Source organism: Lathyrus oleraceus, chromosome 4, assembly GCF_024323335.1.
Source record: "Lathyrus oleraceus cultivar Zhongwan6 chromosome 4, CAAS_Psat_ZW6_1.0, whole genome shotgun sequence".
Lineage (NCBI taxonomy): Eukaryota > Viridiplantae > Streptophyta > Magnoliopsida > Fabales > Fabaceae > Lathyrus > Lathyrus oleraceus.
In genome coordinates, this window is record NC_066582.1 from 182,267,698 (window position 1) to 182,339,786 (window position 72,089).

Consider the following 72,089-nt stretch of genomic DNA (forward strand, 5'->3'; position numbering starts at 1 on the left):
GAGCTGTCAACAAAGGATGGGAACATCCAATGAGGACAGGTGGAAGCTTTTATCTGAATCAGGATGATGTGCTGTATAAGAGGAACTTTGACATGGTCTTGCTCAGATGCATGGATAGACACGAAGCAGACATGTTGATGCAAGAAGTGCACGAGGGTTCGTTTGGTACCCATGCTGGTGGTCGTGCAATGTCTAAGAAATTGTTGAGAGCCGGTTATTACTGGATGACTATGGAATCCGATTGTTTCGAATACGCTCGGAAGTGCCATAAGTGTCAAATCTATGCTGATAAGGTGCATGTGCCACCAAGCCCTCTGAATGTCATGAATTCGCCTTGGCCGTTTGCCATGTGGGGCATTGATATGATTGGGAAGATTGAGCCTACTGCTTCGAATGGACATCGCTTCATCTTGGTCGCGATTGATTACTTCACCAAGTGGGTGGAAGCAGCTTCCTATGCTAATGTTACCAAACAAGTGGTTGCCCGGTTCATTAAGAAAGAAATCATCTGTCGTTATGGAGTTCCTGAGAGAATCATCACTGATAATGGTTCTAATCTCAATAACAAGATGATGAAAGAGCTTTGCAAATATTTCAAGATTGAACATCACAATTCTTCACCTTACAGACCGAGGATGAATGGTGCTGTAGAGGCGGCGAACAAGAATATCAAGAAGATTGTGTAGAAGATGGTCGTGACGTACAAGGATTGGCATGAGATGCTGCCATTCGCTTTGCATGGGTACCGTACCTCAGTACGTACGTCGACCGGGGCAACCCCGTACTCCCTTGTGTATGGTATGGAAGCAGTTCTACCTGTTGAAGTGGAGATTCCTTCTCTGAGAGTTTTGTTAGATGTCAAGTTGGACGAAGCCGAGTGGATTCAAACAAGGTTTAATGAGTTAAGCCTTATCGAAGAGAGACGGCTAGCAGCTGTGTGCCATGGGCAGTTGTATCAGAGAAGGATGAAGAGAGCCTTTGATCAGAAAGTGCGTCCTCGAAGCTATCAAACTGGTGATCTAGTTTTGAAGAGGATCCTTCCTCCCGGTACAGATAACAGGGGCAAGTGGACTCCTAATTATGAAGGTCCATATGTTGTGAAGAAGGTCTTCTCCGGTGGAGCCTTGATGCTTACAACTATGGATGGGGAAGATTTTCCGTCCCCTGTTAACTCAGATGTAGTCAAAAAATACTTCGCGTAAATTAACCTGCTGGACAAAAAGAATAAAAGAGTCCAGGCAAAAAAGGGCATCCCGGCGAACCAAAAAACAGAAAGAAAAGGTTCGGGCAAAAATTAGGGATAAAAATGAAAAGAATTTGTACACCCGGTAAGTTGAAAACCCGCAAGGGCGGCTTAGGCAAAAATGGGTATCCCGGTGGATTGAAAACCCGAAAGGGCGATCCAGCCAAAAGAGGGATTAAAGCGAAGACTACAGTCTGAGTTATCTGTACTTCATCGCGCTTTATTCTCTGCCATCTCGAAAGATGTGATCGGTCCAGTCATTCTTCTCAGAAAGCAAGGGATTTGGGAGAACAACTGATGATCTGTGAGTTATAACAGAATTGGGAAATAGTGGGTGCCGTGTTCACATTGCCATTAGGATAGATTTTTTCCTTTTGTGCGCAATTACCTCTTTCTAGGAATTGCTTCCTAATGTATTCGCCTTTTCAGGCACATTTTTCAATCAATAAAAGTCGTTATTCAGATAAATAGCTCTCTTGTTTTTTATTTTACTGTTTTGTTTGCAAAAACGTCCGAATTTTTGATAAACATTGCATATAAAAACATGAAGGCTAAACAATAACGTGTTGAAAGATAAAACATTTGAAAATCATTTTGAATGTTGAGGACACTTGAACGTATCTTGTCCATGTATCCCCTTGGGGCATTTTGTTGTGCTGTTTCGCAGGTCGTCATCTGTGAGGGCGATTCCCCGCCAGTTATTTCCCAAGAAAGTAAGAGAGCTTTCAGAGCTATCCTCCCCTGCAGAGACGCCTGTGGATAGTGCCTTCTATCCCCAGCAGATCTAAGAATTGCCTATTCCCAGCAGGCTTGGAAGTGGGTTTATTCCCCAGTGAATATTTCCCCAGTTGAGATCCCCACTGGGTTGGAAGGATGTTGTATCCCCAGAGGAGGTGTCAGTTGGAATGTTGCTTATTCCCCAGCAGTCGGGTTTGAAGTACTGTAATCCTCAGCAGAGTGGGTGGTGTGTTATCCCCAACAGAGTTGCTTTCCCTAGCAGATCTCCCGAGCAGAGGTTTGTGTTGATAGTTCTCCCCAGCAAGTTCCCCAAGTGGATCCGGTGCGGTGAAGATTATCTCCAGCAGGGTTGATCCTACTTATGGATTGGTTGGGTCGTCCCCAGTGAAGTCACCTTATGGTTCCCCCAGTGGAGTCGTACTGATGGTTCATTAGCGCAATCGCCTTGTTTATTCCCCAGTGGAGTAGCATTTATTTCCCAAAGCAAAGTTTATATTACTTGTTGGCAATTCTCCCCAGCGAGTTGTATTGATTGTTTCCCCAAGCGGAGTCCCCGAGTGGATTGGGTCCTATGAAGGATGTCCCTAGCGGAGTCTATCCTTTCCCCAGCAACAGTACTTTCTCCAGCACGAGTGAGAAGTCGGTGCTCTCCCCGCAGAGTATTCTTCAGACAAAAGTCTCCCCCGCAGGGTTGGAGTATTCGATCAAGTTGGCTCCCAAGCCAGAGTTTTTCATCATTTGCATTTGGCATATAGTGATCATTGCATCCTCAAAAATGCGTAGCATTTCCATTCATAATGGAGCATTACGCCATAAAAAAATTCAAACATATGCATTCATGTGTTCGAACCCATCAGACCATATCCCCGGCAGAGGCGGATCTTTGTTCAACATCTGTACAACACGTTTGCTACAGTTGCTCCTGACAAAATTTAGGATTGGTACCCCCCAGAGAGGTTTATTTCCTCATCCGTTGGTGACAGGAAAGTCTGTTTCTCCCCAGTGAGATCCCGACAAGCATTTAAACCTTGTCTTGACATATATAGATGTCCTTTTGTGATACCGGTCAGCGTCATGTCAGCACCCGCGTGTGTTATTTCTTTGGTGTCGGTAAACACCATCTTTCGGTGTCGGTAAACATCGAGTCATACCCCAGTCATTCGTTAATGTCTGGTCTTCTTTTGATGTAGGTAAACATCATCTTTCGATGTTCGTAATACCCTCCCCAGAGGTCACCTTCCTCCGTTGGTGTCGACAAACGTTGAGTTTTTGCTAGTCGTCCGCGAACGTCTAGTTGAATTATCCCCAATAAGAGTTACCTCTCCGTTGGTTTCGATAAACGCTGAGTTTTTCCTATTCGTTCGTTGACGTATAGTGGCATATTCCCCACAGATCATTTGATAATGTCTGTTGATTCCCCGCAGGGTTACCTCTCCATTGGTTTCGATAAACGATGAGTTTTTCCCAATCGTCCATTGATGATTAGTTGTGTTCACCTTTCCCCAAGCAGAGTTCTCCTCTCCGTTGGTGTCGATAAACGTTGAGTTTTTCCCAGTCGTCCGTTGACGTTTGGCTGAGTTATATTTTCTCTACCCAGAAGAGTTACCTCTCCGTTGGTTTTGATGAACGTTGAGTTTTTCCTATTCGTCTGTTGACGTATAGTTGTACCATTCCCCTCAGAGTTACCTCTCCGTTGGTTTCGATAAACGTTGAGTTTTTCTCATTCGTCCGTTGGCGTCTGATTGTATATCCTATTCCCCAATCATTCATTAATGTCTGGTCGATCTCCAGTCAGTTTTCCCCAGTAGAGTCGTCGGTAAACGTCCTGGCTGGTCACCTTTCTCCGTTGGTGTCGATAAACGTCGAGCTTCTCCCGTTCGTCCGTTGACGTCTGGTCGAGTCTTCTCCTTCTCCGTTGGTGTCGATAAACGTCGAGCTTCTCCTTCTCCGTTGGTGTCGATAAACGTCGAGCTTCTCCTTCTCCGTTGGTGTCGATAAACGTCGAGCTTCTCCCGTTCGTCTGTTGACGTCTGGTCGAGTCTTCCCATTCATCCGTTGATGTTTAGTTACCTCTCCGTTGGTTTTGGTAAACGTCAAGTTTTTCCTGGTCGTCCCCAGTAGAGTTACCTCTCCGTTGGTTTTGGTAAACGTCGAGTTTTTCCTGGTCGTCCCCAATAGAGTTACCTCTCTGTTGGTTTTGGTAAACGTCGAGTTTTTCCTAATTGCCCATTGACATCTAGATGTATTTTCCCCGCAGTCATCCGTTGATGTCTGTTACCTCTCCGTTGGTTTCGATAAACGTCGAGTTTTTCCTGGTCGTCCGTTGACGTCTGGTTGTGATTTCTATTACCATTCATCGTCTTTTGATGTCTGGATGCGGTCGTACCTTTGAGAAAAGAATCAAAATCCTCAGTAATAAACATCAGATCCAGTTGAAGTTACTGTTGGATCCCCGCATTATGCAAATTTCTACGGTTCTTCGGTATTCAATAACTGTTTACCCTGAAAGACTGACAGTTGTTGCTCTCATCCGTTCGGGTTCCCAGTTGATTGAATAGGGGCAGCTGTAGCACCTCAAATTTACACCTCCCATTTTGTATATACATTTTCATGATTAGGTCATTAACATTACATTGTCCACTGCATAGCATTGCATTGTCCATTGCCCAAGTGCAAGTCATCAGTCAAGACTGGTCAGGAGATCCAGTTGTGCAAGCAAGCAAGTGCAATTCCTATTGAGGCAAAGCCCTAAGGTTGGTTCATTGAGTTCACATGACTTAGGGATCATTTTGAAGTGGTTTGACCAAAGGTTGGATGTTCAGAGATCATCAGTCAAGATGCCATTCATCTGAAACCCTAGAAAGTCAACCAAAGTCAACTATCAATTCAAGCATGGATTTGAGGGTGGGAGATGGTTAGAGAGGCCTCATTCATGTCCATACAAGCCTCATTTGACATTTCAAACATCAACATTGAAGGATTTGAGGTCAGAAGAAAAGTTTCCAAAAATAGTAAGTGACCTATATTTTCAAATTGCCAAAAATGGAAAGGTCTTCTCCTCAAGATTACATGTCCAAGCAAGCTTAAAATGAAATTTTGTCCAACATGAAAGTGGAAGATCTTGTTCTCCCATTTTCAAAAAGTCCAAGAACATGAATTTCTCATGTATGGTTGAAAAGTTATGGATCAATCATTGTCAAGATAATTTGAAGTTCAAAAGTAAATAACTTTCACACCATAGGGCCAATTGATGTGGTTCTTTTTGTAACATTTCTCTTTTAACATGAGCTATCCAAAACATACATCAAAAACCATGCATCTCCATTACAAAGTTTTTTCATTTTTCATTTGAATTTCATTTGAATTTGGAGGGAAAAATTGCAATTTGACAAATAAGCATTATCCATGCATTCCAACATTGGCAGTTGGCTAAAAATGATATTTCAAGGTGAATTAACACATGAACTCGTGTACTGTAGCAATCATTCCATGCATATAGGGTGAATTTCCAAATTGGCCATTACACTTGCATTTCACTAATTACTATTGCATTTGGTTAATTGTGATTAGGAGAATCATTAGTGCATCATATAAAAGGATAATCAAAACAGAATTTGTGCTTAACACTTCATTTGGTTCAGATCTAGATCCAATTGCAAAATCTCACAAACTTTTTCTCTCAACTTTTCATCCAAATTCTGCACAAACCTTGCATTGTTCTTCATTGATTCACCATCCACAAGCATTTCTGAAGAAGATTGAAGCAAGAATCCATCATTTTCGTGCACATTTTGGAACTGTATCAAGTTGCATCATCCATGGCAGTTGCGGATTTGAGCTACATCAAGGACAATTGAGCCTCGATTCTTCATTCATTCACTCACATAAGCATTGAAGAACCCCTGTTTGGACCTTACAGGACTTGAAACAAGCAAACTCACTTCTGCACTTCAATTCAGATCAGGAATCGATCCTCACAATTCATGAAATCGTGATATGCTTTTGATAGATCTTTGAATGTAGAGTAGTCTGAGCTTGGTAGCATTGAATTTCATCAAGAAACAAGGAAGTTATTGTGATTTAAAGTTTGGCATGTGAATCTTATCTTGCTCGATCCAGGCGTTTTAGTGAGAGTTAGGGTAAATCGAGTTTAGATTAGTGATGTGCGTGCTAAGACGAGTCTAGTGGTATATCCATTTTGCGTTTCTGGAACATTTGTTCATAATCTAGAAAATTGTTGAAGAACATGAAGAACATTAGGGTTTGCGTTTCCAGAAGATGATTTGATTCTGTTTGAGCGTTATTTGCATGGATTTCTTGTTTATGCTCATGTAGTGGTCCACTTGTATCCAACGTGTCCATTTGATTGGTCCACGCGAGCTCAAATTGCCATGTAGACTTAAGTGAAACGTAGAGTTTAACTTAAGTAGCGCTCAATTTGAATCCTAACGTAGTTCGATCCTCCGCTGGAGCAATTTCACATAAGCGCTTTGCATTTTATTCTTTATGCCATGCCATTCATATACCATGCTTCCATGTGATTTTTATTTTTTTTCTCCATTTCAAAAATTCATAAGTCCATCAATAGTTATCCAATTGAGATGAGGTTTTTTGCATGATGATCCTCATGATGTCTACTATTTTCTGATGATTTTTCCAGAATTTTTGCACGCATGGATTTTAATTTTGGCTAGGGATTGTGTATACATGTGTTTTCTTGACATGCCTTGCCATTTTGATTGTGAAATGATGAGATTTGTTCCAACACTCATGAAATTTTGCATGCTTAAAATAGACATTCTAATGGTCATTTTGGTGTTGAATTTGCATTTTTCCTCTTCCTGGTTGATGAGATATGATCTATGGAATGTAGGTGTGACAATGTGTGTCACACCCTTGCTTGCTTGACTTGAGGAATTTATTTGCCATGCCAATTCAATGCCAATTAATCTTATTTTTTGCATGATCATACTTCTGGATGTTAGGATTGCTTGTGAATTTTTGTGGAATGTTTGAGTGCATTTCCAATTTGTTTGAGATTTTCTTTGCTGATTGGTCATGTTGGGACTTTGCGGGAGTCATGAACTTAGATGATTTGTGAAATGCTTGATGTTTATCCTATGAGCTTGAAATTTTGCACATTAATTCTATACTCCTTGAAGTTTGTCTTGGCTTTGGTTTGAGACATTTATCATGTATGGATTCTGTTTTATGCTTGTGTGAAGTTGATGCATCTATTTGTGCCCTAATTGAGCTTGTTTGTGCATACCTGGCCTTATGGAATTTATTTGCCATGCTTCCACTTGTCCAAATGCCTTGAATTTTGGTGTGATGATCATTTGACGTGTTCTGTTTAGTGTCGCAACCCGAAAAATACAGGAGGTGCGAAAAAACAACCGGCGAAAAAGAAATGACAGAAGAGTCGCCACCGTGCGTTATTTATCCCAAAGGAGGGAAAGGAAATGCTCGAAGTAAACCTGAAGAGAAAGGAAAGGAAAAGACAAGGTCTCGCAACCAAATCTTGGGTTCGGGAGTCGATTATGCGAAGGGAAGGTATTAGCACCCCTACGCATCCGTAGTACTCTACGGGATCCACTCTTGTTGTTTCTTGTCTAAAGGGTGTTTGTTTATCTAATGTACTATTTACTAAAAGCAAGGGTCAAAGAAAATGACTCGCACGGATGTCGCATCCACTGCATACGTATCTCATCTGAATATGAGAATCAGAGTCTTCGTAGCTCGGCTACCTAAGGTTTAAGAATAAGTGTGCTCGCTAAGACATCGCGTCTTATGCCTACGTATCTCGTCGGGAATGAGAATCAGAGCAAAACGTAGTTCAAACTAACTACGGGAATAAGGGTCTCGATTGCAACTAGGGCAAGAGAAAGGGGAATGTCTCAATCGCAACGAGGGCGAGAGAAAGGATCACAACGAGGGCGAAAGCAAACAAGGATTAGTTGTTAGTTGTTAGTCAAACTCGGCAAGACATCGCATCTTGTGCCTACGTATCTCATCTGAACATGAGAATCAGGGTTGACGTAGTTCGGCTGACACGCAAACAAAACAGACACAGGCAGAGGCAAACGTGGAGCCTGAATGCCAATCACTGGGCTTACATCAGCATCCGAACCAAAACACACACAAGAAGGCAAACGTGGAGCCCGAATGCCAATCACTGGACTTACATCAGCATCCGAACCAAAACACACACAAGAAGGCAAACGTGGAGCCCGAATGCCAATCACTGGACTTACATCAGCATCCGAACCAAAACACACACAAGAAGGCAAACGTGGAGCCCGAATGCCAATCACTGGACTTACATCAGCATCCGAACTAAACAAACTCACACTGGAACCCGAATGCCACTCGATGGACTTACATCAACTTCCGAGCACACAACAACACACACAAGGGGGTTGAGATACAAAGGTTGAAAAAGAAAAAGGGGCGCCCGGAGAGACCTCGCACGGTCTCCTGCCTACGTACCTCATCTGGTATGAGAATCAGGGCGACGTAGTTCCCCTACATAGGGGGTGCCATCTGAATATGGACTTAGAAAAGGAGGACACCAGTTGTGTCAAAAGAGAGTGGGCAATGTGTTCACGCCCTAGCAGTAGGTGTCGCAGCTCGCTGAATCGAGTCTTAGGCAGTTACCTCTTTGCAATAGGACGGACTACATGCCACAGGATCGGAGACGCTCGGAAAGGTCTAGAAGTGGGGGAAGCTCTGCCCTAAAGTTGTCATGCAATGTGTACTTAAGTGTTTAGGATTTACAAATGGGAATGTCTACCTAATGTTAGCATGCAAAGAATATGGGAATCCTACCTATGTTATCATACAAAGGGTTCTATCTAATGGGTGCTACCTAATCGGAACAAGAGTCGACGAATGGAGCAAGGAGAAGTGTTATGGATAAGGGTAGATGGCGATGCATGAAGCAATCGACTTACAAGGTTGATGGCGATGCATAAAGCAATCGACTTACAAGGTTGATGGCGATGCATAAAGCAATCGACTTACAAAAGGGTGGATGAATACGTGCTGGTTCTGTTAGGTTTTGAAAAAATGATTACTCGACGTTGGATCGAGGTTTTGATCTTGTTTTGAAATGGTTATCGGATGTTCATTTTTATTTCTTGTATTAACAGATGAATAAAGAATGAAAGAATATTATACATTTCATGGGAGAGGGATACATTTGTTATGAATGGGGGTTGACATGGCAATCAAGCAATATAAATATATGCCTCAAACACCATACAAGTAGGCCATAGTTAATCAAACAAGTAAGATATAAACAAGTATATAATCGAATCAAATAATCAAAGAATGAAATAATAAAGCATTAAACAATGTATGAGTGTAAGTGCAAAGGAACCGGCTCATTGTAAGAAAGCCCAAGAGTAAGCTATGTGAGGTCGATGGCGATGCTCAAAAAGCAATCGACTTACAAGGGTGTAAAAAATGGGCTCGATATTAAATCGAGAAAAACATGATTTTTATAGTTTTAAAATGGTTTTGAATTAAAATACAACAACTTTACATTATTAACAAAATGAACATGAGTGTAATAAAGGCATAAACATAAGAATAAATGAAAATGCTAAAAGAAAGTAAAATAGCTAAAAGAAATAAAATGCCAAAAAAAATGTCACACATGAGTATTGAACCCACCCCACTCAAGAACATACACACTGCCCTTCTCCACCAGACCACTCAGGATTATATGCTACTGAAGTACTACCTTAAATATATAGACCGGAATAAAAAAATAAATAAAAAAGATTAAGAACAAAACTAACATATAAAACCTTTTTTATGTTTTTGTTTATTATTATCTTTTATCTCTGTTAAACAAAACAAATTTGATTAAAAAATTAAATTAAAAAAAAAGAAATGAAAACAAAGAAATGAAAACAAAAGAAAAACAGAGACTCGTCTTCTTCTCTCCCACCTCACAAACTCAACCTTCCCCCAACAATGGCAATCTCATGAACTCGCATATGACATCCACAAAACCCTCTCACGCTCTCCAACTCAGTGAATCGAACTCTCTCAACTCTCATAAATATTTTCAACAACAAAACAAGAGAAGGATAACAAGAAAGAAAAAGAGTCCTTACAAAGTGTCGCGGCGGTGGTGGTGAAGGACGCGAAGAAGCTGGCCTCCAGGTAATTGATTTTGGGATCTTAGGGTTCCTTCTCAGATTTTCGCCTCCAGCTCTCTGTTGTTCTCTAGGTTTTTTTTTTGTCCCTCACTGATTTCTCCCTTTTTATAATCCCATTGCTAGGGTTTGGATGAGATCAAAAGAGTATGGAATTGGAAGTGCTTTCTTTTTTGTGCTGCTTTGTTGTCTATCCCATTTTGGTGTTTGCTCTGAAAAAGGTAACATGTACCTTGTACTTCTTCTGTGAAAATGTTTCATTTTTGTTGCTTGTGAATTTTTACCATCTTACCGAGTTGTTGTGATTTTACTGCAGTGAATTTTCTTGCAACTTTGAGGCTTCTGTTAACAACACTCAACCTTGCAAGAGTAGCTTGTTTCTCCATGTGAAAACTTCACTGTTGGTAAGAAAAACTTTCACCACTGTAACTTACTTAGCTGAAAAGTTTGTTGTAGAATTAACTGATTTTTGGTATTTGTGTTGTGGTGGCTTCGACGTGGATCGTATTAATCTCATCTGCTGGTGATACTTGCAGGACATACATCACGCCGGGTTGAATTTCAGCTGAGGTTTGCAAGCGACATGATTTGTTCGTGGATTAAGTTGGTGTCGGCGTGATGTCGTATAACTATTTTGACACGGTTCTGGTGGGTTATCGCAGGATCATGGACCCTAAGCTGGAGCAAACTAATTTGGACGGTAATTCAAAGATTACATCATTTGGAATGGAATGATTAGAGATGTCCGAAGATGAGAGTGGGGTTGGGCTAGGGGACACCGCCTGTGAACTTGCAGTAACAAATGAAGGTAAGTGTGGTGTTTCTTGGGCCTGAAGCTCACTACCGTCAAATTGAACTTGATGAGTCCCTAACATGGTAGACATTAAATTCAAACCATAGTTTTGAGCACTTTGATTAGTCGGAATCGGATGGCCCTCAGGAGTTAACAATACCTCCTGCTTTGGTTGCTCAATCTTTGAATCATTATCAGTTATAGAAATGCCTTCTGAAGCCAGTGTCGTTTTAACTGGATAAGATGAAGAATGTGCATAATCAACATGACCTCCATGTTCAGTCAATGGCGCACTTTGGTTGCTAGAAGTAACAGCTTCGTCATTCCCTGGAGAAGTTTCAGAAGCGGGAGAACTGCTATTGTCACGACCAGTTACACTATAAGATCTTTCACTTGGACTAAAAGTATCGAAGCTTCCAAATGTCAGACCGCTTTTAAAAGCCTCGGGCACTTGAAAATGGTTTGGAAAAGTAACATGTTGCCTCAACTCAGTTGATTGCGCATAAGGTTCTGAAGCTAAGACTTCTGTGACATTGGCTGTCTTATAAACATCTTGAGGTGATCTCAAAGAGCTATTCAATGATAAAGAGGATGAGAGTTGCAAGGGATCAGATAACCGGTAACATTCAACTTCATTTGACTTCTGTATGGCATTTGGGTTGCTTGTTGAATTCATTGACCTGGACTTTTCATTCTTGGATGGTGAGGGGGGCAACACAGTTTCATTTTCATCACTGTCCGTTGAAGCTATGCACGTATCATCAGCAGTATTATTACAGACAGGTTTCGTAAACATAGGCTTCAAATATTATGCTTAGACTTGGTTTCTGTTTGTTATGCAGGTTGCATCTGATCTCGCTTAAGAGCTTGTTGGAGTTGGATGACCTGTTGTTGCTGATCTGGTGGCAGGGAACTCAATTGCTCCGGTGTTAGATTCAATACTTGTTGCAGCAAAACAGACTCCACGTCAGATGGAAGCTGTGAAGATTGTTGGTCAGGGTGTCGCGCTTCTGCTTTAGGAACTGCAGGTGCAGGTAATAAACTACTTCCAAGAACATGGGATGATCCTTTGCTTGATTCAAGAGTTTGCCTTTTTGCTGCTGGAGGAGCCACTTCAATGTTGTCAGAAAGTCTTTTGCCAGAAACTTGTGACATGGAAGTAGTTTTTACAAAAAAATTCTTCGGCATCCGGCCTCTTGTTTTCAGCTTCCACTGCGTCTTGGCGTTCTTCACAGAACCAATCCCCTTCAGGGAGTTTCTCAAGCATTTCTCGCATGCAGTAGGTGTGCTCTGCACCATCAGTGCACCTGCAACATATGGCAAGTAGATCCTCACGACCAGCATCTCCACAGATGTCACACACCTTCACATCGTGTTCAACAACATCTGATTCGTCACTCTCATTTTCAGATTGAGATTCCTGCTTGCCAGGTGATTTAATCAGCTCTTCACCTTTCTCGTTATGTTCATAATGGACTGAACATTTACAGTCTTCAACTTTAGCATCACAAACATCATTATCAGGATCTGCTTGTGACTTTGGACATACTTTTAGTGAAACATTGGAAGTGTCGTCAATAAGTTTATCCTTATTTGTAGCACATTTCTCACCAGAAGCAACAATGTCAACAATCTCCTTAGGTTTGTTGTTTGTATTAATGTGGAGCTTCTGCGGTTTTTGCAGGTTGCAGTTTCTGTATTGCCAGCCCCCATGAGTTTTGAAGCAAGTGTGTCGCAAAGCATAGTCCATTCATCTCTCTGTGAAAAACTGCAAAGAAGGGCAAGGGTTTCTTTCCAGAACTTTAGAGGCCTAGTGTTCACAAGGCTCAAGAGATCATTGCTCACCATCGCTGATACAACCTTTAAGTATGGTGATTGGTTCTTCTCAATTTATTCAGCTCTGGTCAGGTTGTTCAGAATGACTGCCACTCTAACTGCTGTTCATACAGCCTCATGGAAAAGAGGGTAATCTGCGATCGTTGTTGCGGATATAGCATCCATTACACACCACATATTGGAGTTGCTATCCTCTTTCACCTGTTTGGTTGTTATTGGGTTACACAATTTCTCATTGCCTGCTCATCAACAGTGATTGCCGGATCTGTCGCCTCTTATTATTGGGGACGTGGTGAAGCATCACCAGAAATTCCTTTTATTTCTGTCTTTTCCTCCATGAAGAGGCTTATACGATACAGTCTCGGTTCTCTGGCTCTTGGCTCTTTGATTGTATCATTTGTAGAATCAATCCGCTTCCTACTCGAATCTATTCGCTGCCAACTGAAAGTCTCCAGTCATGCACCTGACAACTGGTTTCTTTTTGCAAGTTTGGTTATTATTGCGATCGTGAATTCGACGACGAGAAGATCTTGGTTCAGCATCAGAAAGCTAAGCACTTTAAGTGCCATGTTTGTCATAAGAAGCTTTCAACTGCTGGTGGTATGTCCATTCACGTTTTCCAGGTCCACAAGGAAAACGTCACCAAGGTGCCAAATGCAAAACCTGGTAGAGAGAGTACAAATGTTGAAATACATGGAATGCAAGGGGTTCCACCAGATGTATTGGCTTCTCATTATGAAGATGACGATGTTCCATCAGTAATCCTGTATTTTCTTCAAATGTCCATTCTTATGCGTCTGGCCCAAATACCGGTGGTCCTTCAATTGGACCTCCCCCAGTAATCTCAAACAAAGCTCCTGCTTCTCAGCCTGCCACTAATGAAGTCTACTTAGTTTGGGATGACGAGGCAATGTCCATGGAGGAAAGAAGAATGTCTTTAACAAAATATCAGGTGCATGATGAAAGTAGCCAGATGAGCTCTATTGACGCAGCCATAGATAAGAGGATACTTGAAAGCAGACTGGCTGGGCGTATGGCATTTTTGGTCAATCTCATCCATGTACACTTGTCAAATTTGTTCTAGCATATGGGCTGAAAATGGCATTTTATTAAGCTTCTGAAAACCAGCATTCAACATTTTCCTTGAATTAATTGATGAAGTTGCCATTCTTTGCTAAAATGGGCAAAATAGCCCTTCAGTCATATTTGAAATAGATTTGTGACAATATTTAGGCATGGGAAGTTGCAGACTTTGTTTATTTATATTTTCCATGAGAAAATGACTGCATTTCTTCTTTATGATATGCTTTGTAAATGGATATTCAATGGACAATTATGGGTGAATTTTTGGGTTGACTTTGGTCAAAGTTGACCAAAAAAGTCAACTGTTGACCGAAGTCAACAGTTGGTCAAAAATGCCAAATTTTGTATTTTCTTGTATGGAATCAAATGTAATGAAATAAAATTGAAATGGATTAACAAAATGGTTTGAAGTTGGTTTCACAATTGGTTTAATCATAACTTGAATGTTTGACTCTTGAAAAGAAAATAACTTGACTGATAATGTGTATGAACAAAACCATGAAAAAAGACCATAAGGTTAGGGTTTTGACATAGTATCCATGAACCAATAACATGACTGGCAAGTGGCCAGAAACACAAGAAACTTGGTTGTTCAGATGACCCAGACCATAGAGGTATCCACAATCACAACGCCATGACTTTGGATCAAAACCAATCCTCATGTAAAACCAAAGTTAGGTTAGGCCAAGCATGCCAAACAAACATAAAAAAATTCAGGAGCAAAATCGGGGTATGACATTTAGCCATGATGTTTCTTGAGATATATTGAGTCCTTTTTGAAATGATGTGGATTGATTCATTCTGTTTGCTTCAATGAGCTTTCAACTTGCATGCCTTGCCATGTTTGCTTTATGAAATGAAATTGGTTGATTCTATTGATATGAGACCACTTGGATATTGTTCTTGATTGGTTTAATTTGATTCATGTCAATTTTCATGTTCTGTTTTGAATTATTTCTCCCTCTTTGACCCTAGGCCATGTCCTAGTGGTTAGTGCTTATGTTTGAGTTGTGTTTTCAGGACAAGAAGCATATGGCCTTGAGGAGTGTGATTCAATTGCTCATTTGGATTGATATTTGATTGATGTTGATTAACATTAACTTGTTTTGTAGGTGGATTAGCTCCTTTGAGTTGAGCTTGTGCTTTGCTTGATGCATTGCTTGTTGTCTGATTGTACAGTTAACTGTTGACTTTTAGTCTGTCTGTTTGACTTTTTGAGTTGTGTATTGACTGAGTTAGATTGTTTTCAGGTACATTAGTTGCTATAGTTCATTGTGAACTTGCTTTTGCTTTGCTTTATAGCTTGAGCATTGAGGTATAATGTCTCTAACTCCATGTAGTCTGGAAGACCTGGCCTGTTACTTGGTCAGGCACCTGTCTGAAGCCCTCCTTAAGAGGCAATGCTTGTGTATGTTTATCTTTGTGCCAAGCAGGAAAAGACCTTTGATAAGGCAATTGGCAGATACAAGAGATGTGCAATCCATCTCCTGCTATTCAGTTGAGTCATCCCTTTGCTCACACAACTGGTGTTGATGCATTGTGGATATTAACCCAAGATCACTGTTGAGTCAGTCATAAGTGTAGAAGGGTTCCCACTTTCTGAACCCACACTTTCCTTTGTCTGAAGCTCTCCCTGGCCAGGGATAAGAGCTGTGAGGCACACCCCTCACTTCCTATTTCATCTGCTTCACCCTAACTCTCAATGTTAGGGTTAAGAGCTAACATCACCCGATTACAGTTGGCTTGTGTTTCACAGCCTAACCCTTGTGTGAGCCCACTTTGCTTGTATATAGTGTGTGCTAATTGTGTGTATGTTTGTTTTATTTTGCTTGTATGCTTCGCTTTGCCTGTTTAAGATAGCTTGCTGCCTGTGCAAGTTAGATAGAAAACTCAACCTAGGACCATTGTGGAATACATGATAACTATTAGGCTCGAGTCAGTCTCCCTTCTAGTTGGTCATTTCCCAGTCTCTGGTTAGGAGAAAGTTTCTCCCCTGTTCAAGGGAACTACGTCGCCCTGATCCTCATACCAGATGAGGTACGTAGGCAGGAGATGAGCTGATCTCTCCGGGCGCCCTTTTTGTTTTGTCTTGTGTGTGTCAGGAGATGGATGTAAGCCCAGCGATTGGCATTCCGTATCCTCTTGTTGTGTGCTTGGAGTCCGACGTAAGTCCAGCGATTGGCAGTTGGTTTCCAGTGTGTGTGTGTTTGGTTCGGAGTCTGATGTAAGTCCAGCGATTGGCATTCGGTTTCCATGTTTGCCTGTTTGTGTGGAGTTTGACGTAAGTCCAGTGATTGGCAGTCGATTTCCTGTGTTGTTTTGTTTGGCGTGTGTTAGCCGAGCTACGAGTGCTCTGATTCTTCTTTAGTCGGAGAAGATACGTATGCATAGGATGCGACGTCCTAGCGAGCACGTTTTCCCCTAGCCCGAACTACATCGACTCTGATGTCTGTGCCTGACAGACTACGTAGGCCCAGGATGCGATATCCTGCCGAGTTAGTTTCGTTGTTTTCTTGTGTTTCTTTCAGCCAGTGTGTTTGTTTGTGAGCAGTGTTTTAGCAACCATATTCCTTCCTTTTGTGCGTGGATCCCGTCGAGTACGTGATAACACGAAATTATATCATATTTTAGGACTTAATTCCATTAAATTCTATGACTATTTATTTCGGTTTACTGCATTTTATGAGATATTACGTGGTATTTTCTTCCTATTTGTCTCAGGTAGTCTATTTTGAAGAACAATTGAAAATGGAAGAAAAGGAGGTGCAAAAAGGAGAGAAAAGGAACCAAATGCCAAAGCCCAGCCCAAAGCGCACAAGTCACCAATGCTGTGCCTGTGACGAGCGTCACGCAAAACAACCTTGTGACGGACGTCACACATGGTGTGACGAGCGTCACACCGTTCCACTACTTTTTTGGCGCAAGTAACGCCCTCAGAAGACTTGAAGAAGAGACGTTGAGGAGTTTGTGTCCTATATCCACGCCGTGCATTTAGCCACGTTGAAGAACTTGGGAAACGGAAAGCAGTTACCAGCACCAATATAAATAGCTATCTCAAAAACCTAAAAGGGTTCCTCGGTTTTTCCACGCTCACATTGCCGAAGCTTTGCCAATTTTCTTTCTTTTTACGCCTTTTGCTTATTTTTCTTTTCCAGCACTTAACATTGTTTATTTTATTTCTTTTGCAAGTTCTACATTCTTTTTCCCTTGCAATTTACCTTTCCCTTTTTAGCATTTAGATATTTTTCGCATAATAGTTTCTACACCGGAAACTATTGTGCAACTTTTTATCGGATCTAACCTTACGTTAGATTCTAGTTTTATTTCCTTGGCTTAATTTATTGTTTAATTGAAGAATCGAAGAACAAATCCTACCGGCTTGTGGTGGAGTGTTCAAGACTATTGTATTACGCATTCAGGTTCTTTAATCATTATTTAATATTTTGTTTTATTATTTATCTATATTATCTGCTTGGAATGAGTCTGTTTATGCATGATATGTATTCTTGTTTATTTAGCATGTCTGGCTAATTCGCCTAGATATCGGTATGTAAAGTAAGCAGAATAAGGGATCAAGACTGAGTCGGTCTATTTAAACTTAAAATTGAAATCAATCTTTTTACGGTCTCAACTTACAGGTTTAATAACAAGATTTTTTACAAAAGTAAAGGACATATAGAAGTTAAAATCAATAGAGCGAGAGTTTGAGGTTTTAACTGGACAGTGTAAGTTAGGCATTAATTCTAGATCAGGGCGAGAGCAAGTTTTAGAGTTAATTAAATTCTGACCTTTTCCAAAAAGTATTTTTAAAGATTGAATGTGAGGATGAGAGTTAAGCATTTGGATTTAATTGTATAACCTAAGTCAACAGAGCGAGAGTTTGAGATAAGGGTGTTTAAAACGGTCAGTGTTTTCTTAAAAAGAGTTTCTGCAACTTTATTGCTTTCAAAATATGGTTTTTGACTTAATTATAAGTGACAGCTACATTAATATAAGATCATGGTTTATTCAACAGAGCGAGAGTTTGAGATAAAACCTTTAACCAATAAAGTTAACTGAAACGATTTATTTTAAAACCAAGAAACCGACAAAGACTTGATTCCCTAGTTTTGACGAACTACATACCGATATCCGTTTTATTAATATTTAATCTAGATCTTAGTTTAGCTTTTAGTTTTTTCCCAAACAATCAAACATTTTTCACCTTAGCTTTACGTAGTAACCTTAGATAACGGTATATCGATTCATAAGTCCCTGTGGGATCGATATCTTTTAAAACTACGCGATAGAACTGTGCACTTGCAGTTTGTATCCCATTCTCGACTCACACAGTCGAGCGACCAAGTTTTTGGCGCCGTTGCCGGGGACTTTTATTTAATCGATATCGTAACTCTTCCGTTACGCTGTAGAGACTAAGGTTTCTCTTTCTTCTATTCTTTCTTTCGTTGATTTGTATGCCACGCACTCGCTCACAAGGCGAACCGCTCTATTTACGAATCAACGATATCGAGCTATATCTCCGAGTCTTACGACGAATTCGGGAATATCGTGCTGCAAACAATCTCCCTCCTATAGACTTTCCTGATCTCAAAGATCTTCCTTCTTTAACCGAGATGGCAGAACCAGCTCGTGCTCTTAGATTTTACGCCGCTCCATCGCAAGATGAGCCGCATTCAAGTATTGCTCCGCCCGCAATCGAAGCAAACAACTTCGAACTTAAACCTTCGCTGTTGCAGGCTGTGCAACAGAACCAATTCTCTGGAAATCTTACCGAAGATCCAAACCTTCATTTATCCGTATTTGTCCAATACGCCGATACTGTTAAAGCTAATGGTGTCACTTCAGAGGCAATTCGACTTCGTCTTTTTCCTTTCTCATTAAGAGATAGCGCTAGAAGATGGCTTCAATCTCTCCCTTCCAACTCAGTCACCACCTGGAACGAGTTGAAGAAAGTTTTTCTTGCCCGATATTTTCCGCCAAGCAAAACAGCTATGTTAAGAGCCCAGATAAACGGATTTAAACAGAAAGACAACGAGTCTCTTTTCGAAGCATGGGAAAGATACAAAGACATGATGAGACTTTGCCCACACCATGGTTTGGAAGACTGGTTAGTAATTCACACATTATATAATGGTCTCTTATACAACACAAGGTTAACAATAGACGCCGCTGCAGGTGGTGCACTAATGAACAAACCTTATGCTGATGCCTACCAGCTTATCGAGAGCATGGCCCAAAACCACTATCAGTGGGGAACCGAACGAACAACGGTGGAAAAACCTCAAACGAAAACTGGCATGTACGAGATAAGTAACCTTGATCACGTTAATGCAAAAGTGGATGCTTTGGTCCAGAAAATTGAAAGTTTAAACGTATCACCTCCAGCCGCCGTGGTTGCTATAACTCAGAATTGCGAGGTCTGTGGAATCCAAGGCCACACTCCTACGGACTGTCAACTCTTGACTGGAATCCAAGCAGAGCAAGTGAACTATGCTCAAGGAAGCCCCTATTCGAATACCTATAACCCAAATTGGAAGAACCATCCAAACTTTTCATATAAGAGTAATAATGCTTTATACGCACCTGGACATTCTCCAAATCAAGCCCCATCTATACCTCCGGGATATCAGAAACCAAATCCATCCATGCCTAACAATAATACCCCTAGAAAATCCAACTTGGAAATCATGATGGAAAACTTTATAGCTTCCCAACAACAAACCAATAAAGATTTCTTAAACCAGAACATACACACTGGCGAACAACTTAAACAACTAGCAAGCAAAGTAGATGCCTTGGCTACCCATAACAAAATGCTGGAAACACAAATATCTCAAGTAGCTCAACAACAAGCACCTACTGCTGCCCCAACTGGTACATTCCCTGGACAGCCCCAACCTAATCCGAGAAGCCAAGCTCATGCAATTATATTAAGAAGTGGAACGGAAGTGGAAGGACCGTCTGATCCAAGGATAGAAAACCAAAACCCTAAGAAATCAACTGAGGAAAGTGAACCTAAGGAAAAGGAAGAGAGTAATAAGGAAACCCTAGAAAAGAAGGAACCTTATGTACCTCCACCACCTTACAAACCACCTATCCCTTACCCTCAAAGGCTTGTTAAAACCAAAGATGCGGGCCAATTTAGAAAATTTGTTGACCTCCTTAAACAATTAAACGTTACAATTCCGTTCACCGAAGCTATTACGCAGATGCCCTCATATGCTAAATTCTTAAAAGAAATCCTTTCTAATAAGAGGAAACTTGAGGATAGCGAAACTGTTACACTCCCTGCCGAATGTAGCGCTATAATCCAAAACATGCCTCCTAAACTCAAGGATCCGGGTAGTTTCTCTATACCCTGTCACATAGGAAAATTTGTCATCGACAAAGCTTTATGCGATTTAGGAGCCGGAATTAGCGTCATGCCTTTATCCATATGTAAGAAACTGGAAATGGGAGAATTAAGACCAACCAAAATGTCTGTGCAACTAGCAGATCGTTCCATCAAATATCCTGTAGGAATCCTTGAAAACGTTCCCGTACGCATAGGTCAGTTTTACATTCCCACTGACTTTACAATTATGGACATTAGAGAAGATGATACTACGCCTATTATACTAGGAAGACCGTTCTTAGCAACTGCCGGTGCAATCATAGACGTAAAACGAGGACGACTCACCTTCGAAGTAGGTGAAGAAAAAATTGAATTCATTCTGTCCCAATTCTTGAAAGCACCTGCAATAGAAGATACATGTTACTTCATGGATATCATCGATGAATGCATAAAAGAAGCAGAGTTAGGAGAAGACAAATCATCAGACTATCTTTTAGAGGACAAATCTAACCAATGTTTAGCAATAACACCGGACCCTACGCAATGTCTTAACAAACCAACCCCTGACCTGAAAACACTTCCCAAAAATCTGAGATATGAATTCCTAGACTTAGAACTTGAACGACCTGTGATAGTTAATGCAGATCTAGGAAGACTCGAAACAGAAAAACTCTTACATATCTTAAGGAAATATCCTACCGCACTAGGATACCACATCACCGATCTTAAAGGAATAAGCCCTTCTATTTGTATGCACCGCATCATGTTAGAAGAAGACTGTAAAACCTCTAGGGAACACCAGAGAAGACTAAATCCGATCCTGAGTGAGGTAGTAAAGAAAGAAATAACCAAGTTATTGGAAGCAGGTATTATATATCCTATATCTGATAGCAAATGGGTTAGCCCTGTACACGTTGTACCAAAGAAAGGAGGCATAACCGTTATTGAAAACGAAAAAGGAGAAACTATAACTAAACGAATCGAATCGGGATGGAGAATGTGCATTGATTATAGGAAACTAAACAAAGCAACCCGAAAAGATCATTTCCCTTTACCATTCATTGACCAAATGTTAGAACGATTAGCAAAACATTCACATTTCTGTTATCTAGACGGTTATTCAGGCTTCTTTCAAATACCAATTCACCCGGATGACCAAGAAAAGACAACGTTCACATGCCCTTTTGGTACCTTCGCTTATAGACGAATGCCGTTTGGTCTGTGTAATGCCCCTGCAACCTTTCAAAGATGCATGATGGAAATTTTCGCCGACTTTCTCGAAAACATCATGGAAGTATTCATGGATGACTTTTCTGTATACGGACAAAGTTTCGAAGAATGCCTTGAAAACCTAGAAAGAGTCCTTGAGCGATGTGTGAAAGTAAACTTAGTACTTAACTGGGAAAAGTGCCACTTTATGGTACAAGAAGGAATTGTTTTAGGACACATAATCTCGAACAGAGGAATTGAAGTAGACAAAGCCAAAATAGAGGTAATCGAAAATCTTCAACCCCCAAGAACCGTGAGGGAAGTACGAAGCTTTTTAGGACACGCCGGTTTTTACCGACGATTCATCAAAGACTTCTCTAAGATAACTAAACCTTTAACCGGACTATTGATGAAAGATGCCGAATTCATATTCGACGATAGCTATTTAAAAGCATTTCAAACTCTTAAACAAGCATTGATCTCAGCACCCATAATGCAGACACCAGACTGGAATGAACCATTCGAAATAATGTGCGATGCCAGTGATTATGCTGTAGGTGCTGTTTTAGGACAAAGAAAGGATAAAAAGCTTCACGTTATATATTACGCAAGCAGAACCCTGGATGAAGCGCAAATGAATTACGCCACTACCGAGAAAGAACTCCTAGCAGTGGTATTTGCGCTAGATAAATTTCGTTCTTACTTGGTAGGAGCCAAAATAATAGTTTACACCGATCACGCTGCTATCAGGTACCTTTTAACAAAAAAGGACGCTAAACCTAGACTCCTAAGATGGATCTTGTTGCTACAAGAATTCGACTTAGAAATCAAGGACAAGAAAGGAACTGAAAACGTAGTAGCAGACCATCTCTCTAGACTTGAGAACCTTGAACCGGAAAGAACATCAATTAATGATGATTTCTCGTATGACAAACTTATAGCTACTTTGGAAGAGAACAACTCCGACATGCGAGTAGAAACCACCTTAGCTATATCCGTCACACCATGGTACGCTGATCTAGTCAATTATTTAGCTGCCGGAATAGTTCCACCTACTTTATCTTACCAGCAGAAGAAACGATTCTTCTACGACATAAAACACTATTACTGGGATGATCCCTTACTTTTCAAAAGAGGCCCCGATGGTATTTTCCGTCGATGTATACCCGAAGAAGAGGTAGAAAATATAATCCAACACTGCCACTCCGCTCCTTATGGTGGACACACAAGTACATCCAAGACCTGCTCTAAAATCCTACAAGCTGGCTTTTATTGGCCAACTATATGGAAGGACGTACATGCGGCTATTAAGGAATGTGACAGATGTCAACGCACGGGAAACATATCTAGACGTGACGAGATGCCGCAAAAAGGTATTTTGGAAGTAGAGATTTTTGACGTGTGGGGGATAGACTTCATGGGACCTTTCCCATCCTCTTTCGGTAACAAATACATACTCGTGGCAGTCGACTACGTATCAAAATGGATCGAAGCTATAGCTTCCCCAACAAACGACACCCGAGTAGTAACTAGACTCTTTAAGAATATAATATTTCCGAGATTTGGCATCCCAAGAATAGTAGTCAGTGATGGTGGATCGCACTTTATATCCAAAGTACTCGAAAAACTACTACTTAAATATGGAGTAAGACATAGGATAGCGACACCTTACCACCCTCAAACCAGTGGACAAGTGGAAGTATCTAACAGAGAAATCAAGCAAATACTAGAAAAAACGGTCGCCACTTCAAGGTAAGATTGGTCATTGAAATTACCAGAAGCTTTGTGGGCATACCGAACTGCTTATAAAACCCCCATAGGGACGACCCCATTTAAGCTCATTTATGGAAAATCCTATCACCTCCCGGTAGAATTAGAACATAAAGCCTATTGGGCTATTAGAAATCTAAATTTGAATTATAAAGCCGCCGGTGAAAAGAGAATCCTTGACATAAACGAATTAGAGGAACTCAGAAGAGACGCCTATGAAAATGCCAGAATCTATAAAGAAAGAACAAAACAATGGCATGACAAGCGTATATCAAGGAAAATCTTCAAGCAAGGCGACGCAGTACTTTTATTTAACTCTAGACTAAAGTTATTCCCGGGAAAACTACGATCCAGATGGTCAGGGCCTTTTCATATCACTAAAGTCTTTCCCAGTGGAGCGGTAGAAATAAAAGGAAAATCTACAGAACCGTTCACCGTAAACGGGAAACGTCTGAAACACTATCACTTTGCGGAAACCAACGAGGATTCGCAAATCCTGCACTTAGACGAAACGCCCCCAGGACCTATAGATTATATTTAACAGTTTCTTTGTCGAGCTTGCGACATTTAAACAAAGCGCTTAGTGGGAGACAACCCACAAATTAATTTGTTATTTTATTATTCTATTATTATCATTTCCCTATTTCTTTCTTAATTATTCTTTTAATTTCTGTTTAGTATTCATTCTTGATTTATTCAAAAAAAGAAAAAAAAATATATATATAAATAACAATAATAATTTTTTCTTCTTTCGGCATTTGGCCAAATCCTGACTTAAACTCATGTTTTCTTTTCTCTAGCTAACACTAACCAGATGGGACATATTGATCGTATGGGTATCAAGTTCAGAGGAATGGCTCAGAAACAAAAGTTTGAAGAACTAGCCGCTAGAGAGATGCTACCTAGTTTATATGCTGATGATTGGGCTATGACTGCCCTTGGACTGAGACAGAGTGTCCTGTATTTGCTGAATCAGATAGGATGGGAGACCTCCCCTATCCTGAGACATTTCACCACCTACCGAAGACTCACACTAGAATTCCTTAGCTCATTAATCTATCTACCCAGCCATGGAAAAGGAATTAGCAGAGGTTTTATCCAGTTCAGAATGTTCAATATGGAGTACCAATTTAATATTAGAGACTTCACCAACCTTTTGGGTTTCCCTACCTCCTTTGATACATTCACTGTAAGCCAGGAAGAACTTTTTGAATATAGAGAGCTTGAACACTTTTGGGGTAGGCTGACTGGAAATGATGAGCCCGAAGAACATGAGTTTCTCTCTGGAAACATACACAACCCGGCCTTTCGCTATTTCCATAAGATCCTGACCCACACTTTATTTGGGAAGAAGCCAAATAGTACTTCAGTTTCACGTGATGAACTCTTCATCATATTTTGTGCTTCCCAGAACCGTCCAGTAAACGGTGCCACTTTTATGTTAGCTAATTTGGACCACCTTATCCAGGATGAGAGAGCACCCATTAGAATAGGCGGTTTGATAACTATGATAGGTAATGCTATTGGATTACGTCAGCCTATGCTTGACCTTAGCCCTTTTGGTGGCATTACTACTATGAGTATACCTTTCCTCTTCAACACTATGTTTATAGCAAACCTAGGGACTGATGAGTTTGAGCTTATTATTGATAACCAGGTTCTCTGCCTATTCACCATGCCCGATCCTAGGACTAGTGTTCATAACCAAAGGAACTGGCTCTATAACCTGAATGAAACCCCAACTCCTGCTAGATCCACTGAATCCATCCAGGATTATGAGATTTGTAATGACTATGAGAATTATGTTGACCAGATCCCTCATGCTGAATCTGACCCTCAGACACCATCCGGCTATTATGATATTGACCCTCCTCCTCAGCCTGTTCCGACCGAAGAATCAGCCATACCTGACCTCCGACATCATATGCCCGGAACTGATTATAACACCGCCATTGAAGCTTTGATGTCAGAACAAGACGCCCTCAGAGGAGAATTTACTAACATGAGACAAGAAGTTCTAGGATACATGAGCAGTATGACGAATCAGTTCCACGAGTTGCTACATCATGTTAACTCTTTTGCTCCTCCGGCCAGAGATCGTACAGAGGGATAGAGTTTAGTTATTTTTCTAAGTTATTTAGTTTTAAGTTAGATTATTTATTAATGTTATTTGAATTCATGTTTTGTTTTCCTTTCCTGTATTACATTATGATCATTTTTATTGAAGTTGTTTATTTAATTTTATTATGCAATAGCTATTATGCTCTATTGTTGCTACCTATGAATTATTACTATACAAAGCAGATTAAGCGTGCACAATAAATTAAACTGCAGACTAAACTGATCATAAGCGAAACAAAACTAATAAATTCACCAACCAAAGTAATTCTGTGAAGCGCTACTGAGGCCTTTCCAAAAAGGTATGTGTGACGAACGTCACACATCTTGTGACGGACGGCATGCCTATTGCCTGTTACGAGCGTCACACCCCTGTGACGAGCGTAACACTCCTCAAACTAGTGAACGTTAAGGAGCCGTTGGAGACGAACGTTACACCTTTAACTTTTTACCTTCCCCATTCATTTTTCATTTAACCACACTTAATTACTTTTCAACCACTTTTTCTTTCCACCTTCCAAATTCTTCTCCTATAAATACCCACCAAACCTTCCTTCATTCACCACAAAACAATTCTCTCCTATCAAATACATTTCTTTTTTTTTCTTTGCCAATCACCCCTTCAAAATTCATCACAATGGCGGGAAATCAGAATTTCGGAACTATCATCTTCCGATCCGTAGATGACAATTATCAGAGGGAGCAATTCGAGCGTTTCCAACAGCGAGGCGTCGCTTCCACCAGGTACCCCGATTTAACCTGTTTACAACAATTAGGCCTACTCCAAGGTATCGAATGGATGCTCCGTCAAGCCATCTTAACCTTCCTTTGCACTCATAATCAACCCACCTACCCATCCCTAACCTTAGAATTCTTAAGTTCATACGACTACACCACTCCCGCCGGTGAAGACGAATTTCTAACCGGTACCGCAGCCTTCCGGATGTTCAACACCGAGTACTCCTTAACCCAAAACCAATTGAGTACCATGCTACAATTTCCCACAGAAGGTCTGCTGCACGCCAGAATCCCTCCAACCTCAAACTGGAACACAGTTGGCGTTTTTGGCCTTTTTAAGAAAATTTCCGGTATAGATACCTACAACTGGGAAGAGCTCCTTCTCTCCCATATACATAACCCCACTATCCGGTACTTTATCCGCATTTTGCAAAACACAATTTTTGGAAGGCCAAACAACAGCAAGGTCAACTCAAAGGAACTATTTTTCCTCCAGTGCGTCTTCGAACCAGATACTCAGGTAAACGCCGCCTCCTTTCTCTTTCATCATATCCGCACCTTATGTGCTAGAGGCAGGCAACCTTTTATAATTGGTGGATTAATCACCACCATAGCACTTGGCCTAAACCTAGGGGATAAACTCCAAACTTTAGAATCCCTACCTCACCTATCTATGGATATCAGCTACTGTCGATCCAGCCGCTTGATTAAGAAGAGAGTAGGCGGAGGATATTATCTTATGGTGAACAACCAGGCAGTCCCAAGCGTGGTTCTACCAAATACTGCCCTCACTGATGTCACAAACCCCGACCGCCACCTCTACGATCTAAACGCTCCTGAAACCACCGAGCCTTCACAAACAAACCCGCAAACAGATGAGTTTGAAGAAATGGAACAAGGTGATCATCCGCCTACACAACAGTCAGTCCCGCTCAACCCTTCCAGTACTGCAACCGGCCCATCCTCCCAACGTCGTCGACGAAGAAGGCCTGCAACCAACGACGACATTATGGATGCTATCGATGGTATGCAGGCACAGAATGTCGAAATGCTGCAGATGATGCGTCAAATGCAACAGCAACAGGATGCTAGGAATGCCATAACCGACCAGCGGTTTACTGAGTTGTTCAGCAGGTTCGACAACTTAGACTTACGTCAGAGATCACCAGGTCCAAGAACCAGAGGCGGAAGACAACCTTAGTTGTAGTTTCTTTTTCCTTTCCATATTGTATTTCATTTCCTTAAAACATTGGGGACAATGTTTAATTTAAGTATGGGGGGGAAAACTTGTTACTTCCATTTCCATTTTTCAAGTATGTTACCTTCCCTTTCATTGTTATTTCCCTTTCTTATTATCTGAAAAAAAAAAAAAAAATTTAATATAGATTTATTTTAAGTTAAGTCCCTAATGTGAAAAATTTCTATTATCTATTCCCCTCAATTTTCTTGAGCCATAACAAAAAATTTTAACACACCCAATAAGTATAAAGGTTGCTTACTTTATAAAACTTGAGTGAAATCAAGACAAAAAAATCATTACCATAACAACGCTCTGAGAACCTCAACATGCTAGATCAGGATAAGTACCTATTATACCGATTCCTCGAACTTTTAGTTTTATAATAACCCCGAGTAGTTTATACGAGAAGTCAGCACCATCTTAATAGCAAACTACGTGGAGAGCCGATGAATATAAGTGAATGATCCCCAAAGTAACATAAAATATATGAATATATCAGGAAATGCACTGATTAAATTAGGTGATCCTTACCAGATCATTTAATCTAAAGGCTGCAGATCATGCAAAAACACAATATGAAAAATCCATTATGAGTTGGTTCAGTAGGTATCTGGTACTGAACTAGGTAGGGCGGACTACGGTTCGATCCCCCACAATTTGCAATGGACTGAATAACGAAGTTATCCGACTTATGTACCAGAACTTCTAGCTAAAAGCGGATCATAATCACTAACCGGTTACTCCACTATGTGCGCGAAAAAGATAAAGGGCTTAATGTGATTTCGCTAGAATGAAAGCGGGTGAAATAAAAGTAAAGGAACTAGGATAGCTATAATGGCATTACTTGAACTGATTTGCATAAGGTAGGGTTATCTAAGTTGTAACGGTAGTTGTTGATGCCAAGATTAAACTCAAGCTGCTTCTAAACAAAATCCACTTGCAACCTATTACGAATTGATGTGTGTTTTGAAACTTCGCCTGGCTAAATTTTTGAAAACGATTTCTATGCTGAATTTTGCTTGAGGACAAGCAAAGATCTAAGTATGGGGGAGTTTATTACACGAAATTATATCATATTTTAGGACTTAATTCCATTAAATTCTATGACTATTTATTTCGGTTTACTGCATTTTATGAGATATTACGTGGTATTTTCTTCCTATTTGTCTCAGGTAGTCTATTTTGAAGAACAAGTGAAAATGGAAGAAAAGGAGGTGCAAAAAGGAGAGAAAAGGAACCAAATGCCAAAGCCCAGCCCAAAGCGCACAAGTCACCAATGCTGTGCCTGTGACGGACGTCACAGGGTGTGTGACGAGCGTCACGCAAAACAACCTTGTGACGGACGTCACACATGGTGTGACGAGCGTCACACCGTTCCACTACTTTTTTGGCGCAAGTAACGCCCTCAGAAGACTTGAAGAAGAGACGTTGAGGAGTTTGTGTCCTATATCCACGCCGTGCATTTAGCCACGTTGAAGAACTTGGGAAACGGAAAGCAGTTACCAGCACCAATATAAATAGCTATCTCAAAAACCTAAAAGGGTTCCTCGGTTTTTCCACGCTCACATTGCCGAAGCTTTGCCAATTTTCTTTCTTTTTACGCCTTTTGCTTATTTTTCTTTTCCAGCACTTAACATTGTTTATTTTATTTCTTTTGCAAGTTCTACATTCTTTTTCCCTTGCAATTTACCTTTCCCTTTTTAGCATTTAGATATTTTTCGCATAATAGTTTCTACACCGGAAACTATTGTGCAACTTTTTATCGGATCTAACCTTACGTTAGATTCTAGTTTTATTTCCTTGGCTTAATTTATTGTTTAATTGAAGAATCGAAGAACAAATCCTACCGGCTTGTGGTGGAGTGTTCAAGACTATTGTATTACGCATTCAGGTTCTTTAATCATTATTTAATATTTTGTTTTATTATTTATCTATATTATCTGCTTGGAATGAGTCTGTTTATGCATGATATGTATTCTTGTTTATTTAGCATGTCTGGCTAATTCGCCTAGATATCGGTATGTAAAGTAAGCAGAATAAGGGATCAAGACTGAGTCGGTCTATTTAAACTTAAAATTGAAATCAATCTTTTTACGGTCTCAACTTACAGGTTTAATAACAAGATTTTTTACAAAAGTAAAGGACATATAGAAGTTAAAATCAATAGAGCGAGAGTTTGAGGTTTTAACTGGACAGTGTAAGTTAGGCATTAATTCTAGATCAGGGCGAGAGCAAGTTTTAGAGTTAATTAAATTCTGACCTTTTCCAAAAAGTATTTTTAAAGATTGAATGTGAGGACGAGAGTTAAGCATTTGGATTTAATTGTATAACCTAAGTCAACAGAGCGAGAGTTTGAGATAAGGGTGTTTAAAACGGTCAGTGTTTTCTTAAAAAGAGTTTCTGCAACTTTATTGCTTTCAAAATATGGTTTTTGACTTAATTATAAGTGACAGCTACATTAATATAAGATCATGGTTTATTCAACAGAGCGAGAGTTTGAGATAAAACCTTTAACCAATAAAGTTAACTGAAACGATTTATTTTAAAACCAAGAAACCGACAAAGACTTGATTCCCTAGTTTTGACGAACTACATACCGATATCCGTTTTATTAATATTTAATCTAGATCTTAGTTTAGCTTTTAGTTTTTTCCCCAAACAATCAAACATTTTTCACCTTAGCTTTACGTAGTAACCTTAGATAACGGTATATCGATTCATAAGTCCCTGTGGGATCGATATCTTTTAAAACTACGCGATAGAACTGTGCACTTGCAGTTTGTATCCCATTCTCGACTCTCACAGTCGAGCGATCAGTACGACAGATGCGTAGGGGTGCTAATACCTTCCGCTCGCATAACCGACTCCCGATCCCATTCTCTTTGGTCGCGAGACCATGTCTTTTCCAGGTTTACTTCGAGCGTTTCCTTTCCCTCTTTTGGGATAAATAACGCACGATGGCGGCTCTGTTGTTTCGTTTTCCCGCCGGTTTTTCGCGTAATGTGACAGCTGATTACATTGATTGGGTCAAGAAGAGAGTGGAGACTTTGTTGTTGCCCTATGATAGGATGGAGTCATTGCAAGAGCAACCACCTTTGATCCTTGATGAGAGTGTGCCTGCTGAGCAGTACAAGCAAGCCTTGATGGAGAATCGTCGGTTGAAAGAGAAGGAACAAGATACCCAGATGGAGCTTTACAAAGCCAAAGCTGATAAGTTGAACTTAGCTCATCAACTCAAAGGCATGCAGGGTGAAGATGCTAGTAGATTGAAGAGCAAGAAGAGGTCCTATGAAGAGATGGAGACCCTGTTGAATCCAGAACACCGGGAGTGCTTGAGGTTGCAGAGAGTTAAAGCTAGTTATCAGAAGAAGATAAGAGACCTGGAAAAGCAGCTTAGAGACAAAGACATCCAGTTGAAGAAGGAGGTAGACTTGAGACGTGCATCAGAGAGTCAGCTTGGAGGAGAAGTTGTGGAGCTCAGAAGACAACTGACGGAGAAGATCACCCCTCTGCCAGAATGTTCAGAATGTGACATGTTGATAGACTAGTGCCAGTATCTGAAGACGCTCATTCCTGTAGGGCATCTTTCCTAGTTTGTATCTGTTGTTTATGTTGAGAATCACCTTCAGGCTTGTTGGATGGGATTTATAGTTGTACTCTGATCATTTGAATCTTTGTTTGAATATTGTTGTATGATCCTTGTACTCACATCTATAGATGAGGTTGTTGATGTTTCACCTTGTGTTCATTATCCTGTGTAGTCTGCTTCTGTGTTGTTCATTATTGCAGGTTGCCATTTCTTGAAAGATGAATTAGGCTCTTGAATGCCTGAGAAATGAACATATTATGTGCATCATACGCATCATTAGCATCATACACATATCATTTTTCATTACAGGTGTTCTTGACCGAGACTTCTCACTCTGGTTCCTGTGTCAGGCAGGATTGCTGATCAACATCCGCATCGCTACTCTACGAGGTTGAATCAACAGAGGAATATGGATCAAGTGCAAGCTGAATTAGCAGAGATGAGGGCTAACATGGTCCAGTTCATGCATATGATGCAAGGGGTTGCGCAAGGTCAAAAAAAACTTCGAGCCCTAGTCCAGAGATAAGAAGCTGCAATTCCACCAGTCAACCATGCTTTGCCAGAGGGAGGCCCAATCAATGACCCTGCTACTGCTGCTGTTCCCATCAACAACTATGTCGTGGGATGATGACTTGAGGGGTATCAGAATCAACGGTCAACCTATTGCTCCAGAGACTGCTAATGCCAGAGCGACTCGTGCTCCAGTTCGCCATCCTGCTCCGTTGGTTGATAGGCAGGAAGACATGTTCACTCTCCTCAGTGAGGATGATGAAGTCGTGGGAAGAACTGACGAAAGAGATAGAAGGGTTGATGCCCTAGCTGAGAAGATCAAAGCCATGGAGTTTCAGAACTCTTTGGGGTTTGATGTTACAAATATGGGGTTGGTGGAAGGATTGAGGATTCCTTATAAGTTCAAGGCGCCTTCTTTTGATAAATACAACGGTACTTCTTGTCCTCGCACTCATGTGCAGGCCTATTTCAGAAAGATCTCTGCCTACACAGATGATGAGAAGATGTGGATGTATTTCTTCCAGGATAACTTGTCTGGAGCTTCCTTGGATTGGTACATGGAGCTGAAAAGAGAATCTATCAGAAGTTGGAGAGATCTGGGTGAAGCCTTTTTGAGGCAGTACAAGCACAATATGGACATGGCGCCGAGCCGGACCCAGTTGCAGAGTCTATGTCAAAAATCTGAAGAAAGTTTCAAAGAGTACGCCCAGAGATGGCGTGAATTAGCTGCAAGGGTGCAACCTCTGATGTTGGAAAAGGAGTTGACCGATATGTTTATCGGAACCTTACAAGGAGTGTTTATGGACCGGATGGGGAGTTGCCCATTCGGTAGTTTCTCTGATGTAGTGATCTGTGGGGAGAGGACAAAGAGCCTTATCAAAGCTGGAAAGATTCAGGATGCTGGTTCCTCATCTTCAAAGAAGCCATTTGCTGGGGCACCCCGTAGGAGGGAGGGTGAGACCAACGTTGTGCAACATAGAAGAAGTGTGAACAGAGGGCAATATCGTCAGGTTGCTGCAGTAACTATCCCAACACCTCAACCACGACAACAGCAACAACAAAGAGCACCATCACAACAACAACAACAACAGCAACGTCAGTTTCAGCCGAGACAGAGAATGCCGGATCGATGTTTCGACCCGTTGCCTATGACATATGCTGAGTTGCTGCCCTTATTGCTCAGATTGGGGTTTGTTGAGTTACGCACTATGGGTCCGGTGACGAAGATACCACCTGGGTATGATGCCAACGTTCGATGTGACTTCCATTCTGGTGCGCCGGGGCACCATATAGAAAATTGTCGAGCTTTTCATCATAAGGTCTAGGACTTAATTGACGCCAAAACAATCAATTTTGCTCCTGTGCCTAATGTTGTGAACAATCCTATGCCTCAGCATAGTGCGCATAGGGTGAACAATGTGGAAGATGGGGAAGATGAAGATTTGGTGGTTAATGTTGAAGATGTTCAGACCTCGCTGTTGGTCGTAAAGGATCGTCTGTTGGATGGGAGAGTGTACCTGGGCTGTGATCAGGGCTGTTTAGACTGTGCAGTTTCAGTGAATGGTTGTATGCAATTGAAGACCGGTATCCAGGGTTTGATTGACGAGGGTTGTCTGCAGTTTAGTCGGGCCGTGAAAGATCGTGGGGTGGTGTCAACTGTCACCATTTATTTCAAACCGTCCGAGGGACGTGGCCAGAAAACTGTCAATGCACCAGCAACCGTTGGTACTCCTGTTACTATTTCTGCTCCAGTAACTGTCAGTGCTCCCACTACTATTGTTGTTTCCGGTAGAAGGGCTGTTGATAACAGTAGGGTTGTGCCGTGGAAATATGATAATGCCTACCGCAACAACAGAAGATCAGAAAGTCAGATCCGACCAGTTAATCAGTCTCTAGTGACTATTGGTTTGCCAAGTAGAGTTCCTGCAACTGTTGGTCCGGTGGTGGACAATGTAGGAGGACCAGGAGGGTTTACAAGGAGTGGTCGTCTGTTCGCTCCACAACCTTTGAGAGACAACAATGTTGAGGCTCTCGCCAAAGCAAAGGGTAAACAGGCTGTGGTTGATGAAGAACCTGTTCAGAAGGAGGCGCCTGAGGGCTCGTTTGAGAAAGATATGGAGGAGTTCATGAAAATAATTAAGATGAGTGATTACAAGATTGTAGATCAGCTGAATCAAGCTCCATCCAAAATCTCTATTCTGTCCTTGTTGTTGTGCTCTGAGTCACACCGTAATGCCTTGCTGAAAATGTTAAATCTGGCTTACGTGCCTCAAGCGATCTCGGTCAACCAGTTGGAGGGTGTGATTGCCAATGTCAGTACCAGGCATGGTTTGGGGTTCACAGACTTGGATCTGACACCTGAAGGTCGCAACCATAATAAAGCCCTGCATATCACCATGGAGTGTAAAGGCGCAGTGTTGTCACATGTGTTGGTGGACACTGGCTCGTCTTTGAATGTGTTGCCCAAGAAGACCTTGAGCAAGATTGATGTTGAAGGGGTTATCCTCACTCCCAGTGATCTCATTGTTCGTGCTTTTGAAGATTCCAAACGGTCTGTTTTTGGTGAAGTCACATTGCCTGTGAAGATTGGCCCGGAGGTGTTCAGTATTGTCTTCTATGTGATGGATATTCAGCTAGCATATAGTTGCTTATTGGGGCGTCCCTGGATACATGGGGCTGGGGCAGTTTCGTCAACTCTCCATCAGAAGCTGAAGTATGTTTGGAACGGTCAGATTGTAACAGTGTGCGGCGAGGAGGACATTCTGGTGAGTCATTTATCCTCTTTCAAGTACGTGGAGGTGGATGGCGAGATCCACGAAACTCTATGCCAAGCATTTGAGACCGTTGTTATTGAGAGAGTGGCTTTCGCTGAGCAGAAGAAGCCAAGTGCCTCAATTGCATCCTACAAGCAGGCTATGAAGGTTGTCAACTCGGGCAATGCAGAAGGCTGGGGCAAGATGGTGGACCTTCCCGTGAAAGAAGATAAATTCGGTATTGGTTATGAACCTCTGCAGGCAGAGCAGGGTGAGCAGAAAGGGCCGAGTACCTTCACCAGCGCTGGGCTGATGAATCATGGTGACGTCTTTGCAACCGGTAGTGAAGACTGTGACAGTGATTGTGATCTGAACAACTGGGTTCGCCCGTGTGCACCAGGGGAGTCGATCAACAATTGGACAGCTGAAGAAATGGTCCAAGTTACTCTTTAAACAGAGTAATTTTCTTTTGTTTTTCATTTTGCACAAAACCCTACGTTCTGCCCAAGGCGTAGTGGTTCATTATAGGGCCTCATCATGTTTTTTCAATGATATCATCAATAAAGGACGTTTTGCAAACAATTTTGTGATCCCTGTCTTTCTGTTTTTGTCTTTCATTTTTCAAAACAATAAAAATGGCAATGTTTTTTTGTTTTTTGTGACTTTCTTGAACTCTTTTTTCTAAAATAAAGCATTAAACATGCAGAATTGATCTTACGGACTCCACTATAAATAGTTCTGTTATGGCTCAGTATGATTTCAATAATCCCATCTACCAAGCTGAAGAGGAGAGTGAGGAAGACTGTGAACTCCCTAAGGAACTGGTCAGATTGTTGAAGCAGGAGGAAAGGGTCATCCAACCTCATCAGGAGGAGTTGGAGATTATTAATCTTGGTACTGAGGACGCCAGAAGAGAGATCAAGATCGGGGCTGCTTTGAAGGAAGATGTCAAGAGAAGGTTGATTGAGATGTTGAGAGAATATGTGGAGATATTCGCCTGGTCGTATCAAGATATGCCTGGGTTGGATACCGATATTGTGGTGCATAGACTACCTCTCAGAGAAGATTGTCCTTCAGTCAAGCAGAAGCTTCGTAGAACTAGTCCTGATATGGCGGTTAAGATCAAGGAAGAAGTTCAGAAGCAGTTGGATGCAGGTTTTCTGTCAGTGACTACTTATCCCCCGTGGGTGGCCAACATCGTCCCCGTGCCGAAGAGGGATGGCAAAGTCAGGATGTGTGTCGATTACCGGGATTTGGACAGAGCGAGTCCGAAAGATAACTTCCCATTACCTCACATCGATGTATTGGTTAATAATACTGCTCAATCCTCGGTTTTCTCTTTCATGGACGGATTTTCTGGTTATAATCAGATCAAGATGGCGCCAGAGGACATGGAAAAGACGACATTCATTACGCCTTGGGGCACGTTCTGCTATAAGGTGATGCCATTTGGGCTGAAGAATATCGGTGCTACCTATCAAAGGGCTATGACGACTCTCTTTCATGACATGATGCACAAAGAGATTGAAATGTACGTGGATGATATAATTGCGAAGTCGCAGACAGAAGAGGAGCACCTGGTAAACTTGCAGAAGTTGTTTGACAGGCTGAGAAAGTTCAAACTGAGGCTGAATCCGAACAAGTGTACGTTTGGTGTGAGATCCGGTAAGCTGTTATGCTTCATTGTCAGTGAGAAAGGGATTGAGGTTGATCCAGCAAAAGTAAAAGCTATTCAAGAAATGCCTGAACCGAAAACAGAAAAGCAGGTTCGTGGGTTTTTAGGGAGATTGAACTACATTGCACGGTTTGTATCTCACCTAACTGCCACGTGTGAACCGATATTCAAATTGCTAAGAAAGAATCAAGCAATCAGGTGGAATGATGACTGTCAGAAAGCTTTTGACAAGATAAAAGAGTATTTGCAGAAACCTCCAATCCTTATACCTCCAGTTCCTGGGAGGCCTCTGATAATGTACCTGTCAGTGACTGAGAACTCGATGGAGTGTGTATTGGGAGAACATGACGAGTCTGGTCGAAAAGAGCATTCCATATACTACCTTAGCAAAAAGTTTACCGACTGTGAAATCAGATATTCGCAGCTCGAGAAAACTTGTTGTGCTTTGGCCTGGGCTGCTCGCCGACTAAGGCAGTATATGTTGAACCATACTACCTTGTTGATTTCTAAGATGGATCCCGTGAAATACATCTTTGAGAAGCCGGCTCTCACCGTGCGTGTTGCTCGTTGGCAGATGATTCTAACCGAATATGATATCCAGTACACGTCGCAGAAGGCCATCAAAGGTAGTATTCTGTCAGACTACCTTGCCGAGCAACCAATTGATGATTATCAGCCGATGATGTTTGAATTCCCTGATGAAGACATCATGTATCTAAAGATGAAAGATTGTGAAGAGCCTCTTGTCGAGGAAGGACCGGATCCTGATGACAAGTGGACACTGATGTTTGATGGGGCTGTGAATGTGAATGGCAACGGTGTTGGGGCAATGCTTATCAATCCTAAAGGTGCTCATATACCTTTTTCTGCCAGACTGACTTTTGATGTAACCAACAACGAGGCTGAGTATGAGGCTTGTATCATGGGGATAGAAGAAGCCATCGATCTGAGGATCAAGACTCTGGACATTTATGGAGATTCCGCTCTAGTGATTAACCAGGTCAATGGAGATTGGAATACCAATCAGCCGCATTTGATTCCTTACAGAGATTACACTAGAAGGATATTGACGTTCTTCAAGAATCTGAAGCTGTACCACGTCCCCCGAGGTGAAAATCAGATGGTTGATGCCTTGGATACTTTGTCTTCTATGATCAAAGTTCATTGGTGGAATCATGTGCCACATGTTACGGTGAATCGACTCGAGAGGCCTGCGTATGTGTTTGCAGCCGAGTCTGTTGTTGATGAGAAGCCGTGGTAATATGATATCAAGAACTTCCTCAAGAGCCAGGAATATCCTGAAGGTGCGTCAAAGAATGATAAGAAAACCCTGAGATGGCTAGCTGGAAGCTTTTATTTGAATCAGGATGACGTGTTGTACAAGAGAAACTTTGACATGGTTCTGCTCATATGTGTGGATAGACACGAAGCAGACATGTTGATGCAAGAAGTACATGAGGGATCTTTTGGTACCCATGCTGGTGGTCATGCAATGTCCAAGAAATTGTTGAGAGTCGGTTATTACTGGATGACTATGGAATCCGATTGTTTCAAGTATGCTCGGAAATGCCATAAATGCAAGATTTATGCTGATAAGGTGCATGTACCACCAAGCCCTCTGAATGTCATGAATTCACCTTGGCCGTTCGCGATGTGGGGGATTGATATGATTGGGAAGATTGAGCCTACTGCTTCTAATGGACATCGTTTCATTCTGGTTGCGATCGATTACTTCACCAAGTGGGTGGAAGCAGCTTCTTATGCCAATGTTACCAAGCAAGTGGTTGCCCGGTTCATTAAGAAGGAAATCATCTGTCATTATAGGGTTCCTGAGAGAATCATTACTGATAATGGTTCGAATCTCAATAACAAGATGATGAAAGAGCTTTGCAGAGATTTCAAGATCGAACATCACAATTCTTCTCCTTACAGACCAAAGATGAATGGTGTTGTAGAGGCGGCAAATAAGAATATTAAGAAGATTGTGCAGAAGATGGTTGTGACGTACAAGGATTGGCATGAGATGCTGCCTTTCGCTTTGCATGGGTACCGTACCTCAGTACGTACGTCGAGCGGGGCAAACCCTTACTCCCTTGTGTATGGTATGGAAGCAGTCCTACCTGTTGAATTGGATATTCCTTCTCTGAGGGTCTTGTTGGATGTTAAGGTTGACGAAGCTGAGTGGATTCGAACGAGGTTTAACGAGTTGAGCCTTATCGAGGAGAGACGGCTAGCAGCTGTGTGCCATGGGCAGTTGTATCAGAGAAGGATGAAGAGAGCCTTTGATCAGAAAGTGCGTCCTCGAAGCTATCAGACTGGTGATTTAGTTTTGAAGAGGATCCTTCCTCCCGGTACAGATAACAGGGGCAAATGGACTCCTAATTACGAAGGTCCATATGTTGTTAAGAAGGTTTTCTCCGGTGGAGCCTTGATGCTTACAACTATGGATGGTGAAGATTTTCCGTCCCCTGTTAACTCAGATGTAGTCAAAAAATACTTCGCATAAATTGACCCGCTGGACAGAAAGAATAAAAGAGTCCAGGCAAAAAAGGGCATCCCGGCAAACCAAGAAAAAAGAAAAGGTTCGGGCAAAAGTTAGGGATAAAAAATGAAAAGAATTTGTACACCCGGTAAGTCGAAAACCCGCAAGGGCGGCTTAGGCAAAAATGGGTATCCCAGTGGATTGAAAACCCGAAAGGGCAATCCAGCCAAAAGAGGGATTAAAGCGAAGACTACAGTCTGAGTTATCTGTACTTCATCGCGCTTCATCGTCTACCATCTCGAGAGATGTGATCGGTCCAGTCATTCTTCTCAGAAAGCAGGGAATTTGGGGAGAAACTGATGATCTGTGAGTCATAACAGAATTGGGAAATAGTGGATGCCGTGTTCACATTGCCATTAGGATAGATTTTTCCTTTTGTGCGCAATTACCTCTTTCTAGGAATTGCTTCCTGATGTATTTGCCTTTTTAGGCCCATTTTCAATCAATAAAAGTCGTTATTCAGATAAATTGCTCTCTTGTTTTGTTTTTACTGTTTTGTTTGCAAAAACGTCCGGATTTTTGATAAACATTGCATATAAAAACATGCAGGCTAGACAATAACGTGCAGAAAGATAAAACATTTGAAAATCATTTTGAATGTTGAGCACACTTGAGTGTATCTTGTCCATGCAAGCCCCTGGGGCACGTTTGTCTTGTTGGTTGCAGGTCATTACCTTTGATTCCTGGCTAGAGCAGATAAGCCGCGGTTTGTTCAGGGATGTTGTCAGCACTGTCCAGTAGTGTGAGAGGATGGGGGCCTTCCCCAACAGATGAAGCAAGTGCCGGACTTGTTTCCCCAGCATATTCAAAATCAAGAATTCCTCAGCAGGATTGAGGATGTTTTCCCAGCACGCTTGGAAGTGGCTGTTTCCCCAAGCAAGTCTGAAAGCTTTTATAACTGTTCTCCCCCAGCAGTTGGGTAGCAGGCCTGAAAGTGGGTTTATCCCCAGCTAGTCCGAAGATTGTTAAAACCCACCGAGTCTGAAGGAGGTTGTATCCCCAGCGGAGGTGTCAGTGAGTATTTTATTCCCCAGCAGTCGGGTATGAAGTACTGTGATCCCCAGCATGGTCGGATCTTCAATTTCCCCACCAGAGTTGTGAATGTTTTCCCTAGCAGATTTCCCCACCAGAGTTGTGAATGTTTTCCCTAGCAGATCTCCCCAGCAGAGGTTTATGTTGAGGGTTTTCCCCAGCAAGTTCCCCGAGTGGATCGGGTTCGGTGAAAGTTATCCCCAGTAGAGTTTATCCTACCTGTGGATTGGCTGCTATACTCAGCAGAGGTGAGCATTGGTTGTTTCCCTAGAAGAGTCCCCGAGTGGATTGGATTCGGTGAAGGTTGTCCCCGGTGGGATCCTTTCCCCAGCAGCGATGCCATTCCCCAGCACGGTTAAGAAGTTGGTGCTTTTCCCCCGCAGAGCACCCCCGGCAGTGCGTCTCCCCACAGAGTTGGAGAATCTATTCAGATTTGTGTGCTCAGCAGAGCAATCCTGTGCTCCCCAGCAGGAGTTTTCATCATTTTGCATCTTGCATGTAGTGATCATTGCATCCTCAAAACGCGTAGCATTTCCATTCAATATGGAGCCTTACGCCATAGAAAAATTCAAACATATGCATTCATGTGTTAAAACCTAATCAGACTGTATCCCCGGCAGAGGCGGATCGTTGTTCAACATCTGTACGACACATTTGCTACAGTTGCTCTTGACAGCATTCAGGATTGATAATTCCCCAGAGAGGTTTATTTCCTCACCTGCAGTGAAAGGAAAGCTTGATTCTCCCCAATGAGATCCCTAGCAAGTGTTTAGCATTGCCTTGACATATGTAGATGTCATCCCTGTGATACCAGTAAGTGTCATGTCAGCACCCGTGTGTGTTCTTTTTTGGTGTCGGTAAACACCATTGTTTCGGTGTCGGTAAACATCGAGTCTCACTCCAGTCATTGGTAAATGTCTGGTTGTTCTTTCTTTGGTGTCGATAAACACCATTCTTTCGGTGTCGGTAAACATCGAGTCTCACTCCAGTCATCGGTAAATGTCTGGTCGTTCTTTTTTTTGGTGTCGGTAAATACCATTCTTTCGGTGTTAGTAAACATCGAGCCTCACTCCAGTCATCGGTAAATGTCTGGTCGTCCTTTTTTTGATGTCGGTAAACATCATCTTTCGATGTCGATAAACATCGAGTCTCACACCAGTCATCGGTAAATGTTTGGTCCTTTTTGGTGTCGGTAAACATCATCTTTCGATGTCGGTAAACATCGAGTCTTTCTCCCAGTCATCGGTAAATGTCTGGTCTTGCTTCACTTCTGTATGCATCATCTTTCGGTGTCGATAAACGTTGAGTTTTTCCCATTCGTCCGTTGACGTCTGGCCGAGTCTTCTTCCCATTCATCCGTTGATGTCTGGTCACCTCTCCGTTGGTGTCGATAAACGTCGAGTTCCTCCCTTGCATCCGTAGATGTTTGGTCGAGTCTTCCCAGTTCATCCGTTGATGTCTGGTCACCTCTCCGTTGGTGTCGATAAACGTCGAGCTTCTCCCGGGCATCCGTTGATGTTTGGTTGAGTCCTTGCCTAGTTCATCTGTTGATGTCTGGTCACCTCTCCGTTGGTGTCGATAAACGTTGAGTTTTTCCCATTCGTCCGTTGACGTCTGGTTTTATCCCTTTTTTCCATTCATTTGTTGATGTCTGGTCACCTCTCCGTCGGTGTCGATAAACGTCGAGTCTTCTTCCCATTCATCCGTTGATGTCTGGTCACCTCTCCGTTGGTGTCGATAAACGTCGAGTTTTTCCTAGTCGTCCGTTGGCGTCTAGTTGTGATTTCTATTCCCATTCATCATCTTTCGATGTCTGGATGTGGTTCCTTTTTTCTGAAAAAACCAAAATCCCCAGTGGAGTCGTGGGTAAACATCTTGACTGGTTCAGTGACAAATATCAGATCCCAGTGGAAGCTTCCGTTGGTGAACTTTCCCTTCTTGGGTCCCCGTAGAGTGCAAATTTCTACGGTTCTTCGGTATTCAAATTTGCACCTCAGTGAAGGTCTGACAGCCGTTGTAGCACCTCAAATTTGCACCTCCCATTTGTATATCCATTTCATTTTTAGGTCATTAGGATTGCATTAGCATTGCATAGTTCATTACATATCATCAGGCAAGACTAATCAGGAGATTCAACTGTGCAAGGCAACAAGAGCTTTCTCCATGAGATCAAAGCCCTAGGGTGGTTCCATTGAGCTTACATGACCCAAGGATCATTTTGAAGTAGCTTGGCCAAGTGTTGAAGGCTCAGAACTCATCAGTGCATGATCAATTCATCTGAGGCCCATAGAAGTCAACAGAAGTCAACTGCAAAGTCAATTATGGATTTGGAGGTGGGAAGTGATTAGAGATGACTCATTCATATTCAAACAAGTCTCATTTGACATTTCAAGCACTCACATTGAAGAATTTGGAGTCAAGTCAAGACTTTCCCAAAATAGCAAGTGACCTGTAATTTGAAAGTTTCCAAAAATGGAAAGGTTTTGGACCAACTTCAACTCAAGATTACATCATCAAGAAAGCTTCAAATGAAAATTTGTCCAATATGAAAGTTGAAGATCTTTCTTTCCCATTTCCAAAAAGTCCAAGATCATGAATTTCTCATGTGTGGTTGAGGAGATATGATCCAATCATGGCAAAGTGTGTTTGAAAATTCAAATGGGCATAACTTTTCAACCAAAGCCCCAAAATGAGTGGTTCTTTTTGCATTTTGATCCTCATAACATGCACTTTCCAAATGTACCATTACATGACATGAATTTCCTTTGCATGGGCATCTGCTTATTCATGAAGATTTTTGAAGAAAATTTCATAAACTCATTTTGGTTGATCATGAGCATAAAAAACCATTTCAAAAGCTTGCATGGGCATTAATTAAGTGATTTTGGGCCAGATTCGTGCACTGTTCACGTGTTACCTCATGCATGGGGGTGAAAAACACATTTTTCACATACACCTCAAAATTGATTAATCTCATTTGCATTTGGCTTAAACAGGTTTTAAACATCATTAGCATGAGGTATATATTGTTAATCCTAACGGTATTGGTCATTAGCTTCATTTTCAGATCTAGAACCAAAAATCATCAAAATTCTTCTCTCAAATTTTTTTGCAAATTCTTCACACAAAAGCATTTCCTCTTTATTGATTAATGCTCATGAGGTGTTCTTGAGAAGATTTGGACGTGGAATCAAGGCAAATTGTGGCATATTGAGCCAGAGGCAAAGCTTGAAGCATCCATAGAGCTTGCAATTTGAGCTGGATTCGTGCATACTGGAACCTCTAATTCATCACCAATCACTTCAATAGGCATTATGGAGGGGACTTGAGTTGTAGCTGAGCTTGGAAGCACACGTTTTGATGTTAGGCGCCAGATTTGAATTTGCGCCAGGTTGGATCCTGGCTGAGGGACTTTTTCAAATTGCCATGCATTTTTCACCATTCCCTCCCATTTTGCCATGCCTTGCTTCACTTACATTTTCAAATTTTTCCAAACTTCCAAAAATCATTATAAATTGAAAATTGAACCAATTTGGTCCCAATTTTTTGCTATATGATCCTCATCCTGTCTAGTTTTTTATGAGCATAGATTGGGAAGTTATGCCTGGCTGGAAAAATGATTTGTCCTAGGGTGATTGAACATGTATCCATTCATGATATTGCCTTGTTCCTTTGATCATAAAATGCTTGTTTCTTATCCAATGACCCTGAAATTTTGTGTGTAGCTTCTTGACAGATTGAGGAACATGTTGGCTTTGGTTTGATATTTTTCCCATGCACCAATTCTGTTTTATGATTGAGTTAACTTGGTGTGACAATTTGTGTCACACCTTTGATTGCTTGACTTGTACAATGTGATTGCCATGCCTAATGATGTCCAATGCTTCTGATTTTTTGTGTGTCGATCATGTTAGATGTCCTGAGTATGCATGATTTTTTCCAGATTTATTTGAATCATTTCTATTTTGATTGAGATTTTTCATTCATGTTGACCATTTGGATGCCTTGAATTGGTCATTGACTTCACATGCTTGGTAAATGAACTTGCTTAGTGATTATGATTTGGTTCTTTTTAGGACTTATTCTTGAGTGATTAAACATGCTTCATGCCAAGTTTGAGCTTCTGTTTTGGATTTTTTATCCTCTTTTGACCCTAGGCTTTGACCTAGTGGTTTGGACTTATCATTTGAGTTGTGATTTCAGGTTCAGATGCACATTGCCATGATTGGAGTGACTCATTCATTTAAGCCTGATTATTGGTTGATGTTGGCTAACATTGTGTTGTTTTGTAGGCTTTGAGAACAAATTCACTTGTGCTTGTGTCTTGCTCATTGTTGCCTGATGCTTTGTTTGTCTGTACAGTTTAACTGATTGGTTTAGATTTTTTCACAGGTACCTAAGTTGCTTTGAGTTCATTTTGAACTTGCTTTGCTAGCTTGTGGTTTGCTTACCACTGAGGTATAATTCTTCTGACTTCATGTAGTCTGGAAGACCTATCCTGTTATGTTGGCAGGCACCTGTCTGAAGTCCTCCTTAAGAGGCAATGCTTGTGTTTGTTTAATTGTGTGCCATGTACATTCAAAGACCTCCTAAGTGAAGAGGCATTGGCAGATATAAGGGATGTGCAATCCATCCCCTGCTATTCAGTTGAGTCATTCATCCTGCTCACACCATTGTGTTGATGCACTTTGAATACAAACCCAAAATCTTGTTGAGTCAGTCATCTGTGGAGAAGAGTTCCTACATTCTGAACTCCCACACTTTCTATTGTGAGTCAAGCTCTCCCAGGCTAGGGATAAGATCTGTGAGGTCTTACCCTCACTTCCCATTTCATCTGTTTCACCCTAACTCTCAATGTTAGGGTTAAGAGCTAATCATACCCTTTTCCAGTGGCTTGCTTGTCGAGGTTGACATGACCCCTTGACTAAAACCTAGCCTTGTGTGAGCCCATCTGTTTGTATATAGTGTGTGTGCTTGCTTTTGTGCTTGTGATTGACTGTGCTGTTTAGGATAGCTTGCTTCTTGTGCAAGTTAGGATAGAAACCTCAACATAGGGATCGTATGCATGACAACTTCTGGGCTCGAGTCGTAGTCTCCCTAGTAGTTTGTGTCTCCCTTTGTCTCTGGTTAGGGTAGAAGTTCTTTCCCTGTGTAGGGGAACTACGTCGCCCTGATCCTCATACCAGATGAGGTACGTAGGCAGGAGATAAGCTGATCTCTCCAGGCGCCCTTTTTCTTTGTCAACCCTTTGTGTTGTTTTGGAGTCTGACGTAAGTCCAGCGATTGGCATTCGGTTTCCTGTGTGTGTGTTTGTTGGTTTGGAGTCTGATGTAAGTCCAGCGATTGGCATTCGGTTTCCATGTTTGCCTGTTTATGCGGAGTATGACGTAAGTCCAGCGATTGGCAGTCGGTTTCCTGTGTGGTCTTGTTTGGCATGCGTTAGCCGAGCTACGAGTGCTCTGATTCTTCTTTGGTTAGAGAAGATACGTATGCATAGGATGCGACATCCTAGCGAGCACGTTTCCCCTGTCCCGAACTACGTCGACTCTGATGTTTGTGCTTGACAGACTACGTAGGCCCTGGATACGATATCCTGCCGAGTCTTGTTTCTTTTGTCTTTCATCTGTGTTTCCTTCCAGCCTCGTGCAGTGTTTGAGCAGTCTTTAGCAACCTTTCTTCTATTCTTTTCGAGCGTGGATCCCGTCGAGTACGACGGATGCGTAGGGGTGCTAATACCTTCCCTTCGCATAACCGACTCCCGATCCCATCTTTCTCTGGTCGCGAGACCATGTCTTTTCCAGGTTTACTTCGAGCGTTTCCTTTCCCTCTTTTTGGGATAAATAACGCACGGTGTCGGCTCTGTTGCTTCGTTTTCCCGCCGGTTTTTCGCGTAATGCGACAATGGGTCTTCGGGAAAGAGTTGCCATTGTATTTGTCAAATATCGGGACCTTGAATTTCGGTGGCACTCTCACACCTGGGACCAGCCCCAAGTCAGCAACATCTACTCCCAGAGGATTCTGTCCTTCCACTGCCTTCAACCTCTCTTCCAATCTTCTAAACATGGGGTCCACACCATGACCATTACCAAAGTCTTCCTGCAGTAGGGGGAACTGATCGTCCTGATCATCATGAACGGGCTGTTGACCGGAGGTGACATGTAGGATTGGGATAGGCCCTGGTCCATTGGGTCCGTTAGCCTCTCCAACTGGAGGATCAGTCACCGTCGCTGGTTGAGCAGGGGGATTCCTCTGTATCATCTGCCTGAGCTCTTATTGTCATTGAGCCACCCCTTGAACCACATCCATGAATTGATTCATGCGGATTTTCATCTCGGCGAACTCTGCCTGTAGGCTTTCCATTACTCTCTGTTGGTTTCTGCGGGTACCGTACCGGTGAATGCCTGGGTCAGCTATCCTGCTGATGGAACACCAAACAAACTGAGAACATTGTGGCAGTACCTGTTATGCAAGACATGCTAATGAATATGTAAATGCAATGACATGTTTATCAATTCCAAAGGTATTCTACCCCCTTGATTCCAGTCTCTCAATAGATAAACGATGTAAAAAAAAAGACTAAGTCGTTGATGAGAACCAAGAAAATTTCGACTAGAATCAAGTAGAAGATATAAACCCCACAGAAATGGATAAACATGTGTGAATGATTATGAATGCAAAATGATGTGATGCAAAATGATGTGAATGCAGTGCAGTGACAAAGGTCATGGAATGGATCATGTTATCCTTAATATCAACCACCCATTTTGGTGGATTATGGTTTACACCTTATCAACACCCAAGTTTCATTGATATTAAGCATACATGATCGGATCAACCATGAATCAAGGGTTTGTTGCAAGTCACGACCATGGAGTTTAGGTTAAGAACCACCCAAAAGGAGTGTACTAAGGTTTAAACCTGCCAAACATGTTCTACAAAAGGTTCCCATAGTCATAATCCCATCTTTCGGATATTATCGGAGGAACGACTACTCGTATTCCAAAAATATTCTCAAGAGAGACTCTTATGAGTGTAGTATCGCGTAACAATCGTATCAAATCTTACACTTGAACGACTTTCGCACTACGTCCTACGAATAGGCCAAGATGGGTTCGGTAAACTAAGGTCCTCGGCTTCTAAGGTCTATATTGGAAAAAGTAATGTCTAACCACAACTTACTTGTGTGACATTATTGATCTCAACATGACCTCCACCAATTGAATGGGCTTGCAAGTCAACTTGCTAAGGAATAACTCCACACAAGTCGACAAGACTATGCCATTCTCCTATCCTAAGTGCACTCGAGTTCGGGTATAGAACTCATCTCACAAAGATCACCAAGCAGCCATAGCCAGCCAACAGATACAACAATGATATGTACACAATGCAATAAGGTAAAGAAGGTAAATAAATAACTGTACAAAAGCATGAACACCCAATAAACAAACAAACTACAAAAGCTAGGAGGGACTCGCTTAGGGAAACTGTTTCCCCAGCAGAGTCGCCAGCTGTCGCAACCTGAAAAATACAATGTGCGAAAAAACAACCGGCGAAAGAAGATGACAGAAGAGTCGCCACCATGCGTTATTTATCCCAAAGGAGGGAAAGCAAACGCTCGAAGTAAACCTGAAAAGAGGAAAGGAAAAGACAAGGTCTCGCAACCAAATCTTGGGTTCGGGAGTCGGTTATGCGAAGGGAAGGTATTAGCACCCCTACGCATCCGTAGTACTCTACGGGATCCACTTTTGTAGTTCTTGTCTAAAGGGTGTGAGTTTATCTTGTGCTGTTTACTATAAAAAGGGTTAAATGAAAATGACTCGCGCGGATGTCGCATCCACTGCATACGTATCTCATCTGAATATGAGAATCAGAGTCTTCGTAGCTCGGCTGACCTATGGGTTGGGGGGATGTGTGCTCGCTAAGACATCGCGTCTGATGCCTACGTATCTCATCTGGAATGAGAATCAGAGCAAGCCGTAGTTCGGCTAACTACGGGGTTAAGGATTATGTTTTGGGGGCGGACGATGTTACTACGCAATCTACCGGATGCTCGACCTTTGGAGACTTACTCACCTGTAGTAGAAGGAGTAAACGTGTGTTTAGGAGAAGAAAAATCAATGAATGGTTAGGGTTTGGGATGCTCATGCAAAAAGGCAGTCCTTGACGAAGGAACCGCGCTACCTGCGGGGATACGAACACATACAAAACAAACATGTATAAAGTAAATGTGCCAATAAGGCAATCAGAATAAATCTCCCAAATGGTATCCCACAAGCAAAGTGGAATATCCAGTGAGCTATCCCTGCAAAAGTCATGTGAGCCTTCACAAAAACTTAACAAAAGGGTTAGTGAAGCAGGATAAGGATTAGGAGAAAACATGCTATGACAAACGTAAGTTAGATTAGAGCAAAACAGTATGGTTTTTCATGGATAACAGTATGGTTTCAGAAACCTCAAACCCTGTGGCATACACTTCAGAAATTAAACGATTAAGCATTCAAGACATTATTTATACATTCATACATAATTATGAACCCGAGGGCAAAAACCTAATGAAATTCATCCATCATACCTCAAACATTCAGAGTATTCAACTTCAAAGCACAAAGGTAATGGGAATAAGGGCAAACCTGATTGGAGAGATCGGTTGAAATCAAATGGCACGACTAGATTTGCAAACCAATGTTAGGGTTTGCTTGAGCTGAAAGTGTGTGAGTCAGAATGAACCTTTCAGAGTTGCCTGGAGGTTGCTCTGAACTCTGTTAGCTCTTCTCTCACTATCTTTTTCCCCAGGGTTCTTCTCTCACTATCTTTTTCCCAGACAGGGTAATAGGAATAGAATGCCCTTTTGTTTCATTGAAACTCTGAATTTATAACCTGATTTTTGTGGACCTGTGGGCTCAAATGAGAGAGGTCCAAGTCCAAGATTTTTTCTTTTATTTATTTATTTATTTATTTTTTCTTTTTCTTTTTTTTTTCTTTTTTCGTTTTCCGTTTTTTTTTTTTTCAAAACACGTGGGCTTCGCCTAGCGTGCATGATAGCTCATGAACAAACCTTTGCTCCTTCAAGATTAACGTTTTGATTGACGAATAGACCCCTGTTGGCAGTAACTCAAGTATTTCCCTTGTGTTGACTGATAATCTAAATAGAGCCCACAAAGTGTCCTGGATGATGTTCAAGCTTCTTGGATCCGATTCCGATGACCTAAAAATGAATGCATGCATGAGGTGTAAAGCGTATGCTTCCAGGAAAAATGAAGGGTAAATTTTGGGGTATTACAATAAGCACACAAACATCCGGTACTACATCTCAAGAGAGAAAGCCAAAATCACCAGAGAGCAATCAATCTGCCAGAGATCAGAGATACCAGGAAACAACAAAATCTCTGCGGGGGGAGGAATCAATAGCCAACCCGGCTGGGGACAAGAATTACAATGAGACCACATCTACCACATGAGCAACCCTACTGGGGAGTCTATCCGATGGATAAAGGGATTCTAGAGAATCAACTGCCAAAAAGATCACATCTGTTGAGGAGGAAAGATCGTCACTCTACTAAAGGGACAGGTGGTGAACATCTCAACAATCACACCACTCCGGGCTCCAGGAGAAGAAAAAAAAACAGTCATGCCAGGAATATGAACAAATATTTTACCCTGTTGGAGGTCATACCATCCTTGGGAGAGCACTAAGGATCTCCTAAGTATCCTTTCGTCATTGTGAATGTTCACTTTGTTTAAAGACAAATTATGACAAATTCATTTGTTCAAAACAATGATATTTTCTCAATTAAAACATGCAAAACATTTGTTGAATAGAAACAAATAAGAGTGCAAATAATTGGATAAAAGGCTCAAATTTATTTGATGGAATGGTAGTCTGCAAATGGCAAGACTCCATAGATCTTTACAAGTTTGAAATTGGTGATATATATTGGAAAAGGGCTACATTGAACATAATGACCGTTTCTCCACCAATTCTGAATTTGATGTATTTGAAGCTTCGGTTGATGACGAATGAACAAGAATCCCTGACGGATGACAGTTGTAGAACAAAGTCTTGTCAGGATGCAGTTACTTGCCGAATCCCTAATTTTTGCCTAGATTGCCCCAGGATGAGGTGCTCAATCTAGCGGGATACAATTATTCATTTTTTTTTCATGTCTCTAACTTTTGTCTGGACCGCCCTTTCGGGTTTTCAATCCGCCGAGACGCTCATTTTTGCCTAAGCCGCCCTTTTGGGTTTTCAACTTAGCGAGCTATTCTGTTTTTATTCTCTAGGCGAAGTATTTCTTGACTGCATCTGAATTCACAGGACGAGTGAAATCCTCTCCATCCACAGTTGTAAGTATCAACGCGCCGCCTGAAAAGGCTCTCTTAACAACATATGGACCTTCATAGTTTGGAGTCCACTTGCCCCTGGAATCGGGCGAGAAAGACAAGACTTTCTTATGCACAAGGTCACCCTCTCGGAACACACGAGGCTTGACCTTCTTATCAAAAGCTTTCTTCATTCTCTGCTGATACAACTGACCATGGCACATGGCAGTCAATCTCTTCTCTTCTATCAAATTCAGCTGGTCATAACGACTCTGAGCCCATTCAGCATCAGTCAACTTGGCCTCCATCAAGACTCTTATTGATGGGATCTCCACCTCTACTGGGAGTACGGCCTCCATGCCATAAACAAGAGAAAAAGGGGTTTCCCCTGTTGAAGTGCGGACAGACGTACGATATCCATGTAAAGCAAATGGCAGCATCTCATGCCAATCTTTATACATAACAACCATCTTCTGGATAATCTTCTTGATATTCTTGTTAGCAGCTTCAACAGCCCCATTCATCTTGGGTCTGTAAGGCGAAGAATTATGATGCGCGATCTTGAACTCGCTACACAACTCTTCCATCATTTTGTTGTTCAAGGTAGATCCATTATCAGTAATGATCTTATCTGGCACACCATAGCGGCATATGAGCTGATTCTTGATAAACTTCACTACCACCTGCCTGGTCACATTTGCATATGATGCCGCTTCAACCCATTTGGTGAAGTAATCAATTGCTACGAGAATAAATCTGTGCCCGTTGGACGCTTTGGGCTCTATCATGCTAATCATGTCAATTCCCCACATAGAGAAAGGCCATGGTGATGAAATCACATTTAGTAGTGTCGGAGGAATGTGAATCTTATCCGCGTAAATCTGACACTTGTCGCATTTCTTCACATATTTGCAGCAGTCAGACTCCATTGTCAGCCAATAGTAGCCTGCTCTCAACATCTTTCTAGCCATGGCATGTCCATTGGAATGAGTACCAAATGAACCCTCATGGACCTCAGTCATCAACAGGTCTGCTTCGTGTTTATCCACGCATCTGAGAAGAACCATGTCAAAATTTCTCTTATAAAGCACTTCGCCATTGAGGTAGAAACTGCCTGACAATCTCCTCAAAGTCTTCCTATCTTTCACAGATGCCCCAGGCGGGTAAACCTAGTTCTGGAGGAAACACTTGATGTCATAATACCATGGTTTATCCTCTTTTACTTCTTCAACTGCAAACACATGAGTTGGTCTATCCAAGCGCATCACAGTGATATTGGGAACTTTATTCCACAGTTTTACCATAATCATCGAAGCGAGCGTAGCAAGAGCATCTGCCATCCGATTCTCATCTCGAGGAATATGATGGAAGTCAACCTCAGTAAAGAACATTGAAATCCTCCTCGCATAATCCCTATATGGAATGAGACCAGGCTGATTCATTTCCCATTCACCCTTAATCTGATTAATAACAAGGGCTGAATCACCATAAACATCAAGATGCTTGATCCTGAGATCAATGCATTCCTCTAATCCCATAATACAGGCCTCATACTCTGCCATATTGTTCGTGCATTTGAAAGTTAGCCTTGCTGTAAAAGGAATATGTGTGCCCTGATTTACAGCGCCATCAAATACCATACTCCATTTGGAACCAGGCTCTGGGCCTTCATCGAGTGTAGGCTCATCACAATCTTTCATTTTCAAATACATAATCTCCTCATCTGGGAAGTCAAACTGAACTGACTGGTAATCCTCGATCGGCTGATGTGCCAAGTGGTCAGCCAAGATACTACCTTTGATAGCTTTTTGAGCTCGATACTCAATGTCATACTCAGATAACAACATCTGCCAATGGGCAATTCTCCCGGTAAAGGCAGGCTTCTCAAATATATACTTGATTGGATCCATTCTGGATATCAACCAAGTCGTATGATTTAACATATACTGGCGTAAGCGCTTAGCAGGCCAAGCCAAAGCACAGCACGTCTTCTCAAGCATTGAGTATCGAGACTCACAATCAGTGAACTTCTTACTTAAGTAGTAGATAGCATACTCTTTCTTCCCTGATTCATCTTGCTGACCAAGGACACAACCCATTGAGTCTTCAAGAACAGTCAGATACATGATCAATGGTCTCCCTTCCACAGGTGGGGACAGAATCGGAGGCTTAGACAGATACCCCTTAATACTATCAAAGGCTTTCTGGTAATCCTCGGTCCAATCATGAGACTGATCTTTCCGGAGGAGCTTGAATGTTGGCGCACATGTGGCAGTCATGTGGGATATGAATCTGGAAATATAATTCAAGCGACCAAGAAAACCTCGGACTTGCTTCTCAGTTTTGGGCGCAGGCATCTCTTGTATCGCTTTGACCTTTGCAGGATCAACCTCAATACCTCTTTCACTGACGATAAAGCCCAATAACTTGCCAGAACGGACTCCAAATGTACACTTGTTGGGATTCAGACGAAGCTTAAACTTCCTCAGACGCTGAAAAATCTTCAACAGGTGCTCTACATGTTCAACTTCCGTTCTCGACTTAGCAATCATATCGTCAACATATACCTTAATCTCCTTGTGCATCATATCATGAAACAAGGTAGTCATAGCTCGTTGATACGTTGCTCCACCGTTCTTCAAACCGAAGGGCATCACTTGATAACATAATGTTCCCCAAGGTGTGATGAATGTTGTCTTCTCCATATCCTCGGGTGCCATTTTAATCTGGTTATATCCGGAAATCCATCCATAAATGAGAAGACATTGAATTTAGCTGTATTATCTACCAACATATCAATATGTGGTAGAGGAAAATCATCTTTCGGACTAGCTTTATTCAAGTCCCTATAGTCCACACACATTCGGACTTTTCCATCTTTCTTAGGCACGGGCACAATATTGGTCACCCATTGAGGATATGTAGAAGTCACCAGAAACCCCGCATCAATTTGCTTCTGAACTTCCTCTTTGATCTTCACTGCCATATCAGGATGAGTTCTTCTGAGCTTCTGCTTCACAGGCACACACTCAGGCTTTAAAGGCAGGAAATGTTGCACAATATCAGTATCTAGACTCGGCATGTCTTCGTATGACTAGGCAAAGACATCAACATATTCTCGCAGCAATTCAATCAACCCCTTCTTAACAGATTCTTCTAGGAGTGCTCCAATCTTCACTTCACGAACATAATCCTCAGATCCCAAGTTGATTGTTTCCAGATTCTCAAGATGCGGTTGAATGATCTTCTCTTCATGCTCAAGTAGACGAGTAATCTCGTCAGGAATCTCTTCAACATCATCTTCTTCCGCCTCGAATACAGGGAATTCAAAATTGGGAGATGGTGTTGGATCATTATGTTCAATGGGTTTGATCAACCTGCATAATGATTTTGGATATGAAAAGCTTTTAGAAATCAAATGAAGCAAATCATTATGCAGATGAAAAGATTGATTTTATTCTTTTTTTTAGGTTTTTATGTGATCACCAATTTCATGCAAAAGCGAAAAGGGAAAATAATTGGAAAAACAAACATTTAACATGAATTTATTGAATGAAAATATCATTGTATTTATGTTGCCAACAATGTCATCACTCCTCCTTTTGGCATGGGAGAAGGGTTTTTGAACAAAGTGATCATTACGTTGACTTGTGGATAACGGCAGGAATATCCACAGCGACCCAAATGTTACAGATCCCCCCAAGGATGATGAAATTGCCCGAATCCTCTGCATCCTCTTCCAAGACAGCAGCAGCCTCTTCATCTTGACCGGTGTGGATGAAACCTCCACTTTTGAACATCCCTTTCTCATTGAAGATCCCAGAGGAAAAGCCTATTCCAGCCCGAGACTTATTGTCTTCTAGCTCAATCATTTTTCCTAGACCAGCAATTGCACCACACTCAATGGCCAACTTCGCATCTCTATAGGAAGCAAATGAAGGAGTTCTCTTCTCAATAGGCTCAACAATAGATAAAGCTTGGAAAGGAGTTCCAACTTCATCTTCAGCATCTATATATGAGAAGGAAGACAAGTGGCTAACCAGGAGAGCCTTTTCTCCCCCTACCACCACCAGCTTTTTATTCTTCACAAACTTCAGTTTCTGGTGTAGGGTGGATGTCACGGCGCCCGCCTCGCGAATCCATGGTCTGCCTAAGAGACAGCTATACGATGGGTGGATATCCATAACCTGGAAGGTAATCTGGAAATCACTCGGTCCGATCTTGACTGGGAGATCAACTTCCCCAATTACAGTTTTACGCGACCTATCGAAGGCCTTCACAACTACTCCACTCTGCCTCATGGGAGGCCCTTGAAATGCTAGTTTTGAGAGAGTGTTTTTAGCAATACATTTAGTGATGACCCAGTGTCCACCAGCACATTGGACATGGCGTCGTCTTTGTAGTTCATAGAAATGTGTAATGCTAAGTTGTGGTCTCTTCCCTCCTCAGGGAGATCAGAGTCACAGAAACTCAAATTGTTACAAGCAGTAATGTTTGCAATAATGCTATCGAATTGTTCTATTGTGACATCATGATCTACATATGCCACATCCAAAACTTTCTACAGTGCCTCTCTATGTGGTTCTGAATTCAATAGCAAAGATAATAATGATATTTTGGATGGCGTTTGTAGAAGCTGGTCTACAACATTGTACTCACTTTTCTTGATGAGCCTCAGTATCTCATCACAGTCTTCTTTCACATTACGGCTTGGGCCAACAGAAGCAGGAGTTATCAATGTAGAGGAGGGCTTAGCAACAGGTGTCGGATTCGGAGTGCACACAGCATTCCTGATCGGGCGTTCAACAAAATCAACATTATCCTGAGGCTTTGGTGGTGCTGAAAACACACACCGCTGCGGGTCAAACCGCTAATATCTGTGATATTAACAACATGGGAGGATGGTAACGACACCTCTTTCCCATCTTCTACAACAACAGCGTTGTAGCGAAAGGGAATTGCTTTTTCGGAAGAGTACGGCATAGGACCGACAGGTTTAATGATCAGAGAAGGAGAAGCCTTCTGCTTGCTACCATCATACTTGATGATAACAGGTTCGGGTATCCGGAATACTGGGGAAATTACGTTGACCTCATGTTCATCTTCGTCAACTTTCCTATTCTGAAAGATCTCAATAACTCCTTCATCCATCATTTCCTGAAGATCTTTACGTACCTGACGACAACCCAATTGGTTAACAGAGCAGACTCGGCATTTATCATAGTCGTTCTCATAATGACTGTAATCACATAGCAGATGATGCATCTCAACCATAGATTGTCGAATATGACTAACATATTTGACCTTGTATTTGCCAGGGCATCCCTGGACCATGTTGACAGATTTCCCATGCTCGGGCAATGGGTTCTTCTTCACGTTAGGACCTACGTCCTCGAAACACAGAATGCCACACCTCACAAGGTCTTGAACCTTGGTCTTCAAAGGGTAACAATTCTCCACGTCATGGCCGGGAGCACCAGAATGGTATACACAATGCAATTCGGGCTTATACCACCACTGGGGGTTAACAGGTATAGCCGATGGGTCTCTCGGAGTAATTAGCTTCCTCTCTATCAAAGAGGGATATAACTCTGCGTACGTCATCGGAATAGGATCAAAAATGACCTTTTTCCTCTCATAACTCGTGCTGGTTTAATTACTGTTTCGAGGCTGGTAGGCCTGCTGTTGCGGACGGTGCTGTTGTTGCTGATATTGCTGTGGTGGTTGCTGATGGTTGCTATGCCGTTGATACTGTTGATTGTCTCTGAAAACAGGTGTTATATGAGCCACCTGGTGCTGGTTACTGGCGGGACGCACAGTCTTCCTCCTTATAGAGGGTGTTCTTGGTTTCATATGGGAGGTCACAGCATGAGCCTCTCCATCTTTCTTCTTTGCAAACGCCCCATAACGTTTGGCAGAAGAGCCTTCCTCTCTGGTCAGACGCCCTTCTCTGACCCCTTCTTCTAGACGCATCCCCATATTCACCATCTCGATGAAGTCAGAAGGAGCGCTAGCAATCATCCGCTCATAATAGAATGAACTCAAGGTCTTAAGAAAGATCTTGGTCATTTCCTTCTCTTCTAGCGGAGGTACGATCTGTGCTACCACCTCTCGCCACCTCTGGGCATACTCTTTGAATGTTTCTTTGTCCTTCTGGGACATGGCCCTCAATTGATCCCTATCGGGAGCCATATCCACATTGTACTTGTATTGCTTGACGAAGGCCTCGCCAAGGTCGTTTAAGGATCGGATGTTCGCACTGTCTAACCCCATATACCATCTCAGGGCAGCACCAGACAAACTGTCCTGAAAGTAGTGGATGAGCAATTGGTCGTTGTCGGTCTGAGTAGACATCTTCCTGGCATACATGACCAGGTGGCTGAGAGGACAAGTATTTCCCTTATATTTCTCAAAGTCAGGGACCTTGAATTTCACAGGGATCTTCACATTGGGAACTAAACAGAGATCGGCAGTAGATTTGCCAAAAAGATCCTTTCCTCTAAGAGTCTTCAATTCCTTGCGGAGCTCAAGAAATTGATCGTTCATAGCGTCCATCTTCTCATAGACATCTGGGCCCTCAGACGGCTCAGAATGATAGATGGTGTCATCTACCCTGGGCATGGTATGCACGACAGGAGGAGGAACAACAAGGATCGGGCTAGATGCCGGCAAAAGTTGGAGCAGGATCCTCAGGCATGAAATTAGGAGGCATCCCCCACGGGAATATGTATGGCATGGCTGTCGGAACAAAGTTTGCACTGGCTGCAGGCACAGTTGAGGAGACAATCTCAGAGATGACTGTCCTCTAGGGAGGAGTTGAAGGCGTCGGAGAAGACTGGCTTTGGGCAGCCATGAATGACTCCATCAGGGCAGTCAATCTGGCTACTTCTTCTTTGAGTTTTGGGTTCTCTTGCTCTAGATGATCCATCAGTCTTGCAGTGTTGGCTCTAGTGTAGTACCGGTGAGTCAGCTTGTCTTCAAAATAAATGAAGAGCACAGAGTTAGACCATAGGACAAGAAGCCGGGAACAAAACCTGCTTATGCACATGATGCATGCAATGCTTGTACATATGATTTGTTTTTATTTCAAAGGAACTCTAGGGTTTTATTTGCAAATTTTTTTGGAAATATTAAACATTTTATCACCTATGGAAATATCTCATAAAATAACCTTAGGGAAAAGAAGTACAACATTGTCAATCATGTACAAGAGAAAAAAGGAAAATAATCATCATATGGATCCCTAGAAACAATCATCTAAAGCTCGGGACACAGGAAGATAGGATGCACGAAGCATCTTCACCTCCCTCTCGTAGGCTGCCTCCATATCTTCTTTTTCCTTGGCGAGTCGATCGTACTTCCTCTTCCAAAACTTGGAAGACTGAGGAAGTAGAGAAGTCCATGCATCGTTAGGGTCATCAATAACTTGATGCTCGAGGAACTCAATTAAAGCATCCTTCTCCTTAATCTGCTGAAGCAAATCTTATCTTTCACGGATCCAGGCACGTGATAGGTCTTCGTCTCTCAACTCCTCTACTCCTAGGTTAGGGAGGGTTGAAGGCCCAGCCATAACCAAAGGTGTAGGTCTCGGATACTCGTAAGGCATGAGATATTCAGAAGCTCTCCTTCTTACCCAAGCAGTATAAGGCTCCAAAGCGATGCAATTCTTAGGTCCCAACTCCTTCCTTCCTTTTTTATGAATCTTGCACCAAGCGCGAACCATTCTGCCCTTCAAGCCTTGGGGATCTTTACCCTCCTGAAAGAATACACCCTCTAACAGAATGTTATTAGGTTTATCCTTTAGGAGGAACCCGAGCTGACGTCATGCCAAAACAGGGTTGTAGTTAATCCCGCCACATGTACCAAGAAGAGGCACATTGGAGAATTCACCACAAGAGTCAATAATCTGCACACCATCATACACATAGTTATACCAAGAGATATCATCATTAGTGAGAGACATAAGTCTCGTGGACCACTGTAGACATCCTTTGTTCTCCTTGAAGGCGATCGTCTGAGGTAAGTGAGAAATAAACCACTTATACAACAGAGGCAAACAACACACAATAGCGCCACCACCCTTTGCATTCCTCATATGCAAAGAGAAATAGGTATCACCCAACAGAGTCGAAACGGGATTAAGAGTAGAAAAGATCCTAATAGCGTTCACATCCACAAACTTGTCGATGTTGGGGAACAGTACCAATCCATAGATGAGAAGTACAAATATGGCTTCAAAGGCATCCTCACTCATAGCCTTCCCATAGATAGTAGCTTGAGCAATGAGGAACTCAGAAGGGAGACCTTGAATTCCACCTTTGGTAGTCATATGAGCACCAACCAGAGATTCGTCTAAGTGCAACATGTCTGCTATCTCTTCAGAAGTAGGAACATTCTCCAAGCCACTGAACGGCAACTGGTCTAGAATAGGTATACCCACAAGGTAGGCATACTCCTCAAGCGTAGGCAAAAGCTGGAAATCCAGGAAAAGTGAAGCAAGGGATCATAAAACTTCACCAATACACTCATCAACCCTTCATCCACTTGAGTAGTCAGCAGAGGAAGAAGCTTCCCAAAACGAGCTTTGAAACCCAAAGGATCTAGTACATAGGATGTCAGATTCCTTAACTCTTTCAAATCTGGTTGTCTGAAGCTGTACTTCTTTGTATTCCTTCTTTGTCTTTCCCTATCTGAAAATTTTGCAAATAAACCCCTTAAGTTCCTTGAAAATTTCCTTTATTATTGATGATATGGATGCAAATGAGTGCATGAATGCATGAATGCAACAATCACACTCAAGGATCAAGAAAAGCACACCAAACAAAGGTCATGGGATGGATCATGTTATCCTTAATATCAATCATCCATTTTGGTGGATTATGGTTTACACCTTATCTACACCCAAGTTCCATTGATATTAAGGATATATGAACGGATCAACCATGAATCAAGGGTTTGTTGCAAGTCACGAGCATGGGGTTTAGGTTAAGAACCACCCAAAGGGAGTGTACTAGGATTTAAACCTGTCAATCATGTTCTACAAGAGTTTCCCATAGTCATCATCCCATCTTTCGGATATTATCGGAGAAACGACTACTCGTATTCCAAAAATATTCTCAAGAGAGACTCTTATGAGTGTAGTATCGCGTAACAATCGTATCAAATCTTACATTTGAACGACTTTCGCACTACATCCTAAAAATAGGCCAAGATGGGCTTGGTAAACTAAGGTCCTTGGCTTCTAAGGTCTATATTGGAAAGAGTAATGTCTAACCACAACTTACTTGTGTGACATTATTGATTCCAACATGACCTCCACCAAGTGAATGGACTTGCAAGTCAACTTGCTAAGGAGTAACTCCACACAAGTCAACAAGACTAAGTCATTCTCCTATCCTAAGTGCACTCGAGTCCGGGTATAGAACTCATCTCACAAAGATCACCAAGCATACAAGGAATTAATATTAAGTAAATCAATCATTACATACAATACAGTAATCCCAAATTGCACAAAAATATGTCACAAGACAATACAACACAATATGAAAAGTAGGATAAACCCACTGGGCAAATATCCCCAACAGAGTCGCCACTTTTCTGTAGCGGGGTATTCGTTACCATTAGAGATATTGACTAAATCCAAGGTAAACCATACAAGTCGAGTCGCCACCGCACTTCTATTTATCCAAAGGAATGGTTAGAAAGCGAACAAAAACCTAAAAGTTTTAACAAAAACTAGTAAAAGAAACAGAGATCTGGGTAAGGGGGTTGGTTATGCAATGGGAAGGTGTTAGGCACCTAAAACATCCTAGGTACTCCTAGGGAGCCTTTTTCATACTTGTTGCAAGGTTGTTGTCTTGTGAAAAATTTGTTTGTGCAAACATGATTGAAGAGATGAGAGGAGAATGTACAAGTTATTTACATTTGTGTTTGGATGCATAAACCCATTGCCTATGTACCATCTTATAAAACTATTAGGATCAAAACCTCGTAGTTCGGGGTAAAAATTTCAAAATGAGTTGGTGAATTGAGGGATCGAAAAGCCTTAAGGTCCTTTTGTTATCCAAGGGAGAAAACTCAACCAAACCACAAATCCACCATGTGAGGATAGCTTCAACATGCTAGTGAGGGGTTAACCCTATAATAAGCATGGAAGACTCATTGTCCATCACTAAGGATATAGGTGAGTATTACATCTACCACCAAGATAACTCAAACCTAATAGCTAAAGGTTATGAAAGATTTTGATTAAGAAGTAGCCATTGGAACCACAAAAAGAAATTTGAATGGGTTATATTTACCAATTAGAAGTATATACAAAAGTGGTCAAAGTTGACTTAAAGATTCAATTCAAAATAAGTGTTATGAAAAGAAAGTTTGAAAATCAAAAGCATAGGGCTTAGGTTTATAATGTTTGAAAACAATAATTAAATGTTTGCACAAAAAGGGTTTTGGCTTGGGTTAGAGTGGAGAGATGAAGAAGAAGGGCTAAATCCTAAGGAAAACAAGAAGAGAAAGGATGAAGAAACAAAACCACAATGGAGTTCCTCTCTTGAGATCATTTTGATGATCCAAGTAGGTTCCATCCTTTGGAATAAGCAACCACAAAGTATAAGCAATCAAACAAGTCTCATAAGAGATCCTCAATGTATCTTGTATCTTCCACTTAGATGAACATGGTAATGGTCCTCCAATTAAGCTCTCATAGAATTCCCTAGCACAAAAGCACACACATCAAAAGTTCCATGAAGTAAAACAAGAATGGACAAGAGTGGGTTTAGAGATTTGGTCCTTCTAATCCATCTTCATCATTGAGATCCATTTTACTTCCAATTTTGCACAAGGAAAGTCCTAGAATCTAAGTCCAATTCTCCATTTCTTTTCATAGGGGAAGTCCTAGAAACTAAGTCCATTTCTTTGCATTTGGTTCACAACAATCAAGACAAAAACACAAGCATAATAATATATACACAATTGTGTGCTCAAGTGAGCAAAAGGCAAATGGCATTAACATAAACATGTACTCAAGTGAGCAAAGAGAAAAGTAATGAGTAATATGTGCAAGAATAGTAAATTGCATAAAAGTAAATTGCATAAAGTAAATGTTAATTGTCAATAGTTAGTGTTAGTAGTTAGTGTGCCATAAGGCAAATTTAGCGTTATGTTAAGCAATCGTAATTGAACTTATGTAGATGTCACAACTATCTGAGGCCGGTCAATAATAATGTAGGCAACTAACACAAGTTAGGAGTCTTGATTAGTGAACCAAGTCCCAACAACTTGCCATGTCAAAAAGAAAATGAGAAATGATCTTGTATTGGTTTAAGCCTTTTGAATGATTTAAAAGACAACCTATCCTTAATGCAAAGCCATTCATTTGATCAATTGATCAAGATGAATTAGATTTGAATCAAGGAAGATTAAATCTCCCTAACTAATGCTAACTTATCAACCTTCAACTCATTGATCAAAAAGAAAAGAAGTAGAAGAAGAAGAAGGAGAAGATGGATAAGAGAAATGGAAAAAAGGCAAAATTAAAGTGCATTAAATGAAATACAATGTACCAATCCTCATATGTTGACCAATAACATTGAAAGTCAAGGTCAAACAACCAAAAATAGAAATGAGATGAAGATTGGATGTCAAGAAATGAATAAACTATTTTTGGCATTTTTTAATATTTAAAATAAACTTGAATTAAAAATAAATGGAAAGGTCAAACTTCAAAACTACTTCAAATCAACCTTGAAAGGTCCAAGTAATTTATCCTAAGTTCAACAAGGTCAAACAAAGTTTGACAAAAATTTCAGCATTTTTAAAAGTCAGAAACTATTTTTAATCAATTAAAAATGAATAAAAATAACCTAATTGAATTAAAATCTCAAATAAATCTCAAATCAATTCAAAAATTGATGAGAATATTTTTCATAGATCCATCATCATTCAAATAGGTTAGGAAAATATTTTTGTATTTTTTTAATATCAAAAACTATTTAAAATGAATTAAAAATAACCAGAAAAGAGAAAATTCACAAAAAATATCAAATGACAAAATAAAAAATATTAAAAATCAGAAATAGAAACTAGAAATTATTTGGGAAATAATGCAGTTGGTCCCATAATTTTTGGATAAAAAATGAAAGAGATATTGATTTTTAAAAGTAATTGGAATTAAAGAAATTAAAACCAGAAAATAAAAAATGAAAAAAAAACGTGGAGCGTTAGATCTGAGCTCATTAATTGAGTTGGCAGATCACACTCTCCAAAGATGCGCGCCTATGGTGATCCTTAGTCAATGCGCTCACATGGAAAATAAATGAAAGTCATAACAAGCAATGCTCCTGATTGCATCTGGAAAATAGATCACACGGCCAAGATTCAAACTAGAGGTGATGAAGCCACCGGAGCCACCGTCTTCTCCGGTGAGCTCGGATTTTCCGGCCAAAGTTGCAGAACTTCAAATCTTAATGAAAACGCACGATCTATACATCTTTAGAAAGCTGGGATGATGTACATCATCCCTGTACCATCCATTTTCCCTCTGGATCTCCATAGTGTGAGAAATCAGAGATGGAAAAATCTGGTGTTCATCATGAACTCAATGGATTTCAAAAATTGAATGCATAAACATGATGCCTCTATTGAGAGGACTTCAGCCAACACAAAATCTAAGCCAAAAGGTCAATGGATGAGGAGAATCGAAGAAAATACCAGTTGGAGTGTAAGCTTGAGTTCTGGTGATTTGAGCGTGATCCCTTGCTTGCTTTGCTAAAACAGAAGTTCTACGAGATAAATGATGAAGGTTTAGAAGCACTAGATATGAGAATTCAACCAGATGAAGTTGAATTTCAGATCTGAAAAAAAATGAGAAAAGTGAACTTGCTTCTTTAGTGATGGCTATGGAAAGAATTCTGCAGCATTTCAGGTTGAATTAGGCGTGTGAAATGGAGGGAATCAGGTCTCTATTTATAGAGGAAGTGGCAAGGAGAGTGTGAAATGATCCGTGTGCATGGCATGTGAAGCTTCATTGCATGGGCTTGCATGATCATGCACAAGGCCCAAAAACAATGCCAAATGAGTTCTAAACGCCAACCAGATGGAATTGGACGTGTGAATTGCAAGGCAATTGCTTATGCACCAAGATTTCAAGTGAATTCCTTCTTTGTACCTAAAAATTCATCTCTTCGAAAGTACCCTTTAGAAAATCCAAGCATAGGCATATGGGTAATGGTTGGAAAGGTCTTGATGTAGGGAACAATTGGTATGTTGGTCAAAAATCCATTTGGAATGTGGAAATTTATGAAATTTGAGTTTAAAGTGTGATGTGCAAAACATGTCAAGGCAAGGTTTCTAAAATTGGCCAACTTTCAAACCCTTGTGTTTTGATGATTCAAGCTTCAAATGGAAAAACCCGCAACATCAAAGTTGTAGATCTTTTCAAGACAATCAAAAAGGACTTAAATTTTGCATCATTTGGATTTTTTATGAAAGAGTTATGGGCACTTGAAGTTGGACATTTTTTACTTTTAATGCCTTTGACCCAAAAGGACCTATAATGTCTTGTATTATCACCTGTATTTACTTTGAGATTTTGAAATTTTGTTCAACATAACATTTGAAGTATACATCTCAATCTTTCCAATGCATTTGATACCACCTCAAAATCATAAAAAATGAATGAGTTATGTCCTTGGGAAGTTGACCCACAATTAGGGTTTCAGTCAAAATGACCTATAATGTATTGGAATTGCAGATGGTTTTCCAAGCTTCAAATCAAATTTTGATGAACATTAAAGTTGTTTATACTGTCCTTAAGAACATTTTTTCTTTTGGGACCATCTCCATTTGACCAACACATAAAAAGTTAGGTCTTATTGCATTTCAAAATAGTCAGATGAATTGACTGATCAACTTCTCAAGTCCATGACTCATATCTTGATGAATTGATGATTGAGGACACTCAAATAAGTTAAAATATGCATGAAATGATGAATTAAATAACTTCCCTTGATTGTATTTAACCATGGGCTGAGGTTGCTTTATGAGCAAGGCATTGTGATGCACATATGAATTAGGGTTTCTCTGAAGAACAAGATCTCAAACCCTTTGACTTGATTGATCAAAATGATGCATTGAGGTACTAGGGAGGCATATTTGATGGATGAGAGCTTTGGGAACCATTACCAATCTTGCTATCATCTCTTCTTGACCTTGTCACTGCATCAAGGACCTGCTAGAAGCTTTTGACCTTGTGATTGCTCAAGCTATAAACAAAAGATGTTAGTGACATATTTTTGTACTTTTGGTTAGTAAACAAAATAAGAAAAGCAATGATATACAACACAAGCATACTTGGTGATCTCAAACCACTCACAAGGAGTCCCACCCAAAGGCAAAGGGAACCAAGATGCTTATGATCCTTGAGGCTTTGCAAATGAAATGATATGATGCCATGAGGGATCTTAGGGACAAAATTGGGGTCTTACAAATAACTAGTCCGTTTAATGTATCAAGTGTGACTTGATCATGAGATTACATTAAACATAAGGAAACTATTCTTAAAATATCCATAGTCGAGCTTTATTGTGAAGTGGGATAACACTAAAGCATTAAGACTATTATGTATATAGACTGATGATCACATCTCATGGATCATGGATAAGGAGTTATCGAGTCTTAAACATAGGTATGAATATTATGAGTAATATTTATACTGGATTGACCCGCTATGAGAATACTATATAGAAAGTTATGCAAAGTGTCATAAGTTATTCTCATGGTGATAATGTTGTATACCACTCTTCGACCTGAAACCACTATGGACCCTAGATGTAGAGTCGAGTGTTTTATTGTTGATCCAACATTGTCCGTAACTGGATAACCATAAAGACAGTTGATGGGTACTCCATGAAGCATGCTGAGGGACATGAGTGACCTAGATGGAATTTGCTCATCCTGCATAACAGGATAAATGTCTATGGGTCCAATATTGAATTGGACAAGGATGACACGGTCTATGCCTTGTGTTCAATATAGACATAAGGGCAAAAGGGTAATTATACACATAAGTATTATCACAGAAGGAATTGTCAGATCACATGACATTTTCGTGTCTTGGGTAGCAGTGATGTGTTGCTAGATACCGCTCACTGTTTATTATGTTAAATGCGTTATTTAATATAATTGCCAATGTCGCGAAAACCTACAGGGTCACACACAAAGGACGGATTGATGAGAGATAGAGTAACTAAGGAATACCGTAAGGTACGGTGCCCTTAAGTGAATTATAGAACATCGTAAGGCACGGTGTACTTAAGTAGAATACGAAATATGGTAAGGTACCATGCGCTTAAGTGATTTTGGGCATATTATAAGATATGGGCCAAATACACTTAAGTGGGCTTTTTAGCTTGAAGCCCACACAAGTGGTTCTATAAATAGAACCCTTGTGCAGAAGCATTCATTGCGGTTGCACTATTTTCATTTTCTCTCTCTCTCTCTCTCACTCAAAGCCTTCATTCATACCAGCTAGCACTGAGACTGAAGGAACCTGTTCGTGTGGACTGAGTAGAGACGTTGTCATCGTTCAACGTTCGTGATCGCTCTGTGGATATGCATCAAAGGTTTTGATCGTTACAAGAGATCTGCACCAAAGGTTTCAATCGTCACAAGAGGTAAATATTCTATCACTAATCATGACCATTCGTAAGGATCTCTAAAGGAGAAAATTTTAATTTCCGTTGCGTTTTGGACCGCAATTCTCCTTCAGACATGTCTGGTTTGGATTCTAAGATTGTGGAGCATAGGTTGCCGTTTCAGCAAGAATTGTTAATACCTTAGGATTGGCATTAATTTTGTAAAACAAATAATGTAATCATCTCTGTTGTTTTAATATGTTGGGTTGAAGAAGTTCAACATCTGGACCAACATGTCATGTACGATGTCACGACATCATGCCTGTGACATCGCACATGTGTAGAAAACTGAATTAATTAATTCAGTATATATTCTGGGATTAGTGAGGATATTTGGTGAATATCCCAACTCCCATGTGGAGGTCTTAAAGACTCAATCAGAAGATATATAGGCTCAAAATAAGGAGATATATATGGAGAGATTTTAGGATTGAAGACCTTGTTTGTAGCAGAAATTTTCTGCTGTATTTGTAACAGCAAAGAACAAGTTTGCTGCGATTTTCTGAAGGCCCAAATCCAGTTGGGTGATTAGGTTATAAATAGCACATTGTAACCTAGTTTTTGTAAGCCTCTTAGAATGAATTTTTAGGGGTGTGTGTGAGGTAAACCTCCCAATCTGTGGGAAGGTTACCATGTGTTTCTCAGTGGTAAAAGCTGAGAGTATTTGTAACTCAAAGCCTGTAGGCAAGAGTGATTATGTTCTTGAATGAAGCTGTGAAGCAAGTTCAAGGTGTTTGAACATTACATTGTATTTGTAGTGATAGGAATGGAAACTGGAGGTTTCTATCTAGGAGTTCCTAGGTATAGATTGCATTGGGTAGGGATTAAGTGAAGAGTTGTAAACGAGGGAGTTTAACTCTGAATTAATACTGCTGATAGTGGATCTTCTTCCTGGCTTGGTAGCCCCCAGATGTAGGTCATGTTGGACCGAACTGGGTAAACAATTCTCTGTGTTTGTTTTCTTTCTGCATGTTATAATCCTGTCTGCCATAACTCAGGTTGTATTGAAGTCTACTAACCAAGATGATAACAGACCTGGTACATATCCTTCTGTGTGAATGTCAATCAGAATGTTTTAACATTCATCACTGACCACATATACTGAACCTTAGGCATGGTGATCTCAGTTCAGTATTTAAGTAAGTCTGATCCTCAAAAGGATAACAGACCTGGCCAAAGGATCATAGTGAAACTGTCAAACTGGATGTCTTGACAGTTGTTCATGTAGGCTGATACTGGAGTAGAGACTGATTAGTCTTTTACAGTATAGCAAAGTCAGCACAGTCAGGTTTCAAGAACATACTAGAGTCAGCATAAGGAATATGTTCCGGATGTCAACCTGAATGTTGTAACATTCACACCTGACTGCTTGGGCTAAATTATAGGATAATTAGTTTTTCTATTTCAGTATTTTTCTCAGGCTAATTTAAGGAATCCAACAGCTGAGCTAAAATTCAGGAAAATAACAATTAACCTACCATTAATGAAACTAACAACTAGCACATTTGTCAGCTCCCTAATGTGTGGAAATTAGGTTACCTTGTTTGACTTGTAGGTTAGGATACACCAGTACTAAGCCAGCAAATTGAAATACAGTAACAAGTGATGTGCAATTCAATATTGATATATCATGCTGATAACTGTCCAAACACAACAGAAGTAAGTATGGTATTTGATCTCTGTTGTGTCTCTGTACTAGAAGGACAAAACTAAATGTTCTTTCATTCTAAGGTAATACAGTAGCAGATATTGTGACTACTGTGAAAGCGTGCTTGAGTACAGGGTTTTAATTTGTATAACTGTCTTGCTGTATTAGTTATAATGTTGGATCAGATGTCATGACTTCTAGTAGAACATTTGAATTCTGACTACACCAGAATTTCAAGAATGCCCGCCAGTCAAGCAGAAGTTGAGGAGGACTCATCCTGATATGGCAATGAAGATCAAAGAAGAAGTGCAAAAGCAGATTGGTGATGGTTTCCTTGTTACTGCTGAGTATCCGCAGTGGGTGGCCAATATTGTCCATGTTCCAAAGAAGGATGGAAAAGTCCGCATGTGTGTTGATTATAGAGATTCGAACAAAGCTAGTCCGGAAGATGATTTCCCTCTGCCACACATTGATATGTTGGTAGACAATACAGCTAAATTCAAAGTCTTTTCATTTATGGACGGATTTTTCGGTTATACTCAAATCAAAATGGCACCCAAAGATATGGAGAAGACCACATTCATTACACCTTGGGGAACATTCTGTTATAGAGTGATGCCTTTTGGTTTAAAGAATGCTGGTGCAACTTACCAGAGAGCAATGACCACTATTTTTCATGATATGATGCATAAAGAGATCGAAGTCTATGTTGATGATATGATTGCTAAATCCAATGACGAAGAAGGAGATGTTGAGCATTTGTTGAAGCTATTCCAACGTTTGAGGAAGTACAAACTCTACTTGAATCCCAGTAAGTGTACATTTGGTGTTTGTTCTAGTAAGTTGTTGGGCTTTATTGTCAGCGAGAAGGGTATTGAAGTTGATCCTGCCAAGGTCAAAGCAATACAAGAGATGCATGCGCCCAAAACTGAGAAGCATGTCAGAGGTTTTCTCGGCCGCTTGAATTATATCTCGAGATTCATTTCACACATGACTGCCACGTGTGCACCTATATTCAAGCTTCTTCAGGAAGATCAGTCTTGTGATTGGACTGAAGATTGCTAGAAAGCTTTTGACAGTATCAAAGAGTATTTGCTTGAGCCTCCGATTCTGTCTCCGCCTGTTGAAGGAAAAACTTTGATCATGTATTTGACTGTGCTTGAAGAAAGTATGCATTGTGTTCTAGGTCTGCAAGACAAAACTGGAAAGAATGAATATGCTATTTACTACCTCAGTAAGAAATTCATCGACTGTGAGACTCGGTATTCTATGCTTGAAAAGACTTGTTGCGCATTGGCTTGGGCCGCTAAACGTCTACGTCAGTATATGTTGAATAATACCACTATGTTGATGTCCAAAATGGATCCAATCAAGTATATTTTTGAGAAGCCTGCTTTAACTGGGAGGATTGCCCGTTGGCAGATGTTATTATCAGAGTATTAAAATGAAAGATTGTTATGAACCATTGCTTGAAGAAGGGCCAGAACCTGTTTCGCGTTGGGGCATGGTATTTGATGGAGTTGTTAATCAGTATGGTAATGGCATTGGGGTAGTGATTATTACTCCTCAAGGAAATCATTTTCCGTTTACAACTAGATTGACTTTCAAGTGTACAAACAATATGGCTGAGAATGAAGCTTGCATTATGGGGCTTGAAGAGGCCATTGATCTCCGAATCAAGTATTTAGACGTCTATGGAGGTTCAGCTTTGGTTGTGAATCAAATCAAAGGTGAATGGGAGACAAATCGACCCGGTTTGATACCATATAGAGATTATGCAAGGAGGATTTCAACTTTCTTTACAAAGGTTGACTTTCATCATATCCCTCGAGATGAAAACCATATGGAAGATGCTCTTGCAACGTTGGCTTCAATGATTATGGTGAAGTTTTGGAATGAAGTTCCTAATTTGATTGTGATGCGTCTTGATAGGCCAGCCTATGTGTTTGTTGTTGAAGAGATCAAGGATAAGACGCCATGGTATTTTGATATCAAGTGTTTTCTCCAAAGTCAGATCTACCCGCCCGGGGCATCTTTAAAAGATACGAAGACTTTGAGGAGATTAACAGACAACTTCTACCTGAATGGTGATGTGCTTTATAAGAGAAACTTCGATATGGTTCTGCTCAGATGCGTGGATAGACACGAAGCAGACCTGTTGATGACCGAAGTCCATGAAGGTTCCTTTGGTACTCATTCCAATGGACATGTTATGGCTAAGAAGATGTTGAGAGCAAGTTACTATTGGCTGACAATGGAGTCTGACTGTTGCAAGTTTGTGGAGAAATTCCACAAGTCTCCAATATATGCAGATAAGATTCATGTTCCTCCGACACTTTTGAATGTCATTTCCTCTCCATGGCCCTTCTCCATGGGGGACATGATATGGTTGGCATCATTGAGCCCAAAGCTTCGAACGGAAATCGTTTCATCCAAGTTGCTATTGACTACTTCGCAAAGTGGGTTGAAGCGGCATCGTATGCAAATGTAACCAAGCAAGTTATTGTGAAGTTTATCAAGAATCAAATTATATGCTGGTATGGTGTGCCAAGTAAGACCATTACTTGTATTGGATCGAACTTGAATAATAATATGGTGGAAGCTCTTTGCAAAGACTTCAAGATTGCACATCATAATTCTTCTCCCTAGAGACCTAAGATGAATGGGGTTGTCGAAGCTGCAAACAAGAACATCAAGAAGATCATTCAGAAAATGGTTGTGACGTACAAGGATTGGCATGAGATGCTCCCATTTTCCTTGCATGGGTATCGTACATCCATCCGCACTTCAACAGAGGCAACCCCTTTCTCACTTGTGTATGGCATGGAACCTGTGCTCCCGGTAGAAGTTAAGATCCCATAATTATGTGTGCTGATGGAAGCCAAGTTGACTGAGGCTGAATGGTGTCAAACCAGGTATGAACAGCTGAATTTGATTGAAGAGAAGAGGTTGATCGCCATGTGTCATGGACAGTTATATCGGCAGAGAATGAAGAAAGATTTTACAAGAAGGTCAGGCCTCGTGTGTTTAGAGAAGGTGACCTTGTGCTCAAGAAGATTCTATCTTTCAAACCAGATTCTAAGGGAAAATGGACTCCTAATTATGAAGGCCCATATGTTGTTAAGAGAGCCTTTTCAGGCGGTGCTTTGATTCTTACAACTATGAATGGTGAACAGTTCACTCATCTTGTGAATGCTGATGCAGTCAAGAAATACTTTTCCTAGAAAGAAAAGAACAGCTCGCTAAGTTGAGAACCTGAAAGGGCGGCTCAGGCAAAAATGAGCGCCTTGGTGGATTGAAAACCCGAAAGGGCGATCCAGGAAAAAGTTAGAGACATAAAACAGAAGAAAGATTATCCCGATAAATTGAGCACCCCACCTTGGGGCAATTTATGAAAAAATTAGGGATCCTGGCAAGTAACTGCAAGTTGTTGATCTTCAGTCTTGAAGAGTTTCTTGAGCACAATGTTTGGTTCTGATTCATCTTCAACCAAAGCCAAGAGCACAGTAGATATCAAAGTTGGTAGAAGGATTAGCGATCATTGTATTCAATGTAGCCCTTTTCCATGTAAATTACCATTTTTCAACTTTTGTCAAGATCTATGGAGTCTTGTCATTTACAGACTACCATCCTATCAAATAAAGTTGAGTTTTTATCCAATCATTTCTACTCTTATTTATTCGGCTAATTAGAATTAAATTTTATTGTAATCATTTTGAAATTAAAGTTTTAAAATAAACATCATGTTTTCTTAAAATAATAAATGCAATTACTTTTTTAAAGAGCAATCGATTTCATTAAGGGATGTTCACAGCGGTCCGAGAACAGGTAAGCCCTAAAATGCGAAGCATTATTGGTTTTTCCTCAAGCAGTTGGCGTGATCTCTGTTTCTTCCCCATCAGCTTTCCAGCATCTCCAGCCGAATTTTTTTGGTCTCCCCAGCTAAGTTTGTATTTGCCTCCCTCGAGTTGTAGGTGCGTCATTGCAGCAGTTTGCACGACTCGGCAGATTGTGTTTCCCCACAAGTCGCCATCAGAGTTATCCCTAACCTCTGTTAGCCCTGACTCTTGAGCAGTATTTTCGATCCTCTGCAAGGTTGTATCCCATTTGATATGGTGTTGACCTAAAATTCCCCACAGAATTGATAATGCAATTTCGCCAGCGGATCCTCTCCTTTTTTCCCCATCCAGGGTTAAGCCTTTGAGGTGGCCGATTCTCCCCAGCAGATGCTTCCCTCCTATGAGGAGTGGCTGAGAATTGTATCGATGATTCAGACCAGTGACATTTGTATCCTTTATGATCATTTTGTCAGCATAATCATCATATATACATATACATATACATATACATTCATTTCATTATTGCATTAATAATGCACTTTGAGATTCATTGTTTCTTTGATCCTCTGCTACGGTGGTATACTTTTTTCCTCATGCAGATTTGGTGTGTCTGTCCTCTTTCAATTGTAGATTGTCAGCCCATTAAGCACAAAGAATTTAACCTTTCTCATCCCCCACTGAGTTATTTCCTCATGGATGATTATTATTTCAGTTTCCTCCCCAGTTGATTATCTGGAACCACTCCCCTTGAGTTATATCCTCATTAGGTTGAGTCTTGGATTGACCGTTTCTTTCTAGATCTTACCTAGATAGGTGTTTTTGGTCCACTAAGAATTTATCACCCAGTAGTTGGTAATTTTCTTCTCAATTGCCAGTACTTTACTTTTGCCCTAAGACCCGGTAAAAGTAACCCTTTTCTCCCCAGCGGATTCGTTTTCACGTCTCCCAGGAAGTTTATCCTTAATATATTCATCCTAGCCGATGATGAATATTTTCTTCCTCTACTTTGAGTTTATCCTTGATATGTTCATCCTAACCGGTGACAAATATTACCTTTTTGGTATTCTACCCAGTAAAAAGGTAGTTGTAATCCCTATTTTCTTTCCCCAGAGAGTTAATCCTTGATATGTTCATCCTAACCGATGACGGGTTTTCCTTCTCTTTGCGGTCTTCTGCCCAGTAACCGGTAGTTGTAAATCCTGCTTCCCCTCAGAGT

General features: G+C 41.1%; 2 protein-coding genes and 2 pseudogenes across 2 annotated transcripts; 1 reads left to right on the forward strand and 3 right to left on the reverse strand.

Annotated features, from left to right (window-relative positions):
* Positions 1-10,802: 10,802 nt before the first annotated feature.
* LOC127136597 (GBF-interacting protein 1-like) lies at positions 10,803-11,738 on the reverse strand. Its single transcript, XM_051063137.1, has one exon. The coding sequence runs from the start codon at positions 11,736-11,738 to the stop codon at positions 10,803-10,805; it is 936 nt and encodes a 311-aa protein (XP_050919094.1).
* Positions 11,739-11,763: 25 nt separating this feature from the next.
* Positions 11,764-12,572, reverse strand: LOC127074419 (uncharacterized). The gene has a single exon (XM_051015734.1). The coding sequence runs from the start codon at positions 12,284-12,286 to the stop codon at positions 11,777-11,779; it is 510 nt and encodes a 169-aa protein (XP_050871691.1). The 5' UTR covers positions 12,287-12,572; the 3' UTR covers positions 11,764-11,776.
* Positions 12,573-13,245: 673 nt separating this feature from the next.
* On the forward strand, positions 13,246-14,271 carry LOC127136598 (protein SUPPRESSOR OF FRI 4-like; annotated as a pseudogene).
* Positions 14,272-18,859: 4,588 nt separating this feature from the next.
* Positions 18,860-18,959, reverse strand: LOC127077203 (uncharacterized; annotated as a pseudogene).
* Between the last annotated feature and the right edge of the window lie 53,130 nt (positions 18,960-72,089).

Excerpts from the sequence above, each read along its gene's own strand:
- LOC127074419 (XM_051015734.1), bottom strand. The coding sequence starts at position 12,286 with ATGCTGGTCGTGAGGATCTACTTGCCATATGTTGCAGGTGCACTGATG.
- LOC127136597 (XM_051063137.1), bottom strand. The coding sequence starts at position 11,738 with ATGTTTACGAAACCTGTCTGTAATAATACTGCTGATGATACGTGCATA.